Source organism: Tauraco erythrolophus, chromosome 24 (assembly GCF_009769465.1).
Source record: "Tauraco erythrolophus isolate bTauEry1 chromosome 24, bTauEry1.pri, whole genome shotgun sequence".
Lineage (NCBI taxonomy): Eukaryota > Metazoa > Chordata > Aves > Musophagiformes > Musophagidae > Tauraco > Tauraco erythrolophus.
Window position 1 is genome coordinate 8,422,722 of NC_141488.1, and position 70,896 is coordinate 8,493,617.

At 51.1% G+C, this 70,896-nt stretch overlaps 2 protein-coding genes across 2 annotated transcripts; one reads left to right on the plus strand and one right to left on the minus strand.

Annotated features, from left to right (window-relative positions):
* Positions 1–23,702: 23,702 nt before the first annotated feature.
* Positions 23,703–28,632, plus strand: UTP11 (UTP11 small subunit processome component). The gene is made up of 8 exons (XM_086626128.1): positions 23,703–23,765; positions 23,857–23,918; positions 24,332–24,434; positions 24,689–24,802; positions 25,517–25,610; positions 25,874–26,004; positions 27,605–27,715; positions 28,350–28,632. The coding sequence occupies exons 1-8, from the start codon at positions 23,703–23,705 to the stop codon at positions 28,431–28,433; spliced, it is 762 nt and encodes a 253-aa protein (XP_086482254.1). The 3' UTR covers positions 28,434–28,632.
* Positions 28,633–59,495: 30,863 nt separating this feature from the next.
* On the minus strand, positions 59,496–60,614 carry POU3F1 (POU class 3 homeobox 1). The gene has a single exon (XM_086626237.1). It carries the CDS (start codon positions 60,612–60,614, stop codon positions 59,496–59,498), a length of 1,119 nt encoding a protein of 372 aa, XP_086482363.1.
* Between the last annotated feature and the right edge of the window lie 10,282 nt (positions 60,615–70,896).

A 70,896-nucleotide genomic window follows, 5' to 3' on the forward strand; every position in this document is an offset into this window, starting at 1 on the left:
CTGAACCACCGCGATGAGGCAGGTGCTGCTGCCCCGAGCGTGCGCTGTCCCCCAGCCCCACACATACCCTCGGGTCCTGGTGCCAGCCAGCAAACCACAGGAGAACTACAGGGCGCGGGCACCAGGTCCACAGCAAGCGCTCAGGGCTGTGGCATGCCCCTTGTCGTGGCCGCAGCGCTCGGCTGGCGCTTCCCGGCAATACCGCGGGCAGTGCCGGTGGGTGCCCCGCCGTGCCGCTCCCAGCGGGGTGCACAACACAGCGACCGCAGAGGAGGAAGTGAAAACCATACAAACACTCTGAAAATTATATACCAAGGAAGACCCTAAAGCAGCGTGCCTCCGCTTTGAGGGGCTTCTACGCCTGTTGCACGTGGTGTGAGCCAAGCTCCTACTCTCTGGGCTGCGGAGCTGGCGCGGGCTGGCAGACACGCGGATTGCCAGCAGAGCATGTCCCAAAAGCGTCACGTGGCCACGAGCATACGGGATCAGGCTCTGCGCTGCCTTTTCTACAGAAAAAAGAACAGGCCCAGGAAGTTTGCTCGGGGTTATTTGTACTAGATAAGCTGTTTGCTCGCTCTGTTCTGGTCTTGCATAGTGCTGGGCAGGGGCGTCAAAGCCCGATGCAGTGCCAAAGCAAACTGCATCCTCGCCCCTGAGGACATGGCACTGCCACAGCCCAAGTTCATGGAGAAGAGGAAGGTGAGACAAAAGAAATCGAGTAAAAGAAATAGTACAAAAGCCCACAATTCTTACTGTGATTGTAATCAGGAACCTGTATGGTGTCTCCATTCATGAAGAAAGGAGATGGAGTTTTAAAATGCATTAAAAAAACCACTTAATTTGAGGCTCAGGTTTAGAAGGCACAACAAAGGCAGTCCCTATGCGTGCTAATTAGCACACGTGCGTAGCCTGCAGTCTGCACCACCCTGTAAACACTGGTTGTGTGCTTGGCTGACGTAAGTCACGCCTTCAAATACTCATCAAGGTGTTGCCCGAAAATGATGGGATTCCAGTTGCAAAGAGTGCTTGCCTGCCCATTACCAGATGGCTGTGGTCCCTGTGGGACAAAGTCTACTGCAGCAGGTGCCTCGTATGTGGGGACAGTGGAGCTGGACGTGGGGTATTCTCTCAGCTGTCTCACTGGCTGTCCGGGGGCAAAAATAAACAACAGATACACGCCTGCCAGCTGCTCACCCTTTCCCTTCAACAGATATAGTTGTGCTCATGGAGGAAAGGAAGTTCAGTTCCTCTCCTGTGCCCGTGAACAAACAGCTCTGGGAACAAGAGCTCCTCTCACAAACAACATTTAAAGTGCTCCGGGATGCAAATCTGATCAGTCTGGAACAGAGCTTGGAATAGCTTCACGTATGAGAAAGGTCAGCAATTTGTCAAGCACGCACAGCAGAGTCCACTTTCTAATTAGAGAGTAACATCACCTAACACCACCCCGGAGTCATCGCCCGCAGCAACAGAGCAGATGTCTTAGCAACAGCCCCAGGAGATTATTGCATTAATTTTAGTGTCTATAAACCCAGGACCTCTTATGCAAAGGAGGCAGTACAGGCTGTCCAGGGCCAGGCTTTCTGCTATGCGCAATCGCTTCAGAGTTTAAACCAGCCTTCTGAGACGATTCCTGCCACAACGAACTTCTTCAGCGAGAGGTCTCGTCTTCATGGTGAACCTATAACCCTGTGTAACTTCACACCAGTTTGTTGTCAGGTCACAACCAGATGCTCCACGAAGTTGATCCTAGAGTGACCCAGAAGGCTATTCCTAGGGAAACACTTAATCTTTCCAGGACAGAGGAACAGACCTGCCTTGGATTGTCTGTCAGCTTCCTGCCCGTTCTCACCTTCCCCGGGCTGCTCCGAGCACCGCTCGTGCAGTTGCAGTTCAGTTCACACCTAAACAGACGCGCAGAAGCGAGCACAACCTCGCTGGGACGGGCGAGCGTTCCCCATGTAAGGATGAAACTGTCCAGGGACAAGGCTTTGGAAGACGGTCCTCAACGTGCTCCAAGGTCAGAAGAGGAGACGAACGCTTTTTGTTCCCATTGGCTTTCCAGAACCATTACGGGTCCTGGAATCTGTGTGAAATTGTTTCTGCCCGCCGCCGACCCTAAAAGGGAAACCAGCTGCTGGCTCCGAGGAGCAGCTCCAGCCCCTCCGTTAGGCTACCAACATTTTCAGTCCATGTTTCCTGACTCTACTCCTGCGGATGTGCTCAGGGTCGCTGCACGCCCCAGCCAGGGGCCGGCATGGCCAGCTTGGGCTCTCTGGGACGGCGGGGACCAGCTCCCCGCGGTGCCGTGTGGCTTTCTCCGCACCTCCTCGCACTCTGCCTGTCTGCACCCTCCTGCTCTGCTCCCAAAGCCACGAGCACGGCTGCAGCCCCGGCGCGGGGGCACAACATCCCCCACCTGCCGGTAAAGGAGACCGTTTCGGGCGGGAGGCCGGAGGCGGCTCGCCAGAACGGTGCCGCGTGTCACCGGGTCGCACCCCCTGGAGCGGTGCTGCACCCAGCCTTCACCCGCCTGCGCACAGCACCGCCCAGTCACTTCCTGCCCTCGGATCTCGCCTCCGAGCTGCCTTCCAGCCCGAGCCTCCCCACGGACAGCTCGGAAATCCCGAGTGCAAAGGGCTGTTCTGGGAGCTCCGGCACGGCGAGGAGTGGAGCATCACCAACACAGCCACGGGCCTCACCTGGCAGCTCCGCCACCACCGCACAACAGGAGCGCGCCACAAGCCGTTCCTCCAGCACGTCGGGAAGGTCTGGCTCCAGCAGTCGGCCTCGGAGCAGGAGACAAATGAATCAGCTGGGTGGTGTAAGGCCACACAGCCCCACTTGCACCACTGGGACGTTGCACGTACGAGCTCTGCTGAGCCCGCGGCACCGCAGTCGCTTTCTCAAGCACGGGCAGAGCAGCCTCCTGCCCAGAGCAGTCACGGGCTGCTCTGGGATCTGCAACGGATTCAGCAAAGCAGCTGGCACAGTTGTAAGGAAACACCCTGCATTTCAAGTGAAATAAGTGCTGTCAGAATCATCCTTGCTCAGCAAGGTAGGCAGCTTTCTGAAAATGCCCAGTCCTACCCAAACCAGCTTCACGCAGAGAGGAGCGGCTAAAGAGAGAGGTCACGGGTGCAATGAGAGCACTGGAAGACCCAACGGAGACAAAGTTATCGCCTCTGGTAGCGCCATGAGCGGTGCCCTCTGCCTCAGTCAACACGCTGACACTCGGGGCGAGACAGGAACATCTTTATCACTTTACACATCAGTGACATGGCACAAAATGTGTGCTAATATTTATTTTCTATATCAGCATTGTTCTACAGAGGAGGCACCTCCAGGAGGGCCAGGCTCACTTTCATGCTTTCCTGTAACAGCAGCAGCGCTGATTCTGAGAGGAAAGTGACCACTGAAGCCTGGTCTAAGTACCTGCTGAATTCTGCCAGACCAGACATACTCAAAAGATCTGGAAAGCAGCAATGTTTTTTTTGAAGTTTAAATTCAATTCAAAGTTTAAATAAATTCAAAAATTTATTTTGAATTGCCATAAATGATTGGGCAGGTCTCCCAGGAAGGCCAACAAACCTCAGGGAAGCCATGTGCAGAGCTGGTGATCTGCACACGGAAAGTTTTGGCCCTGCTGTGCTTACGGGCTCTCCAGTAGACACGGCTGGGTCTGCAAGAAATCGTGGCACACCCAGGCCGGGAGCTGTTGTGCCTGCGGACGGGGGACGCGGGGCTGTCGGGAAGTTCGGGGTCTAAGGAACTCCAAAACTCCACTCTCATTTCAAAACGCCAATGAGTTCATAGACCTTTTTCCTCTAGTACTAAATTCCTCAATTCTTTCTCCTAAGATGAGGAAACATAAAACTTTTCCTATGTGAAAGGCAAACCTGCTGCTATTAAGCCAGGCTCTCACAAGGCAGCATCCCCATACAAGGGAATGGGACAAAGCTCCGAGCCAGTATTCCTGCACGCTGGGACTTCTGTCCCTTCTCTACTCTTTAAAGAAAGAATCTCTTTTTAATGAGGCCGCAGTTGCAAGGGAATTCCATTTTCCATGCTACAGTGGAAAAATCAGGCGGGTTTGCCCATCTGAGATTCAAATTGTAATTTCTTGTGGCGAAGCCTTGCTTTGCGTTTGGTTTTCAGCTACTTCTGTCCCTTTTCTCCCCACATCCTTCCTATCTGAGCAGGTCCCCTGAATCCAGCTGTGAGCTGAAGCACCCACAGGGTGAGCATGAAGATACGTGGTTCGGAGGAAGAGAAACAGGAGATTTAATCAAACACCACCAGTGAGAAATGCCAGGCTTCCCGTGAGTGCTAGTCTTCAGTGTGCCTACCCACCTTCAAACCCCAACAGAGGGACAGCAGCGTGCAGGCTGACCAGGAGAAAGGCAACAGGCAACTCGGCTCTGACCTAGACTTACTTCCTTTAGGGAAAGTTAATGCTACCAGGGTCAGAGAAAGAAGCTTAAGAGTCCATACTATGCAACCATAAAAAAGAAAAACTCAGCACAGGAAGAAAGGAGGGGATGATTTCAGAGTTAAAAATTTACTACTAAACACCTGGAAGGGTTAATTAACTATTTCAGATTCTGAACAAAATCCTCCCCCTTCCGAGGGCAGCTTGGACAGAAGGCACAGCCGACAGCAGCAGAGCTGCTGGGACACATTCAGAGCAAGCAGCCTGTGTCATTCTGCTGACATTAAAACTGAATGTTTGCTCAAGAGATCAGCTGTTAATCTTATTCCAAATGTATACAAAGTAAGCAAATTCTGCACACTCAACAGGAAGTCAGGAATTGAAACCATTTGGGCAGATTGGACCTGTCATGATTCAAACAGAGCACTTCACTGAAGAAGAAAGTCCAAGAGCAGAGGAGTAAGGCACGAAGGCGTCAGAAACTTCCTCCAGCCCAATGAAGTCCCTTTTACCAGACGGTTAAGAAACCTGCAGCTTAAAAATGTGCCAGAGAGATTCTGGCCAGTGTCTGAAGAGGCTTGGGAGAGAGACACGGCCCAGGCGAACTCCACCTCGCAGGCACCATCCCCTGCTCCGCACAACGCTGGCCGAGCTGGAGCCCGCGCCGGGCGAGTCCACTGCCACGGCTCCTAACCGGCTGCAGGGCGGCTGCTGCAGACATGGCCGGGGGACCATAATAGGAAGAAAGATGCTGGAGCCAAGTTTCAGGGAGCGTGACTGACCGCAGGAGCTTCAGTGCGACCAGGGGAGCGGGAGCCACGGCCCAGGGAAAAGGCTGCTCCAACCAGCTCTTAAAGAGGAGAGAGGAACAAGCGTGCAACTGCTTTCTGAACTCCTGCTCCCTTCTCTCAGGCATGTCAGTCATCCCATTCAAGAGAGAAGGATACGCTCCCACTCAATTATGGTCGCAGCGATACCAAACCATTGGAGTGCATACTGGAAGGGAGCGCACACAACCTTCGGGCTTTCCTCGGTGGTGGCGGCTGGTGGGCGCGAGACCAGCCCGCAGCTCCTCCAGGGCCGCTGCAAAGGGGCTGCCACCACCAGCTCACACTAAATCCCCAACACGGGATCATACGCAATTCCCATCAGCTTGTGCTGCCTCCGCCTCAACAGCCCTGGCAAAAACGCCGTTAGCTAGTGTGTGCTTAGCAAATCACATCACGAGAGCCTGCCAACGTCAAATCCACACAGTTCCTCAGCTTTCCCCTTTCAACTAGAAGATTGGGCAAGAATGAGGATCTTGTTGCTTGTGCAGGACTGAATAGGCCTTCAGACATACTGAGCAGAGCCGTCATCCTACTGGCAACAAACAGTAATGCAAGAACACAACCCAAACCCTAAAGATAGTCATCAACCATACAAAACACATTAATGGGCAGTGGCTGGCCTCCAGGCTCCAGGTTTCACACCAGGTCTAGGCAGAAGCTAATCTGGACAGTGAAATGCCTGTTGCTTAATAGTGGCATAGTTAATCTGTGAACCTTTTTTGCCCATGTCATTATGAAGCGATGGACAAGAAAACGTGGTGGGAAGGGATTGTAACTGGATGAGGTTTTGTCAAAGTCACGAAGAGAGTATACGTAAAAGTACATGAAACTACAAACTGGTATATAAGGTGCTTGCTGTTACCTGCTATTGCAGCATATGCTCCCTTGTTCCCTGTGCTACAGCCTCGTAACACGCCAGCGCAATTACCACCTCGGGCTCCCTGCACGAAGGCAGTATTCTCCAGAAACAAACATACGCCCACAAAGATTGAGTGGGAAAACGCCTCCGAGCCCCAAACAGAACAGACAGAACTCTTGCACAGAGCCCAGGATGCTCCAAACTTTCCAAATGCAGAGAGCCATTGGGAATTTTGTAAAGCCCTGGCTATTACAGAAAGAAAAAGGGAGTCTCAAAGAATAAGCATGTTGTGAGGATTATAATCTAGCAATGAAAGTTTAATTTTGGACTGAATTGATTTATGCCCATGTAGCCTAGCAAAGTTGGCCCCTAGCCATAGAAATGCCTAACTGCTTATCCAACTGCACAAACCCAGGACTCCAGCAATAATGTTTCAAAATCTCTTTGCCCCATGAAATAAAGGTCATATCCAGTACACTAGAATTCAAGCATGAAAGCATGACAGGAAATGACTAACTGTGCACTGAGGCAAATTTACCTTCATCTTAGATCTGCTCAGCACACAAGAATCTTGCAATTCAAACAGACATCACAGCCTATATGCAGAAAAAATAATCTGACTGCAGTATTTGCTAGTTCTTGGGGCCTGTGCGTCTCCGTACAGATATCACTGCAAAATAACGGAATTCCGCTCTATTTCCCTAAAGTGCTCTTACAATTCTAGCCTTATGCCATAGTTTTCATTTTTCTTTCCTAGAGGCAACTGTTTTTAAATTGAGGATGAAGCCATTGGTATTTCTGAGGTGATACATAATTTAAGTTAGTGTTTACAAAGCTTTTTGTAGCCCCTGAATAGAAGGCACTTACGAGGTTATACGGCTCTTTTGCACATAAAGGCAATCAAGGGGCTGCTTCAAGCTTGCTTCTGAACAAGCATGCACGGGAGCTTGTGGTCAGGCTGCAGGGGATGGATGCAGTCACAGCGCAGGTGTTGCGTGTTCACATGCTGCAAAGCAAGCCTGCGCGGTCTGAGCCCAATCCCTTATTAACGGTCTTCTCCGGAAAGTCCAGCAGCTCTTTTGCTGATTAAGGCTCTGCTCAACTTCAGTTGTTTGTAATAAACAAAGCAACTTTGACTTACAGTAGCAGGAAAAGACATATAAACCAGACATGTTTTATTTAATGCATGCCTGTTACTTAAAGGGCAAAGTGAATTTTTTCACCAAATTTGGTCAAAATATTCCCTTTTTCGATTTGCTTCTTTGTCTCCCAAACACGAGCGTTTGTAGTTTGTTTCTTGCATATGAGCAGATACACCAACCGAGGAAGGCAACCTGCACCGTCACCCCGGCGGTTTTGTGCCTTTCGGGGCTCTCCACCTGCACGCAAACTCAGCGGAGCGAAGACAAGCCAGAGGGGTGCCGGGGGGACACTGCAGTGACACTTGTGTGCCACACAAGCTCGTGCCCAGCAGCTTCCTCCCCACCATCCCGATCACCAGCCGTGGGCCTTCCCACCCGTGCGGCTGTGGGCTTGAGAAGTACGGACGGTCTCTGTCTAAAGGGCTTTTCACAGCTGCTGGTGTCCCTTGCAAGCAAAGGCAGTTACAGCTCTGCAGCTCGCAGCATGTGAGCAGCTTCTAAATCTGGGGAAGGACTGAATCCTGGCAAAGACAAATTGTCTCAGGTTACCATCCCGAGAACTGCTTGCCCTTGGTCCCAAACAAAACTACCATCATTTGTTGCCTGGGAGATGCTCCATGTGCCAGCTGCAACCCTCCTGAAAAAAGGTTTTGCTCCACAAGGACAGCACGGCCAAGCCCTCCAAAGCACAAGAAAGTAAAGAACGGGGACAGATGGGATCGTTGAGAGAGGAAGATGACCTCTCCTTTTAGCCACTGCCTTGCCAACCTAGAAGCGAAACAAGTTTCCTCCTTCTGTGGCTGAAGACTTCTGTTAAGCGATCTGGTCATCAGGTGTCATTTACCTTAACTATACAGAGCTGGTTATCTTCAAATCAGTCTCCTTGTTAAAGCATTCCTCACTGGCAACTTTAAAAATTACTCTTAAATACTGCCCATTTTAAATAATAGAAGCCATCAGTTGTAATTGTCACATATTTTACATAAAATCTCTAAGAAATAACTCTTTGCAAGCACTAAAAAGAGATTTGCAAGATGCAACACACTTTCCAGTTTCTGCCATGCTCTGCGGTCATACTTGGAGACAGAGAGCCTTTGGTGGTACCTCTGAAGGGGAACACTGGTGCCACATCCAAAAGACTAAGTGGAACAGGTATTTTAAGGGGCACAAATGCTCACAAAATTTATGAATGCCTTCATATCACGCAGCTACGCATTGAGTTTCTAACATCTGTGCCCCTGCCCACTGGATGCGTGTGTCTCAGAACCAGTGCTGCTGCTCACCACGCTGGCAGCACTTCAGTCTGAGCAACACAGAGCACTGCTGCTGGCAGGCGCCACGATAAAGCCCACGTGCTGACTGCCTAAAAACTCATAAAGAAAGGAAAATTGCATCTTTACAGACCCCCTCATGAACCAAAAAGAAGTAACAATAGTAGAAAGCCCCTGATCCAGCTCTGTAGCTCATTTATAGAACCTCATTCTCCCATTCAAATCTGAGATTTACAAGGAAACCTACATGAAACAGATTTGTCACAGATTAAAGAGGAACTGAAAGGTCAGAATTTTAATTAACAGAGGCTCCTCTCATGACAACTTTCAGGTACAGATCAAGAAGAGTTGACATTTCAGCCCCTGAAGCAATGCCCCATTTCTTTGCTGCAGAGAAGATGCTCCATGCTCGTTCCCTGCAGGAAGCATCAGCATCCTGCTCCGTGACTCGATTGAGAGGTTTTCCAAAGCTGTTTGCCTGCTCAGGCAGCTCGAGGATCGTGGGCTTCACTGCAATAAGACACCACCAACGCCCTAATAACCCTCCCTCTGTTCTCCTAACTGACCAGGACAAAAATGCTCTATTTACAAGCTGTTTGTCCCAAATTGGCAAATCCCTGGAAACAAAACCCAGTTCTCTGTTACCTTGCATTGCCAAACGTGACGGACCAGCGTAAAACCCAACAGTCTGAACGGCAGCAGCACTGTCCGACGCAGCGCGAGGGGGGCTCTCCCCGCGACTCCCAGCGCAGACACTCAGAGCAGGTGCCACCGGCAAGAGACTCTCACCAGTAAATCATCACTTCAAGAGCAAAACACTCAAGTGCCTGCCCAGAAACAAAAGCAGTCACATCATAAACCAGAGGGTGACATCAGCACACAGATTGCATTTCCTGCAGAGGTTTAAATGTCATTACTTGGGACTGGAAATTGGACACTTACAATTCAAGCTACTCTAAATTTTCATGAGACGTAAGAATTCAGATTCCAATTTTGTCTAGATCTATTTCACTTCCAAATCCTTTCTAGTTCTCAATGTCACAATGACAAAAAAAAAGAGAACAAGCAAAACTCCTAACAGAAAGTGAAAAGCTAATGAACATTATTATTAGCCTGACTTACCAAGTCAGGTGCTAACAAGGTGAGCGGCAGAATCCACTGATTGCCACTGGAAAGGGTCAGTGTTGGTTAAACAGCACGATCTACTTGGGACCCAGTTATTCAAAAATCTCTGGATTGCCCTCTTCCACTCTCAAAGTTCTGCTCTGAATCTTCTTCCGAAGTTAAAACTCAAAGCTATCAAGGATCTGAAAGCAGCTACCTCATCGTTCCGTAGATGGAGTCATGGTTTCACAGAGCGTGGAGCATGACGCAGCCTGTACGTATGGTCCAACGCCTTCGCCAACCCGAAGCGCGTTTGCGACTTTCCACACGCAGCTCTTCGGGCTCTCCAAAAGCAACACACCCAAGACTTCTACACAAGCGCAACGGGCCAGATTTAGTCTTCCTGTGAGTTACATGATGTTTGCATAGGGTTGAGAAATACTAGAAATAAAAATTCTCTTGGCTGAGTTACATGCAACACACTGCATACTTCTGCTATTAATGACTCTTTAGTAAGTACCGCAATTACTCTACGTGTTCCAGAACGCTGAGTTGGGCACCGCAGCAATTTTCTTGATGTGAAGCGTTCACTGAGTTAAAGGTACCAACTGAAATGCTTTAAAATTTAAACGCTGACTTTTCTATGAGCGGATTTCGTCTGCTGAGAAAAGAGGCAGATGAATAACTAACCCTCATTCGAGGACACAAACCAAAGATTAATTTCTTTACTTGGAAAGTAGTTTAGCTCCCTGACTCCCTACTGCAAATAACACAAGTATATATGATGATCCAGTGCAAGACCACAAATGCAGAGCGCTCAGCTTCCACAGATCTGACATCCCGTACCTCTCAGAGGATTGTTGCTTCCTCAATTCCCAAACAGCTGTCACCACCAAAAACATTATTTACCCTTATAGTATCTGCAGGGCATGGAGTTATTTTATCTCCCTCCTGGGATTTGCACCTCGGAGGGTTTTGGCACAAGGCAAGTCTGGTAGAACTAAAAATGGAACCAAGATCCAAGACCCTGTCCATCTTTCTTCTTCTGAGATGTAGCACATATCCTCATCAGCCTGGAAACTGGGACACCCACCAGTGCATGCAATAGACCTACATCCAAATAGGTTCCACAAACTGAACTCTTCATGAGAAGCAGGAGAAAGAGGAAGGAAGAGAAGGACATGATCTTTAAGGTCCCTTCCAAACCAAATCCTTCTATGACAGACAGACACAATACTGTGTAGTTACAAAGTACAGTTAATCCAGACTCCAGATCTTTCGGCCAAGTAACACCATGCCTTTGTTTGTCACTCCTACTATTTAAACTTTGGGCTTTAAAAGCAAGCACGCTGAGCTGCAAGAAGGCAGAGGAGCAGTGCAGCACCAGGAGTTACACAGCAGTTCAAGCTGCTTACTTCTTAGGAAGAGAAAAAGCCATGTTTTCCTTTAAGGAGGGCAGTGGAATTCCAAGGCGAGGTCAAAAGCCTGGCAAAAGTCAGCAGTTCAGGCCAGTACGTGGGATCACGATGCTGACAAAAGTCGTCCTTGTACTTGGAGACAGTTCAGGATCCATTTTTTCTGTTGCTGTTCTTTCTTCACCATCTTCACATCCTAAGCAATATCTAGGAACATTGCCATCAGATGCGGACCTCCAAGAAGAATTTTTGTCTTCAACCATGCTGAAGTTCAGCCTTTCAGATAGACGTTTTATATAGTTATTCCATGTCTTTTGTCTCATTAGAAGAGCCTTAAAACCAAGACGTTTTTCCCTAGCAGTACTGAGTTAGTATACACACTGTTTTAGCAGAAAATGGCAAAATCTGCAGCCACACAGATCTGAGCTACAACAGAAATTACCTGATCTCTGACACGCTCACATGAGAGAAATCCTGCGCGCTTGGATCTTTCGAGAAAAAAGGTTGCTTTACAGTTACAGGAACAACATGTGTCCAGAATAGGCTCTAAACTGGTAAGATGCAGCTTGAAAATCAACTGCTAATTGTTTTTACAATTTGCATGTTATATTAAAAAAAACTCTCAAAGACCTCAAGAGGCAGAGCTCAGCCTGGAAAGGATTTTTATGGTTATAATGTAAACCCACAGAAAGCAGAGATCTAGAACAGGAACAGTTCAGTACAGCTAAAATACTGATCCTTGGTTCTGCCTGAAACAGCTGGGATTATTTCTCCGGTTAAGCAAATTCCTGTTACTGAAACCCACTCTGATATTTAAAGAAATTTGGAGAAGATGCTGAGTAGCCATTCTTCTTCCCAAATAACAAGATCGGAACCGTATTAATTGGTGAGTTTCTAAGTGAACACTTCAAATTTGGGTAAACAAAAATATCAAGGCCGTATTTACACTCTGGGGTAATAATTAAGTATTTAAGATCTTGTGTTTCCAGTATTGTAGGTTTTTCTATGCCTCAAAATACTTAGTAATGTAAAAACCATCTGTAGCAGCTGGAAGACATTAATCTGGCCCACTAAGATTCATTAGTTTAAAAACATATAAATAAAGTGTTCATTTTATTTCAAAAAAGCTAACATTGCTGCTTTCAACTCTATTAGGGTGCTCAGTGAATAACGCTTGCGCAAAGTTCTCAGCAGGAGGTGTCAGATGCCAGTTTCACAAACATATACAAATATCTTAACTAAAACGAGTATTGTATTTAGGTTACTGCTCTTCTGTACTAACTCAAGTCATTACTCACAGCAATATGAAAACCAGCTTGCAAATACTTCAGCCTCTATTTTTATTTTCTCCTAGGCTCCCAAATTCCCAGTGCTGGAATCTACTTTTTAAAATTGATGAAAAGAAATTTCTCTTCAGAACTGGGATTCAAATACCTGTCTTGAAGCATTACAAAACGTAAGCCTTCACACATGCCTGTTCGCTCCAAGAAGTTCCTGCATAATCTTAATACAGCTTCTTAAAAAAATCAAGTAAACAAGAGGCACAGCTGAGATTGGAAAAAAGAGTTGAATTTGGCTTAGTATCCATAGGGATCGCTTTTCCAGGCAACAGTTTGCAAAGGGTTATTTATTGGCTAGCCATTTTTCTTCTGCTGGAAGATGTTGAGGTTTTAGTGGAGCTGCTGCAGAGTATGCAGCAGTATTCAGCATTTGCTCAGCTAACGAGTTAAATCATTGCAGCTCTCCGACGACTTGAAGATTATGGGGGTAGGAAAAGGGAATGCTCAGAGAGGGGAACTTTCAGCAGCCACCACCAAACTGCGGTTAAAACAGACACCAATGACTCTATTCAGCTCCCAAACCTCAGACAGTTTCCATTTTCTCAATAACAAAGCATTTTTGTGGAATGAGGTAACAGCCTCCATCTGCCAGGTCCGACTCTCCACTAAGACTTCCCAGGAGCGGCGGAGCAGCGCTGGCTGGCTGTGCGGGACGCAGCCGGCTGCACGAGGCCGGCGTCCCTTGTGCCTGGGAAACAAAGGGACGAAGCTGCAACAGGACAGAGCTGGAGAGGAGCCTCTGCGGGACCCCCACCCAAATTCCCCTGGGAGCCTGTAGGAAAAGCAGCCTCAAGTGAGCTCCAAGTGGTGCAGAGCTGGGGAGTGCCAAAGGCTGAGGAAAGAGCGAGACTTCTCACAGGGATGGACTGGAACAGGCAGGAGGGAGCCGAAGACAAATGGTGCTGCAGGTTCGGTGTCCAGCAATCCACCATAAAAGCGTCACGCGTACGTGATTTAGAACCGCACGGTGCAGACAGGGCTGCCGCCGGCTCCCCGGGGGACAGCACAGCTCACGGCCCGGCCGCTCAAGCCGGGACGTCCCCTTCCACACCTGAAACGCTGCATGTCTGAGCCAGAACAGTTACAGCCTCGGAACAGAGGTCGGGAGGGGGTTTGGTTTTGTTCTTGCCTTGTTTTTGTGTTTGGCAGCCTGTATCTCAGCCTCTGGATCCCAGGGATGCTGAGCACCTATCCGTTCTTTTGATTTCAGGCACAGTCAGCTCAGTTCTTCTGAAAAGCAGACAGTTCATTTAGATTCAGATGAAGATTGTGCCTCCTGTCGGACCCCCATACCCAATTCTGGTCTCCCTCTCAGCAGCCACTTGTTAGTCAGCTCCCTTGCAATTCTGAGGCTCTCAGCTCCAGGTTCAACACATCTCAACCGCCTGCCCTACCAAAGGATGAGCAAAAGAGAACGCCAAAACCCCAGGCTCACTCACACAAATAAACAAAAACCTTGGAACAGCACGGAGAGATGGAAAGAGCTTGGAAGAAAAGGAAAAGCAATGCAGGAAATTCTGCGGGACACTGCAGCAGCTGGTGCAAACTGCCAACCTGTGACTCGGGCAGGTCAGAACATACAGGATCCCAAACTCAGCTCCTACTTTGATAAATAGTGCTGCCAAGAGCAGTTATTGACACCATTGGAAGCCCTCATTCTGCCTGTGTAGCAGAAGACATTTGAATACAAATTTCAAGAATCACAATTTGGAGAGATTAGAAAACATTTCTCGAAAATCCATTCTGATCACACTATTTTAGTCTGGTGCATCAAGTTTTACATTTACAAGCACAACAACAAAGATTCCCAAGCAGAAACTGCCCCAAAGCCATTGTGTACAAATTTAATTGAAATTTGCAATCTCCAGATCTACGATCCTACTGCAGTGCAAGGGAAGAATCAATGAGGACTGAAACGTCAGTGTAGATACACCCGTGCAACATTCACCAGAGCATCAGCTTCACACACCTCTGCTATTCTGCTGCAAAACTTTGTAGCCAAAGCCTTAACAAAAGCAAATACGTCTAACCTTCTTGCTGTTTAGTCCTGGGGAGATGCTGAAATCTGTGCATTCATGCATAGTCACATGCACTAACAACCAACAAACTCAAAAGCACATGGAGCAACTGGAACTCAACTCACCTGCAACCCAAATTGAGCAATGTGCTAATTAGGAGAGGAATTTCACTTCCAAGGATGTCAATTCTCTAACCATCAGTCTTTATTTCTGCAGATCAGACCCAGACTCCCAGACATGCACTGATGCAAAATGCAAACCAAGGAGGAGCTTTTTAATACCAGAAGATCTGGGATATACTCCCACCACTGCTGCTAATTTCCTGAACGGCCTCGTACAAATTCCTTCCCACCTCTATATCTGTTTTGCTCATCGGCAGCAAAGGCAGTTTTTCAGTTGGTTTTCTGAAGGCCTTTGCATTCCTGGAGCACTTTCTCCTGAAGTTTTGAAAACGTTAACATCATATTGACCTCCTCATTCTCCAGTTTAATACCACGTATCCAGCTGGATACCTGGAGAACGCAGCTGGCAAGCGGCACACCTTCGTTCCTAGCCAGGACAAAACATTTCCCAAGCCAGTTTTCTTCCTACGAAGAATGCTGCTGTCAAATCTCAAAAATCCACGCTGCTAATACTAGTCTGAGTGCAAGGTCAGCCAAAGAGGACTTCTATCAGAGATGAGCTCTGTTAGAGAAGGCTCCTTGGAGATTTTAAGAATAGTACAGTCAAGCCCAGATGGCAACAATGTGCAGAGCATATTTCCAGCAAACAGAGTGACTGGGCAGAGGACTACGCAAACTAAAGTCCACCCTGATTTCTGCCATCTGCTAGCTAAACGCTGAAGCCTGGGCTGAGGCCTTTGGGAAAGGTCAGGATAGTCTTACAGGCTCTCAAGATACTGCCTTTGTTCTCGCTATTTGCTTCTCAATTCCTTTGTTAAAAGATACTAATCTCTCTGTAAGGCAGTTAATTTGGAGCCAAGAGTTTAGATATTATTGCAAAACATATGCTTAAAAGAGACTGGAAATGATGTTGGCAGTGTTACAGAGGGGAGCAAAGCGCAGCTTTGGGTCAAAACAAAAAAAAATAAATCTAAGCTAGTAAGCAATTCCCATGTGATAGTTTAGGAGAGCCAGCAAAAGCTTCTTCTAGAAAGAAAACAATACTGTGAGAACGAAGCTAACAAGAGCTCACTCTTGGAAAAATAAAACGGCCAGTAAAGAGCCAGAGCATTGCCAACAGCACATATCCAAGAGAATCTTTCTGGGAAACCGACCCAAGTCATTACACTGGAAAGCCCTTAGGGACTAGGGACCTTGAGGCTAAGCTGGCAAATTGCTTCATCAGTTAAGGTTGGTCCCAAAGTTTTCTACTGCTTAAGAATAATTTGTTTTAGCCTACAGGTCTCTACAGAGCAGCGGGTAAATTCAGGCCGCTTCCTCTGGGAAGGGAAACCGAGCGCTTGGCAAAGCCCTGCCCAACGGGGCATTTTTAGAAGGTTTCCCACCATCACTGACCTCCCCTCAGCCCAACACCCCGCTGGCTTTGCTTTACCACCCTGTGCACCCCCAGCACTGCTTGGTGCTGCCGCAGACCCCAGGCACAGCACACCCATCACCCGGTGGGGAACCCTCCAAGCTATTTCAGCCAGCACTCCACCAGCAAGCCAATGCCACAAAAATGTGATGACTGGGCCTCCACAAAAGTATGTTCTGAAGACTCATTCACCCAAAATGGATGCAGTTAGAGCAATTATTCTGACGTATCTTGTTTTCCAGGGGGATAAGGAAGATCCCTTGCTCTCTCTCTCTCTGTTTCTTAATGCACCAGAAAATAGGTACACTGAAGCAGAGTGATAAAGGCAAAGCTTTTGTTTGCAGTCTTCTCTCTCATTTCCAGCCCAGCTACTCGTAGTCACAGGAGTGTACAGAGAGCACAGAAGACAACAAATGTGATCTCTAACTACACTTCTGTGCTGGCAGAGAAAAATCCTGCATTGGCAGGGGCTGTCAAGGTGCTGTCTAATGACTTTCCTCCTCTTCCAGCTCCTTTTCTGATTCATGTTGCCACCTTCCTTGCAATTGACCTGAATAACATGTTCAGGCAGCACTGGAAGTATTTCCACCTCATACTTCAATAGCAGCAAGATCTCTGCATCTGGAAAGGATATTTCTCAGGAAAGTCACACCACAGGTGGCTTAGGAGTGTCCTTCCCGAGAAAGGAAGAGAAGCACCCTGTCTTGTCTCACTTCGTCAGTAAGACTTCCTGGCTGCAGGAGAACAAAGGTTGCCCAGGAGCAGAGAAAACACATGCTACGCCTGTGCCCGAGCCCCAGCGAACCTGAACAACGTGGGCAGAGTACTCAGTTACCTCATTTCCAGGTGTGCTGTCAGCATGAGCCACGACTGGCTTGGGATGAAAGAGGAAAAACTGTTCCTAGATCTGGACTTGTCTGCATCGTTTATGGTAATTATTGCCCAGCAGCCTCTAATCCTTTAATGTCATATCACACTCTCAGCCCTCAGTTTCTCTGGAACCATTTGATCGCTGCTTGCCGTTCCGCTGCAGAAGAGGCTGAAGGACAGCGTGCAAGACCACGCTATCCCACCAGAGCCAAAGGCACGCCGACCCAGGCTTCAGGAAGAGAAAGGCAGAGAGAGCCACTGCAAAAGGACTGCGGTGGGTCAGCCACCTTCAGACACGCGGTGGTTACGTAAGCTAGCAACGTACAAGCACTTAGTTGTGTATCCAAACAGCTGTAGTACCTCCAGCTCTTCACTTCAGCACCTTCTATAATACGGCACAGTATTCAACAGCACAGGAACACAGGGACAGTCCAACCTCTGTCGCTCCACAGAGGCTTCACACATGGAAAGATTTTTCATCTTCTCCCATTCTCATTCTTTCCTCTACCGTAAGTTTAGGCATTCCTGATAGCCAGGTAGATACCTCACCTCCTTACAACCCCCTGCAGACTACTGATCTCAGTGTTATCTTACAGCGATGGCCTTCACAGGCTGCGTACTGAGTAAATGAAAAAGTTAAAGGTCAATTGAAAATGCATTTATTGCCAACAAGGAAACAGACTGTGGGGAAATACAAGAAAGCATTCCGAGGCTGCGTGGACTGCCACAGCACTTCCAGTTCTTAAGTGGGGAAGTGCTAGACTGTGTTCCGCGCACTACACCTTCCAAGGCAGGCACTACATCCTCAGCAGCCTAACAGATCCCTTTCGTATTCAAAGGACACACATAAGTACAGTTCCCCTGTCACAACAGAAAGGCAGTTATACTCAATCTGTACCACCTCTTTTTCAGGTAAATGAGCTTCAAAACTAAAGCAGAAAAGATGCAAGCAAAATTCAGACATCTTTGTGCTACAGCATGACTGCTTAGTCCACAACAGCTAGTCTGCATCTATTATCTCTACATTCTTTATTAGCTCATGTTTACTTTGGCTGCACATCCAAGCAGTCATTTAAACAGGGTGAGAGAGGAAAATCTTGGACTCTCAACAATGGCCAAGCAGTTTAATCTGCCACTGGGGACAATGACTTGACTCCTATTGGCGTTTAGTACTGGCAGGGTCAAGTGTAACATGTGCTGAAGGAAGCACTAGGGAAGCAGATCCATGGCCGTTCCAAAGACACCGAGTATTCCCTTGAGCTATTCAGAGGTCCCTTTCCCCCTCGAGTTAGAGAAAACAGCTGCAGCTGTCCAGTCACCTGCACTGGCTTCTCCACTCGCTGGATTTACGACATTGGAGGTCGCCAACAGCTCCAGGTTAGATACAGCACATTCCTCTGGCTTACAGCTCAGACGTTGAAAACTAAGTTAGGAGCAGTTAAGATTATGTCCTTGGCATCAGCCATCAGGTTGGTGCTGGAAGATAATTTATATTCCTGAACAGAACTGGCACCAGACCAGTTGGGCATAAGCATCAAAAAACTTTTGTCCAGCAATGACACCAATCAGAAGGGTCTAGAGTCAATATTTATCCATGGTTCCCATTTAATAATTTTTTTTTTTGGTATTTGATAAGTTCAAAACACTTTACATAAAAGAACTCTGCAATATGCAAGCCTAGGACAATCTGCACTAATATATTCAGAGGCAAATAAAAAGTGATATGAATTAATGTTAACAGTCAGATGACCACAGGCCAAATAAAGCCAAAGCGAGACTGCATTAAGAACAACATAAATTTCAGGATTTTTATTCCGTTGCTATTTGGAGTCTATGTTAACACATTTCTGAATAACTATTAATTAACTATTAACTTAGCCCTAATGGACATGTCTTTCTGATTCCTCCCAGAGTAATATTATCCTCTCAGTGGGCTCCTGTTGAGTAAGGGCAGAATCATTTGTTGAAACTGTTCTCCATTTAGTAAATACCAACAGACACAAAGTGAGTCACTCAGCAGAGGCAATTCTGCTAGGATGAAATACAGGAAGGTGGAAGCCATGTGGCATTCTTCAATTTCCCCTTTCCTTTCACAATCAGACTCTTGATATTTTCTTCAACCGGAAAACTGTCACTCCCCCTCCCTGCAAACTGCTGACAATTGTATTTTACACCTGGCAAAACCAGTGCAAAATGGAAGGAAGAGAAGAAACAAAGGCCGAGGACTTTTCTCAGCAACTACATCTCTGCAGAATGGAGCATTTTTCTTTCCAACTGTAGCTACAGACCCACTCCTTCTTAATGGACAAAGTCTAGTAACGACATATCAGCCTCATGGGAACGCCACCTCCTCTTCATCGAACGACGGCAGAACGGAGAAGGCTGCAGCAGCTTCACGGAGCTGCCAGGTCTGGCTGCGGGACCCCAGTCCCACTGAAACCAACAGAGCACGTGCAGCTGAACCCCTTTGCTTGCCAACTCTCAGCCTGATGTCTTATCCTTTAAAAGTGATCCTAAAGCCTTGGTCGTAATCTGAAGATAAATAATACTGGTAAAGTTTCTCTGCCCCCTAACAACTGGTCTTTTCCCTTTCCTAGATGCAGCTGGTGTCTAATGTTATAGCTGTCTTTTTTTTTTAAATGGAGTAAAACATTTACATTTGTTTTCACAACATCACCAGGCAAAACATTGCTAAGCTCTCTCTGAATTTTTGCAGTTTGGTCATTGAAATTGACTATTTCTGCTGAAATACACGCGAAGTTCCCTAAGGAATGAGGTGTAGCAGCTCGCGCTCTGGAGTTGAACGCTGAGCAAAACTGCAAATGTGATCCGCACCACCTTCCTGCCAGACGGAGCTGGGTACTCCATGGTGGGCACGGGCAATCCAGGAACTGCAGATGTCGACCAGGGATACTGAACACCAGAGGAGAAATGGTTTCCTTACTCGAGCAATTACAAGAAATTATGAAGTTGTTTGTCCAGTTAAAAAGTTTGGCTCTTATTCCGACCAGCCAGCCCGTCAGTCCCCAGTTTTCCGTAAACACCTTCTTTGTCTATGGAGACTTTCTCACACGAAAGGTGCGGCAGAGGCAAAAAGGTTCACACCCATGTGTGACTCTCTCAAGGCTACTGCTGCCATTAGGGCTCTTCAAGCATGACCTCATGCAGGCTAAGGACAGTGAAAATCCCACAGACTGTACAAGGACCCCAGCAGGCCACCATGAAAATCTTGTGTTATCAGTGCTATGATTACCACAAAAGTCCCTTTCCAGGGAGAGGGGGTGGGAATCGCTTGAGCGTTAAGAGTAATCAATTTATCCAGTTTTCCTGCTGGCATTTCAAAAAACAGCAGGCCATGTAACAGCATCAGCTCAGTTGCAATTAAGAACACAGTAGAAAGCATCTTACCTCATAGAGCAAGCGAGTCCTGGCTGTGAACAGAACCAAGTGTTTCCAAAGTTGGTGCACTGGGAATTTCAGTAACCTGCCCACAGAGAAGTTTTTCCTGGCTCCATCAGTTAAGCATCTGTCTTAAAGCTGCTAGACCCAAACCCCACAAGAACATCACTGAGCTCATACCTCTCAGAAATCTATTGACCAGTGAACACTGCCTGTAGCCACACAGGCAGGTGCTCTACAGATAAAAAAAAACAAAACATGTGCCATCAGGGTAACCACAATGACACGGGCCAGGAAAGAGACTCCTGCCTTCCTTCCTCATGATGATCCAGGAGAGCTGAGCCACTCAGCTGCCACTGAGGCAGCGTGGCCATTCCAGAGTCCGCTCTAAAACGAACTGCAGTGTAAACAGGAAGCAGAGCTGACAGCCAACGTGCTGCAGATGGCTGCAAATCCTGCAGAGGGAATGGCAGCGACCTACCATCCTCCCAAAGACCAAGGAACCAGCCTGACCTTCAGCACGCTAGTCGCTGCTCAGTTCTGCGGGTGCTATTCTGCAGGCAAAGGAGATGCACAGATTTTCCCCCGAGAGGCAGCTCAAAAACATCCAACATGGAGACATGGTGGTGCCCCAGAAGCTGAGCCCACGAATCTGTTCACAGGGCTTCCTGCTAGGGAATTCTGGATATTTCCAAACACTGCCCTGCCTTCAGTGTGTCCACACCACTCCCTCTGTACAGGTTTAAGGAGTTCTTATTCCAAAACATACTTTTTTGCTGTAGAGCACCCACTATAATTAGTGCCCACAACTAAGTATATTGTCTATGTTTTTGCTTCCTGTGCTATGCCACCAGTCTTAAAAGCATACAAAATTACAGACCTAACTGGGTAAGAATTAAACTACCGCTCACAACTCTGTGCCTCTAAGGAAGTGGCCAGCAAGGGAACCATACGATCTCCATCCTAGGAAAAGGAAAGAAAACGGCACAGAAATAAGGCAGGAGAAATGCCAGACTTCCCCTTTCCTGCTGTCATGCCTATGAGGAAGTTAAACCACATTTTGACAAAGCAAATTAGGGAAATAAGGCAGCTTCAACATCTTTGTGAATACCAGATAAATATTACTCATGCCAAAGGCAGATACTTAAATATGAGAGACTCTTAAGGAAACATGCAGGAAAACGCTTCTCGAAAATTAACAGCAAAGGAGTATTTGACAAGCGCACATCCATAGCGGCTAGAAGAGCCACAGATTTCTCATGCTTGGTAGAGGAGTCAGAAAAGTCAAAGGAATCCCCCGCACTCTTCCCTAGCTGTTCAGTACTGGTCTGTGCTGTCACCAGAGTACTGTGTTCCTCAGACCTTCGGCCTGGTCTAGGGTGACCTTCGCTGTGCTCCTGTAACAGGTTTTTCACTTTGGAAAGATTTTCTTCCCCAAAGTGGGAAACAGCTAATGTATTAAATTCACATCTAAGTATAGACACCTCAGTATCAAAGCCTGCACTGGGAAGATAAGTAATCACCATCATGCCATTTGAGCTTTGAGTCAGTGGAGAGTATTTCCTACTAACATGTGCTTCACCCAGGCTAACTATAAAATATATCCACCATTTCCATGAATTCTCATGAAAGAGTCAAAGTGATTAACGTAACCACAAGTACAAAATACCAACAAAACTGGAAACCAAAAAAGAAAACATTACCTGTAAGAAAACGTATCAGTCTGAAACAAAACTGTGTTCAGTAAAAGAAAAAAAAACATTTTGAAAAGATGCTGAGCTATTTTTTAATAGCAAGATTCAAATTGCGACTTCTGAGTCTTTGTTTCACACACACACGCGCACAAGGCTTGGAGCAGCCTTTCCCCATACCTACCCTGGGATTCTCTGGAAACCCACAAACCATTTAGGATGTGTTGAAAATTTCTCTATACTACATTTGAGCATTTGGTTTAAGTTTACTTTCGAGTTTATTTGTTGGGTAAAGTTTCAGAGGTTTCTTAATAAAATACAGCTTAAGCATTGCGACTTCACAGTCTGGGAAAGAGACACAGCCGAATGATTTTTTTTTTTTTTTCCCGTTTAGAACACAGTGTAAGCTGTGCTTCCTCGAACAAACCGAAGCGGAGCTCTCCGAGCGACCTACATCCCGGGTACCGACAAAACGAACCCAGCCGGGGTCCCGGCGGGATGCCCCGTGCCCGGACAGCGCCGGGCACACCCGCCGCGGAGGCACCTTCCCCTTCCACCCCCCCTCGCCGCTCCCCCGGTCCGCTGCGCCCCGGGGCAACCCCCGCCGCCGCCGACCCGCGACCACCCCGACCCGCCCGGGGCTGCGGGAGCCCGAGCGGGCGGCAGCGCTGCCGCTCGACACTTCCCGGCCCGGCCTGTCCCGACCCACCTGGTCGGCGTCCCGGGGCCGCGCCCCCGCTCGCGGCTCGCCCCGGCGATGGCCCGGCCCGGCTCGGCGCGGCTCACACCGCTCCCCAGCCCCACGGCGCGGAGCCTGGCCCCGCCCGGCCCGGGGCGGGCTCAGCCGCCCGGGGCCCGCCCCGCACAAGCGCTGCCCGGGAGGGTGTTACCCCGCCGGCCCCGGTCTGTCTCCGGCCCCCGCGGGACGCTCCCCGCGCGGCGGACCCCCTCCGGAGGCAGCCGGCCCGGCGCTGAGCCCTTCGCCTCCCCGTCCGCTTCCGAGCGGCCATCCCGGAGCGCCGCCGCTGCGGAGCCCGCCCGCCCCGCGCTTCCCCGCTACTCGGCTCGGCGCGGGGCTGCCCGCCGGACGCGGCGGCGGGCTCCGGGAAAGCCAGGCGGCGGCGGGCGCTTCTGTCTCCGAACGGGCAGCGGAGAAACGCATCAGCTCCCGCCCCGCAGGGACTCTCAGCTTCGGCTGCCGGCGCCGGGCAGCCCCGCAGAGCGCTCCCCGCCGCCGGCCCTGCGGCTCCGCCGCGCAGCCCCGGAACGAGCCCCGCGGCCGAAACGCGCCGTACCGGCCGCCGAGGCTGCGGTTCGGAGCCGGACCGCGCGCCCCGGGAGGGCGCAGACAAGCCCCGCGCAGGGCGAGCCAGAGCTCCGGAGCCCCGGCGGCGGCGGGGATCCTTCCCACCGTAACCCCAGCCACCCGCAGGCCCGTGGCGCTCGGCCGAGAAGGGCCGCAGGGGCCCCGGCTCCGGGCAGACCCTCGGGCCCGTGCGCCGGCAGAGACACCCCCGCCCCGGGGGAGGCCGGTTCAGCACGGCCGCCTCTTAACGCGGCTGCGCTCGGCCTCCCGCCGCGGGGGGGGCGGTGGCGGGGCCCGGCCGTCGCCATGGAGACGGCGCTGTCGCCCGGCGAGCCTCGCGCGCGACCTCTAACCCCGAGGCCCCGCCCTTTCCGCCCCGGGCGCAGCGCGTGGTCACCGTGCGGCGGCGGCACCGGGCGGGGCGGAGCGGGGGCCCCGCGGCGCGGCGGGAGGGTCGAGGCCCGAGTCAGGCGATCGGAGGCCGCCGCCATGTCCGCCGCCTTCCGGAAAGCCGCCAAGTCGCGGCAGCGCCCGCACCGCGAGCGGGCACAGGTGGGTGCGCGGCGCCGGGCCCTGCCGCCCCGGCGGGCTCTGCCGCCCCGGCGGGCCCTGCCGCGGGTGCTGATCGTGCCTTTCCTCCTAGCCCGGCTGGCGGCAGAGGCTGGGGCTGCTGGAGAAGAAGAAGGACTACCGGCTCCGCGCCGAGTGAGTCGGGCGGGCGCGGCGGGCGGTTCGATATCCCTGTGCGTGAGCCCGGGGGGGGGCGCGGAGGGCGAGGGCCTCCCGAAGCGGCCGTCGCTGTGGTCAGCACGGAATTTGTAAGCGTCATCTCCCGCCGTCAGGGGCCGGTTCTGCAGGAGATCGGGGCGCCCTGAGCGGCGCGGTGGGCTCTGCGCGGCGGGTGGCGGCGTTCCCGGCGCTCGCTGTCGGACGCCGTTCGGTGCTTTGTTAAGGAATAAACTGTGGCGCTGGAGTCGTTGGTTGGTGCCCAGCTCCGCGTGTGGAGCCCTGTCCGCTGTCCCAGAGCTCTGAGCATCACGAAGGACGCAGCATCTCGTCAGGGACTGTGAACATGGAGAAACTGCTGAACAGCGTCTGCTGTTTGTCTTTTTCCCCAGTGACTATCACAAGAAACAGAATGCACTCAGAGCACTTCAGAAGAAAGCTCTGGACAAGAATCCTGATGAGTTCTACTTTAAAATGATACGTGCAGAGCTCCAGGTGAGAATCTAAATTACCTTCAAGCAGGGTTACACTCTTGCTTTAAGTAACATCGGGGGTTTCTTTCTACCTTGTTTTGGTTTTAATTTATGAATTAGTAAATAAATTAGCAGTCTTGGTTTGATGCCTATGGAAGGCTTTGAAGGAAATGAGAAGCAAAGGACAAAAGGTTTGTTTTGCTTTTACTATTAGTACCCGTGGTACAGTATAGCCAGAATGTCTGTCTGTACGTGCTGTGTTCCATCTGGTTTTAGGATGGAGTTCATGTAATAAAGCAGCCAAAGGATGAAGTGACCCCCGAACAGGTGAAATTGATGAGGACACAGGATATCAAATATGTGGAAATGAAAAGAGTGGCAGAAGCCAAGGTAATACTTCACTATTTAATGTTTTCCAGTTTGCTCAGTATTGTTCTTTTTAATGTGTTTTTTTGTTGTTGTTGGCTGTTGTGTTTATGCTCAGTGAAATCTGATTTGTGTAATACTGGAAATGATTCCTAAAATGTCACTGGAGCTTTGTGTATAGAACCTAAGGGTATACTGAATAATGAAAACTATGCTGTGCATTATTATAGAACATGGCAATTTCTTATGTAAATTTCAGACATTAAACATGTACTCGTGCTTCTCACATTTAGAAAGAATTGAGGATTGTTGTTTCTGAAGTGGTTGTTTGAATATGGTAGGCAGGCAGGCAGCAGAAATATGACCCACTTCTGAAAACGTTCAATGCTCTGATGTCACTGCAGATAAAAAATGAAAAAGTGTCAGCTTTGAATTTTCCTTCATACTTGTGCTAGTGATTTCATGGTAATCATTCCTACTTTGTCTGCTATACAGATAACTTACTGTTCCGAAAATCGATTTGTACGTGTTTGGCTGTGTAATACCTGAAATTACTGTTAACCTCCACTCGAAAAGGTTATGAAGACCTGACAGAAATATAGACTAGATATATTTTCAAATATTAGAAAGGAAGCAAGAGTTCAGATGCTTGAGAAACAAACAGGAATTACTTCAAGGAGACATTATTTACCTTGTTGCGAATGTTTGGCAAAACGCATCAGCTTTTCTTTCCCTCAGAAAATCGAGAGGCTGAAGTCGGAGCTCCATCTGCTGGATGCTGCGGGGAAGAAGCCCAACAAGCACGTGTTCTTCTTTGATACCAAAAAAGAAGGTCAGATTTAAACAGGTTTTATCAGAAAACTTGTTATCGTAAACATATCATGCTGTTATCATAAAAAAAGATTTTTTGTTCCGGAAAAATAATTCAGGCACTCTAGAAATCTCTTTTAATTACTAGATAAGACCTCAGTTCTGCAGGAGCTGTGTTGCTGGGGCTTCCATCGCTGACTGTATTTAAACTACACGTTTGGAAGGTTTGTTGAGCATTAGTCCAAGAACATGTGAGTTTATTCCTAAATTTCTTTTTATTTATAGTTCAGGAGTTTGATATTGCAACTCATCTGGATACTGTTCCAGAGCTTGTAGGTAGAGTGTACAACCGACCGACCATTGCAACACTGCAGAAAGAGACGCTGAAAGGAGCTACTGATCCTGCCCACTTAAAGGTAGTATTTATTGCCACTGCTGGTATTATGGTTTTCTTAACATTTTACATCTTTTACATAATAAGCGATAAAGAGGATTCATTGGACCGTTGCAGAGGAGAACAAAGTTGTTCTGTCAGCTAAGAATTTTTGTTGGTGACACAAGGCTGTAGTGGATGTCAGTTAACCATCAAGCGTTTGGAACCTGCAGTCAAATCTTCTCCTGGACCAACATGGAGAACTTGTTCAGTTGTATCCCAGTCTGCTGTGGATTATAAATCAAAAGCTGTGATGTGTGGGCCAGAAAGGAATGGTATAGATCCAGTTAGGCAGTTTCCTTGGCAAAATTGTTTTATTTCTCCTCCATTACATGACATACACCTATGGGACTATCTGTTCGTTAGATTGCTGCAGTTTATGTGTGATTTTTGCAGCATCCCCTGGTAAGTTTCCCCTCACACCTCCCCAAAACCCTTGCACCCCTGAATAGTAATGTGCAGAAGCTTATGCCAACATAAATGTATCTGTTGTTGGGTTCCTGATCTCATGGTATTTTTCTGTTAGGTTCTGAGCCTGAAGTGCCTTGAGATTCAGGATTTGTCTCCGTCCTTTCCTTCTTAAAGTCATTTAAGCTGTAGTCTCACTTCCTGGCTTTCCTCCTTTAAAGTGTTTCATGATCCTTCAGGATGAATTGTTTACGCAATCAGCTTTGATTCTGATGTTTTAATATCACAGCACTTCTGGCTTTAACGCCGTGAATACTGCTTGATTAGTTTAGATATATTGGGCAGCCCTGTAAGCTTGAGCTGGTATGTGTAAGGTAAAAATAAAGTTTTCTAAAATTGCCGATTGGTAAATTTGTAACCTGTTGTTTTCTGAATCAGATGTCAGATAACAAACACTCTGTGGTCCCTTTCTTCTTGCCAGCTTTCGCAGTTTGGCTTGTCAGTAAAGCAGTTGGACAAGTTGTAGACTGACGAGTTTTCTCATCTAAATGTCTGAGTCATCGTTTAAGCATGTTGGGATCTGTTCTCCTTAATTTAATTAGTTAAATCACACCTGCAGTAGTACCATTTTTGTGCTGGGAAAGCCATCCACTCTTAGTAGGTAAACATGACCAAACAAGTTGCATTTTGGGAGGCCTCTGTGCAATTTCTAAGCACTTCAGGAATTCTCTGGTCTTTTTTTTTCCCTTCTTCCTTCTCCCTGCCCCCCCAATAAACTGGGTTTTCATTAGGGAGTTAAATGTTCTCTTGCACTCAACGTTGAAATTCAGAGGATTGAGAAAAATGAAAATCAGGCCACTTACTGAACAAGGTTGCACAGCATCTACACTAGGTTAGAAGAGGTTTGATTTTTTGGGTTTGGATTTAGGAGATTAAAACAAGCACAAAGAATTAAGTGCTGCCTAGAAAACCTCTAGTATGAGAGTCAAGATCTTAAAATGGTTCTCTGGAATTTAGCCACAGAATTGAGGCAGCATTCTTTAATACAATCATGATTAAAAAAAAATCTTTATGAGGCCCAAGTGCCTCAGAACAGGTCAGTTAGAGACCATAGTCTCTCGTTCCTCTCTGTCTTAAAAATGCTTCTTTTATTATTTTTTTTTCCCTTCTCCCAGAAATTAGCCCAGCAAAGGAAGAATCAGTACGACCTCCTGAAGCAGCGCATTGAAAGAGAAAAGGCCATGTTTGTTGTTGCACAGAAAATCCAGACACGTAAAGATCTTTTGGTGAGATATTCGGTTCTGGTTCCTTGAATCTGTTTTATTAAGGTCATTAGGTCTAGCTTTGTATGTATGCGTTTCTTCACTCTGATTTTATACTGACGCTTCCAGGTAACTCCTAAAAATAAGTAATCCTCTTTTAGTATGGAAAAAGTGAGGAGATGAAGGATTCGGTTATGCCATGCTAGTAAACCATAGCTGCTAGTACAGCTCTTACTGTGTCAGCAAGGACAAAGACTCCACTTCGAAACGGTGCTCACGAGTCTTTTCTAAAATACTGTTGCCACCTCTCAAGTACTAAATTAGTACTTGCAAGTATCAGAGGCAAGGAACCATTTCTGTAGGTTATGAGAAGGTCTTAAAAATCCCAGTGACCAAAAAATTATTTGTCTCAATGTGACTCACCATTCACTGGTGCTTGCAAAACCAAAACAAGTTGTGCCTGACAGCCTAAAGGCAGAAAGAGCAGATGGGAATATCATTCCCACCTAAACAGTGGAAAGCGACCGTTTTTCACTAATGCCTTGTCAGTCACAGACAGAGACTTTCTTATTTATATGAGGGTGGGTCTTTTTTTTTTTTGCCTTCTTACATTCCAGCAAATATTTTTTCTTGTTTGTTTTTTTTTTTCCCCCCCCAGGACAAAACTCATAAAGTAAAGGTGAAGAAAGAGACAACAACTGGTCCAGCTATTTACAAATTCAAATTTCAGCGGAAACGTTAACTGTTCCATTAAATAATTGTTACCATCTTTGCTTAGAAAGGAAGAGGATTCTCCTTATGAAGAAAGACCGATACGCTCTATCAGTTTGTTTTTCACTGCGGTCTAGCACTTTGTTAAAACAAATTACTGTGGGTCTGAAGTGCCCATAAATATATCGTATCTAATTAATTAATAAATCAGAGAGTTTGTTCTCTTGGTATTTACAGTGGGAAGCCACAAGAGATGCCTGAATGTCCTGGTAATGCGCACCGTAAACAATTCTTGAAAAGTCAAGGTCAAGATTAAGAGGCTGGGAGATGGGTTGCACAGAAAAGGTGCTCTGGGGTCCTTACTTTCAGCTCTGGCCAGTGACCATGACGCATCCAAAACCATAAGAGATTTTAGGTCTCCTTTTTTAACTATCTTTTCAAACTGGTTAAAAGTTGAATTACGGTCTTGCTAATCACTCCCCCACCCCAAATCCCTCCTTAATTTTCCCATTCTGATTTATCTGCAGAAGGTATTTAACTTGAAGAGTTGAAAGGCATTGCTAAGGGCACATTGCTCAATTCAGACATCATATTAGCCAGACTCTTCTGGAACGGTGCTAGAAGTGGGAATTGTTTCTTCCACTGTACAGAAAGGAAGGAAAACTCGACCTTTATGAATAATTTCCATAGCCGAGAAGCTGTTTGTGCTTATTCCATCTTCTCCCATACAACGGGGTGGTGCCGGTGCCACGCCGAGTTTCCAGTATTGCCTACCAAGTATCAACAAGAGGCAATTCTGAAATTCATGTGTAAGGACAGACGGACGATACAGAAGCCGACTGTGGGACAAAGGTTTGTCCTCTTTGTTTATATTGTGCTTGTTGCAGCATGGGTAGTTGGAAGGGGGTTTCAGGTGAGAACAATGAAGACACATCCGTGAGTGTCCCGGAGCGGTTGAGGCAAGTTAAGAGAGCCTGGGCGTAAACATTCCTTGTCTTATCTCTCACTTGAGCTGTGTCTGCCAATAAGCAGCACATGCCCATGCAAGATCGTGGAAAAAAAATAAAAAAGATGCTCCTCTCGAGCTCTTCCCACTCTGGGAGTTCTCCTGGCTTCTCTTGGATGAACACAGCTTTTCTATGTGCTAAAATTCAGCTTCAGACGTTGTTTCTGCCAACGCAAAGAGTCCCAAGTTAGCAACCATCGTGGCGTGAATGTTTTTCTGGGAAGGCTGAAGGGAGGTGCTGTGCTTTGCTCTGAGAAGCCGCGGGATGCTCGCGTGCGGCTGTGAAGCTTTGCCGTGATGTTACAGCGCGACACAGACACCCGCCACCGGGCGACCGGGAGGGACGCGCGGCAGAAAGTTCCTCCTTTTCGTTCCTCACAGGAAAACACACGCACGACTGAAAGTTGCGACGGTTTTTCCCGTGGAAGTTCGTTCCTCGCCGCTGGCAGAAACGGCGAGAAGCGGCGGCGGGACCGCCGGTCGTGCGGGAGGCCGCGGGCGGGCCCGGCCGGCAGGGGGCAGCAGCGCGCCGCGGCGGGCCGGGACCGGGCCGGGGGGGTGGGGGGGCCGGGGGCCGGTTCCAGGCTCCGCTGCTTTCGGGAACGTTTCGCGCAGAACCGGAAGATTTTGTAAGCGTAATTCACTGGTTCTGAGAGCTTAAGTTGGCAACGTTTAGAGAAATGCAAGAAGCAAGAAATGAAAAGCAAGCTAGATGAAGAAAACTGTCAGTTTCACCTGTGTTTTTGGGGACCTTTTAGTTGTTTCCAAAGTGTACATCAAGTTCCCCACTACGCTGGCTGGGCATCTCTGAAGTGAAATCTCCCCGAGGTTGAGATGAATATTTGATCCTTATCGCTGGTTAATTTTACCTGCATCGAGACAGTTACTGAAAAGGATGGGAAGGAAAACCAGCGATTCCATTGGAAGACACTGAAGGAATTACTGCCTGGCAGGAGCTGAAAAGTAACGACCTGAACAAGAACAGCTAATTAGCCTGATGCTCGAAAGGCCTGGTCCACCTCCGATCCCATTGGTAGATCGAGTGTTGCAATGGGTGCAAATGACCTAATCCTTGGAAGAGAGCCATCTCCTCCCAGTAAAGAAGCAAGATATTATGGGATGCAGTAGGTAGCTGTGAGACTTTGAGCGGTCAGTGCTCTCACCATGGAAAATTATAGGTTGAGTGCCATCCACTTATTCTCGTGGTAGTTGTCACCTGTCCGCTGGCATGCAGGAGCCACAAGCTTTCAGTGAAGACACGAGTGTCGTGTCCACTGTACAGGACACGAGGAGCAAAAGCAGTGTCTGTTCTGAGTTACTTTTGCCTGGGAAACCATGAAGGCCTTAAAGGGAACCAGGAGCACTGTTACATCTGTGGTGTTACATCAAGCAGGCTTCTTGCTGAACCCTGACCACAAAAGCCTGGGTACAAATGCAGTCAGCTGTGGTGTGGTTTATCATCTTGCGGCCACAACAGTCTGAAAGGAGATGCCAGCTCTCGTGCACAAACATGTTTCACTTAGTCCTGCCTGCAACATTGAAGGTTTTGGTAGGTGCTGATGGCTGAACTTCCACCTTAGCAGATAGCGCTGACTCACACCTGCAGCCCTACAGAGCTCCCAAGGGCTACCAGCAAAACAATTGCACCATCTCAAAGAGCAAAACCAAATAAAGTATTTTTATCTGACCAGCATCCATCGTTGTTTCACAGTATTACTGTGGCTCAGTGTCCAGAGAAACATTCAGACAGTCAATGGTGAAAACGTTATCAAAGGTTAAACACCATCTTTTGGTGCCAAGACCCAGCTCCTTACAGCACAGATGAATAGGAATGGGCTGCCTGCTGGAAGAGAGAATCCGTTTTGATTTTCCTTGGCAGACAAGCCTACATATTTTTGCAAGCTGGGGAGCAAAAATGTTGCCCAGGTTCTCTTTGGCCATTTCTCAGGAAGATCCCCAGTCCCATTTCACATCTTGAAAGAAACTAGACAGGAGCTATCTGAAAACATTGTCCGTCCCACATCCAACATGATGCTCCAAAACAATTGAAGATATGAGGCAATAAACAAGGACAAGGAGGGTTTTAGGGAGAGCATTGGACTCTCCTCTCAGCTTCACAATTAACCTTTAATAGGGAAATCAGGTGCTTATTCATATAGCAGCTATCTGTGTGTACTGCACAAATCCTTTTTAATGCTAATTCCACATTTAATAAAAAAAGGCAAAATTTGTGGGTGCAATCACAGAATGACTTCAGGCTACCAGAGGAAGAAAGCCAATATGTCAGGGAGGCAATACTGGAAGCATCTTACAGGACTGTCATGAGACCTCACCTGGAACATCATATGCAGATCACCAAGATTCAAGAAAGATTAGTTCATAATGGGACAAATGAAAGAGCCTCTAAGCTGTAGTGTCTTGGCTCCATCAGCCTAGCAAGATAAAGGTTGTACAAGTGCCTTAAAAAGCTTACAGACAGCAAACAGCATGAAAACAGTTATGGCAGAGAAAAGTGCCAGCACAGACACAACTGTATGAACGGCTCAGGAACAAACTTGGGCTGGAAATCATGTTTCCCAGGAGGTTCTGGAAAAGCTTCTATCTCTAACAGATATTTATGAAAGAACATGGTTTGTGAATAGGGTTATAGGACATGGTTGTATGGCAGTAGACAGCTCTGGTGCAGAGTGGTGTCCCTGGGGGTCAGTCACCTACCCAGCAGCTCCCTCCTGGGCACGCTGCAAACAGCCAAACCCTTCCCCTCAGTTCATCTGCCAGACCTTGCTCTTGGTTTGACTTCCAAAGCCCTGAGCTTAGTTTCCTCATCTTAAAGCACCGAAATGTTTCTGCAAGGGTCTGTTTAGAGTCAACACCTTATAACTGAACAAAACACCCAGCCCACAGAACCACAAATTCAAAGATTTGAAGCGAGACATTGGTGTCATCTGCCATCCTCTAGCTGGGCCCTCATAGGGAAGGACAGAGAGAAACAGCCCACAGCTATTTTCTGCTTGTGATAATTATAGTATCAAAGGCTGAACCAACAGGTTCTTTAGCAAGAAGTCTCCCTGAAGCTTGCAAGATACAGATATCAAAATACCCCACAGATTCACAGCTCAGATTTCAGGTGACTCAGAATAATATTGTGCCATATAATAATTTCATGTAATTCCTTGATCAAACTGAAGAACTCAATTGATAATGACTGTCTATAAAAGGTAATAGCAGGCTACATTAACATGCTTGCAGAATTATCTCTAGGCAACTGTGACAATATATCACCAGCAGGAGACCATCACCAGCCCTTGGGCTTCACGAGTGGGCTCCTGTAGGCCCCATTTTCTGAGCCTGAACCAGACTGGAGACCAGCACAGTGGGATCTCTCGCCCCATCCCTGGGGCATGGCAACAAAGCCAGAAGCCAACCTGCCAGGGGAGGACCTAGAGCCCCACGTGGGCAGCCACTACCAGGTCTGCAGCAGCTGGAGGGACACTCAGAAACCCCAGACCCTCCTCACTGTTTTCTTTCAACAGAGCAGAGCAGGGAGGCTTCGATCCCACCCATCCCACTGCCCGTGTCCGTAGGCACTGTACCACGTGTCATGAGTCCACTCACTGTGAGCCTGGCAGTCAGACAGCCCAGAGTCCCAGCAGCTCCCAGTCGCCATCCATATGCTACTGTCCTGGGGTCGCCAGCGGGACGGTGGTCCAGGCATGGGATCTCAGGTGTCTCCAGCTGGCAGGACTGGCTGCCCTGGCTCGGATTAAGACCCTGGTGTCCTTACAGGGAGGTTCAGCTGAGGTGACTTGCCCAAGGGCACCAAGGAGAAAAGGGTAGTGGAGTTCCACCACTCGAGCCCAAGCAGCTTCAGAGCAGGGAGTTGAAGGAGCTGGATGTAAATCAGGAGTGACTAATTGCCACTTAACATAGCTGCCCTAAACCTCTTATTCACTGGCTCCTTGGCCATCCAGACCTTTCCCCACCTGGCTGGGAGCAGCACAGGGGCTGCCGACATCCAGGAACAGCCTGGGCACAGGGTATCATTCCCATTCCCACTGCTGCGCACTTGGACACAGCCCCCCATTTCCCTCCAAACAGGATGTTCCTGCCCAAATTCAATTACAGAGGGCTTGAAATAAATAAATACCTGCTGCTGCCTCTGTTGGGAAAACCAGGCACCAGAGCAGACCAAGCACTGTGCAAGGTGAAAGCAGCAAATATTTGCTTTGCCATCTCTACAGTTATATACCCGAAACTTTTAGTACCTTGAGAGAACCAAGGTGAACAGCATTGCTTTGAGCAGGTAGGAGCCCATTATTTAGTGAGAACATATTCCCAGGATGTCCCTAGCTTGGCAGACCTAAAGACTGAAATAGTAAGTTAGTGCATATAGATCATCATTTACTGAAGCACAAGCCCTGATGCACCTTTCTAGGGAAGCTCTAATTTATTATGCATTGTCATTAGCTGCAGCAGGCAGCAGGGCCTTCATTAGAGCTAGAGTTAAGGTCTGTTTTGGCTGCCTCATCAGCATCAGTGAACTGCGTCCCTGCGAGGTTTGATACAATTTAATTAACCTAATTAAAAGCTCTGATTGCAGAGATGATTGGGGTAGAGCCAGCAGCAACTGCATATTTATAACGAGCTGGAAGATGTGGGACTGGAGCCAAATGATATGCATCTCTAATGAGCTGGTGCTATTGAAGTGTGGATTTGGAACACTAACATTTATTTTTGGCAACAATGGCCAGTTTATCTTCATGATAGAAACGATCACGGCTTGATTGTACATAGCAGGGAGCTCAGCACTGTGCTCCCTGGGCTTCTTTGGCTCAGCAGCAGCCCCACACAAGCACCCTGCAGCCCAGCCGCTCTTACTGCTCCCCTCAATGCTCCACCAGCACCTCCACGCGCGGGCAGACACAGCACACACCCACTGCACCCCTGCATCTCACACCTGCCTGCAAGACACAGCACACACAGCATGCACCAACCCTGACCACATGCTGGTAGTCCCAGATAAGCCCAGGGGAAGATGCCAGCAGGCTTCTCCTCTCTTCCCTAGCCACCTCCTCCTCCAGCCCTCCCATGCCACCTCTGCCCTCTCCCAACCCTCTTGCCCCACAGCCAGGCCAGGCTCCCAGGACAAGGAACTCACCTCTGTTACTCCTCCAGGCATCAAATCCCCCATGCCCTAATCCGTCATGCACCAGCACACAAATAACAAAAAGCCTGAAGTTCAGAGTGACCTACATGCCAGCAACCACCGCAGGGGCTTTAAGGCTTCTGCTGCCTGGGCTGATGAGGCCAGCAGCTGGGTGAGCACCAACACCTGCCCCTGGTCCACCCACCACAGCCAAAACTTTTTCTCCTCCCTTTAAAGACAGAGGGGCTGTCAGTTCCTTGCAGCTCTGTGCTCTGCAGGGGTGCTGTGTCAAAATGTGGGGGCTCCTGGCAGCCCCAGCCAGGAAAGCCTTGCTTCCAGGCTGCAGCAGTTGCAGCTCTGCTTGACGGAGAAGATGGCAGCGACCTTTCTCTCTCCACGTTTAAAGGCTACAAACCCTGCTCAGACCCAAGGCAAGATGTGCCACCAGCTCATCCCCCAGGACCCACAGGGATGTCCTGGTGCAGAGTGTGGAGCTGCACCCACCCCAGTTCTGCCACGGCTGGATTCACAGCTCCCAGACGGAGCCGCGGGGTCCCGGGGGCCGTGGGGCTGCAGCCGGGCAGAGCAGGGCCCTCCGTGTGCCTGCCACAGCTGCCTGGGTGGGGACGGTGGCACAGGGTGCGGGCAGCCTGGCTCCCTGCAGCCAGCGCTGGCGGGGCTGCTGCCTCCTTCCCAGGGAGCCGTCGCTGCTGGGCTGCTTGTCTGCACGGCAGAGGGGACCACTTGCCGTTAACCACCCTGACCTGCCTTGTTGCCCCTCCGATGAGGATGTGTGTCCTGGAGCAGGGAGTGAGGGAGGCAGCAGCGTGGGTCGGGGGGCTGCTCCCCCGCACCCCGCCTGGGTGCCCCCAGCCCTGGTTTTCCTCTCAGCATAGAGTCAGGGCGCTCGGGCAGTCAGGGTCCAGCGTGCCCAGCAGCAGCAGTGGGATGTCCCAGGGGTCCTGGGCAGCCAAGGTAGAGCAGCAAGTCTGCCGAGCCACTTGGAAAATTTGATCTGTGCTAATTATGCTGAAAAAAGCCCTTCTGATAACGAGTATGAAATGCAAGTGTAGATAATACTCATCTCTGAGTGCCATTAATCTTTAAAACTGGAACAATAAGTGAAAACACTGCAGGGCATATGAAGCAAGGTGCGATTCACATCTGCTCCTCCGTGGCCGCTGCCTGATTTATTGGCACAAGGCAACTTTCCTGCACTGTTTCAACAGAGCTGCATTACATAACACCACAGACTGCTTTGCTCGCCTTTATCGATCGAAGTATCGCCTCAGTTTGTTTAGTAATCTGCTGGCCTTCCTCCTCGGTAAGCTCGGGACCGCAGCAGGCCAGTGCCCCAAACGCACAGCTCTCTCCCAGAGCAGGGCTCCGTTCGCAGCCTCTCTGGAGACGTCTCTTTCAGCCCGGCTGTGATACTGGCCCGTGACCGCAGGGTCGAGGTTCCGCAGCCCGAGTGCACTGGTGGGGCAAGGCAGGAGGGTGTCCCGGGGCCCAGGCTGCTCTGTGGCCCGTGGACAGGGGGATGGAGGCTTCCTCCCCATCCCTGCAGGGCAGGCGCTCGCCGGCGTGCCCTCGGCAGCACCCGGGTACCCATCCCCTCCTGGGCCGGGCAGACACTCGTGCTCTAAGCCAGAGCTCTCCAGGTCCTCTGCCACCCCTACTGCATCCATCTTCACATTTGATGCCTTTCATTTTCAAATGGCTCTCTCTGGGATTCACTTTCTTTTATTTAAATTGTGGATTTGCTGAAGTGACCTTTTAGCTGACTCCAAGGAGAGGTGGGCAGCTGCTTCCCAGTTCGGTCCCAGAAAGACTGCTGACCTGCGGCTTTGAACAAGTTCAAAGCCTTGCTTGCCTTTTGGCCATACCCCTCAATAGAGCCTTTGGATGGATTTTTCTCCCACACTCCTGAAAAGACATCATCAGAGACGTTTCCCCTCATAGGCTCTTTAATATTTACACTGACTTTGTGAACAGATAATATATTCCATAATATATTTTTTTTTAGCCTTTTAAAAAGCACATGCTGCTTCTTGTCGCACAGTTGGAGGAAGCAGTGGCTGCTGTGTGCAGCCTGCCTGGGAAGGCTGGGAGGACAAACAGATCTGGGAGGGGAATGCAGACTGCTCTGAACCGTGCTCGCTTGCCTGCCTGCAGCTCACGGCACCGTCCGGCAGCATCCTGGGGCAGCTGCAGACCTGGAGTGGCCCTGCTGAGTCCGTCTCCTGCTTCAAAAGACACACAGTCCTTAAAACCTTCCTCCCAGTACTGACTAAGCCCAAAGCTGATCATCTTGTTAGTTGGAAGACAATCCAAATGCAAAACAAAATGCTTCTAAAAACTGTCCCATAGATTGCCAAGCATCTTGCAGAGCCTGGCCATGGGCTTAACTATATCAAAATCATACGGATGCTTTTTGTCAAAATTGTTCTAAACCAGGAAGGCAGCAAGCAGCTTACAACCCAGAAGTGTCATAGACGTACTTGCAAATGCTTGTCCATAATTTTGTTGATTCTAGACTGCAAGTCCAGGAGGGACTGTCAGATCCTGTGTTCTGATTGCCTCCATGCTGCCATCAACTGCATTTCACTCAGCCAAAACTGAGTCTAGCAGCTCAAGCTGGGTTTTGGCATGTCAGTCTCGAGGAGGCTGAGCCACAGCAGCCTCAAGCAGGAGGTTCATCCCCGCCCAGGGCTTCGGTGACCACAGAGAAGTACTGAGGGGAAAGATGCCTGGGTACTCCCGAGAGCAAAATCATGACCTCTAGGGCAGAGGGAGGCAAGAGCTCCAGAGTCCTTGGATGTAAACTTCTTCCTTGCCTCAAATGTGGTGAACATATAAACCACAGGCATATGTGAGCAGAGCACAGCTGGGAAAGTTGACGGAGGCAACAGCACATGTCCTGTGCCTTGCTCCACGTAGCGTGAAAGGCCTCTGGGTAAGGTGCAACCTCCTGCCCCAACAAGACACATCAGGCCGACTGTGCATTGGGGCAAAAATCCTTCTCCACCTTCGGAGACGGGTGGTCCTGCTCCGGCAGGGGGATTTGACTAGATGATCCTTTGAGGTCCCTTCCAAAGGGTCCCTGACATTCTGTGACACAGCCCCAAAGCAGGGCATTTGATGACAAGCCTGTATAAGCTGCAAGTGTTACACGCCTGCTGAGGGCAACGCAAACCTCCCTGCTCCCTTCTAGAGCTGCAAAGGTGGTGGATGACCAGGAGACCTGGCCAGGTGGGACTGGTTTGAGTCCAGTCAGCCTTCCCATTGCATCCCTCCCAGAAGCAGGTGTCAGCCCTGTTTCAGGAGGAGCCCAAGGAAGGATGAGCTCAGTCTCTCCTGCAAGCTGCTGCGGCAGTTGGTGTCCTCTGGTCTGGGGGGCTGCTCTTTGCTGACGGTCACTCCGGCTCCCTGCAGCCCAGAGCTCCAGCTGCTCAGCTGCCCGTGCCAGCAGGACTGCACGGCCCCTCAGAGCTCTCTGTGGAGCTGAGCTGGAGCAGTCCAGCAACAGACGGGTGGAGGAAGAGGAGCTCGGGATAGGAAGGGCCGGAGGCGCACGCCTGGCGGGGAGGCTCCAGGGTGCTGAGGGCACTGGGGCAGCGAGGGCTGGGGGCTCTCTGCAGGGTGAAGCCAGGCTGGCAGGGGCTGGTCCAAGGCAGCCCCTTAGGTGGGCCAGTGATGACAAGAGCGGTGAGGCACACAGCTGCACAGAGGGTCACATTTTTTCGGTCTATGTTGCCCTAACAAACAAATGTCCCAGGATGCAGACAATAATGTTTTTATGAGACTCTAAATTCTGAACTCAAATGCTCTTTGTAGTGGACTAATAGCCAACACGTGGCCCTTCGTCTCATGCTGAACTTTTGTGGTCGTACAGGGGAAAAAAGGGCCCTGGTGAGCATTTACACTGAGCACTTTGTTCTCACGGATTTGTACAGCAAAGAGAATAATGTATTGAGACTCTCAGCCCGTGCCAGTTTGGCTTCATTTGTCCTTCTGAACTTGCCCTGAGAGATAATGTTTCCTTCTAATCTGCTGCCGTCCACCTACAGCAGGGACCCAGTGAATAATTCTCCCAAACAAGCCTTTATTCTTAAGACCCTATCTGGCCCTAACCCTTTCTCCCCCCTTACAGAGTAATTGTTGTGTTCATTACATGATAATAGCCCGAGCTCTATTCCAGCCCACACTTGCCATGGCCACACAAACAAGGTTCAGGCTGCACTGCTTTCAGGATAATGCTGCTCATTTGGCATTATTTGAAAGAATGTGCCAGGCATCTGAGCACCAGGCAGCTCACTTCACCAGCCTGCGTCAGATTGCAAGTCAGATACAGTGGCTTCACTCTCCGGCAAGGAACCAGCGTGTCCTCCAAAGACTAAGGCTTTTTTTCCACATATGATAATAAAGGGCTGTTATACTGCTACGGGACGGAGACACAAGGTAGAGGAAACAAGACCTATAAGACTCTGGTCAACATGACAAATCTTTCCTATTCTTTTCTGTTCAGGTACTTATGTCACCCTTTCACAATGATATTTTAATCAGCCTGTGTAAGCTTCACAAATTGCCCTTTATGTAGGAGATGGGAAGCTCCAGGGAATGAGCAATGTACACACTGAATGTGCAAGAAACCTGCTATCTAGTCTGCTCCTGGAAGGCACTTTCTAGGGATATCTGAAATGGGTGCCCCTCCGAAAATACCCAAGGGAGCTCCCTCTGCTGTAGAGAGATATCAGTAGGATCAGCGCTGGCTTCATGTGCCTTTCAATGGGATAAAGCTAAGCTGAGGTCAGATACTGTGGTCAGGCACTGACAGGGAGCTTTGTTCCTAACTCTGCTCCTGATTTTAAGAAATGGTGAAGGGTCACTCTCTGATACCTCCCAGGAAGGCTGGAGAAACGAAAGCCTTCAGATTGCACTGGCTGAAACCTTTGAGTTGGCTGAGCAGTATTCCTTTGCTAAGGGGAGGCTGTTCGAGTCGAGCAGTGACTATTATTTGCTGCTAAGTAATGGGTTAGCTCAGGCTGCCATGTGCATTGCATATGCCAGCTGCTCCGTCTGTGGGGACGTGGTGGCGCAGGGTGGGCACCTGCATGTGTACGTGAGCACACACGTGTGCATGCGAGTGCGTTTAGGAGCACACGTGCAGAGGTAGGTATGCTGAACACGCTTTGTGCGGGCTGTTTCCAAACTAGTCTATGCACGGCAGAGGGGTTTCTCTCCAGGAAATGGAAGAAAAAAAACCCCTCTCACATGCAGGTTCATACATGAGCATGTATATGCAAAAACATGCAAGCATCTGCCACACACATTCACACTCAGTATGGGTACAAGATTGCTTACATCTCAAAGCAGTGGTGAAAAAAACCCAGAAAGGCTGAGAGAGGCTTGGCTTCGCCAGTCTGTGCTCAGCGCCGTGCGCTGTGGCCCCTGCAAACCCCTGCCTGCCCCAAACGTTTGCACGGGCAGGCATCTCCCCCACCATCCCCACGGCTTAGGCTCTGCCCTGTTCCCAGGGCTGCTCCTGAGCTCACAGCTATCCAGCGAGTGCGAAAGATCCCCACGCAGGACAGCTTGTTCCAAGAGAGCAGGAGCTCAGAAAACCTGAGCAGGAACGGCAGTGTCCTTTGTGTATCATGAGGCTGGACTCCTGCCAAATTCCTCTGCACCCACTGCCTCTGTTAAACGCGTCAATCATTTCTTGGCAATCCGAGCGCCAGAGAAGAGTTGAGAGGCAGCTTCAGACAGTTCAGTTCCTTTCATTAAAAGGTGAAAAATGCATGCTGAGCTGTAGCTGAGAGCAGGGCAAGCAAGCTGCTGAGCCTTCCTGCCAGGGAAGGGAAAGGGGCAGCAAAAGACAGACCTTCCCACGGTCATGGGCTCTGTCCGCCTGGTGCACCCCCCGATGCCTGCTGTTCAAGGGCAGCCCGTGGACCCTTGCACGCGAGTCTTGGTCTTGTTGGGTACTGGGAAAGCTGAGGGGGGTGTCAAGAAGAAGGGGATGCAGGAGTGCCCACGCACAGCAGTCCTGGCATAGGTGGGCAGAGGGCTGGGACGGGCAGGGGGATGGCTGTGATCTGCCTGGGAGCAGATCGCTCAGATGGTGCCTGCTAGCCTGGGAGGTGTTGCCAGCAGAGTACCTGTCAGCTGTTGCCAGTCAGCATACTGGGGCTGGAAGGGAATTGGCTCCCGTTTCTGGAGCTGAACCCCAGGGAAAGGCTGGGGTGTTTGGCTCCCCATCCTTGACACCAGCTGCAGCAGCTGGGTGCTGGGTGGGAAGGTGCCCTCGCTGCGGGGTGGCACCTGGGTTGCTGTGGTAGGGCCAGCAGTGCTGGCACCTGGGGAACAGTGGGGCTCTTGGGAACAGAGCAGGAAAGTCCGGGTGACTCAAAGATTCCTGGCACAAGGCATAGCTGGTGCCAGCCGAGCACAGCGTGAGAGAGGAGGGCGGGTGGGCAGGGACCCACTGGAGGAGTCTGGGCAGAGAACTGTGGGGCTCAGGAGTGGGAATGAGGGGCCTGGGAACACCCATGGAAGGTGGTCCGGGGGGGTCACTGGGGGAAGGCCAGGAGGGGGCCAGGCCGCTGAGCAACGGCAGGTCTGGAGTGGCGAGATCAGGAGCTGCAGTTACTCCTGTTTCATAAGGCAAGAGGAAGAGGATGTTGCATGAGAACAGAGAGACTTTAACAGCCCAGTTGTGCCCACAGCCCCTGGCATCCAGCAGCCAGCGGCCCAGGCCCCAGCCTGCTGCTGACGGGCTCAGCAAGTGAATGGCTCCTGGGATGCTGTGGTCTGCCCCGGGGTCAGGGACCCTCCTGCTGGCAGATGCCTCCCACTGCCCTGGCAAACGCCAGGGCCCAGCTGGGGCCAGCTCCAGCCCCGATTCCTCCTGCACCCTGGCCAGCACTTCCTCCACCAACAGGGATGTTGATGTGTGTGCAATTACTGTTCTCAGTCGAGCCCAGAAAACCACCTCCCTGTGTGCAGACAGCAGCGTCTGAAGAGGCTCACCCCTGCCAGGAGCTGCTCTGCATGGGCACCGTGCCCTGGTCCCCACGCAGCCCCTCTCTGGGGGCGCCCGCACTGCTCCCACCCAGGCAGCCCTCATCTCCTTGCCTGCTGCTCCGCTTCTTCTCTTTGCCTTTGCCTCCTCACGTAATTGCTTTGATGTTCACTCCAGGGGCTCACTGTTAAAAATTAATGTTTCATGGATGTTGCTGCCCACGGCTTGAAAAATGGCTTTTCTCCCCCAGGCAGTGGCTCGCACCGGCTCCCGAAGGACCGTTGGGCTCCGAGTTCAACCGCCGGGGACAACAGCTCTTGGGCTGCCCGTGCCTTGGCTCAGGGCAGGACGGGACCCGCTCCGGCCCACGGAGCCGTGCTGGAGCAGGGGCAGCCCTGACCGTCCCGGCAGGCCCTGCCGGTCCCCGGAGCGGCCCTGCGCCCCCGCCCGGGCTGCAGCGCTCGGAGGCTCCCGCCAGCCGTGCCGCGCCCGCGGGGCTGCCCTCCGCCGCCTCCTCCGCGCCCGTGAGAAAGTGGCCGCGACGGGTCGCTGGGCTCGTTCCCCTGTAATTAGCAGACGGGCCGCGCAGGACGGAGCGTGCCGTGCCCTCCGTGCCCTCTCGACGGGGCTTTGCCCCGGGCTCCTCTGTGCCCCGGCACCGGCAGCGGGCGGAGGGTACCACTTCCCTGCGCTGTTAACAGGCGTGAAGAGCAGCGCTTGCCCCCGCAGCCCCCGCACCCCCATCTCCCCTCGCCGGCCACCTTGTCCAGCCTTTCCTCGCGGTGCCAGGGGCCCGCAGCGGGTCCTGCCCCATCTCTGGAGCTCCTCGCTGCTGGAGGAGGCTGCTCGGGGCACAGCCCCAGCCCAGCCGGGATGAGGGCAGGCCCGCGGCCCGGGGCGAGCGCAGCCTGGGAACGGTCCTCTCTCCTGTCCCGCCGGGTGTTCTGGGAGGGAAGGGATGCAGCGCCCGCGGCAGCAGGGTGGGTGCAGCAGGAAGTCGGGCTTGCCGAGCTGGGTGTGTAGCATGTGGGGATGCTTGTCTGGGCTCCCAAAGCATTTTCCAAACACTTTAATTACAGTGATTTATATGTCAAAAGTGTGGGGGCGAGGGCTTGGGAAAGGCATTAGCAGGTTTGTTCTGAGGGCTCTAATCAGAGGTAGGTGATGGGGGATGGAGGGTACAGCACCGGGGGCTCTGCCTTGAACTGCAGCGCCGGGACAGGTTTGAAGGATGCGGAACCTCCCAGCATGCCAGGGATGTGCTGACAGCATCCCTGAGCCTTGGTGCATTATGTGCTCCTGCAGGAACAGAGCCAGCACCAGCAGTACCACCAGACGTCCTTGCCCATTGCCTGCACGGCTCCTGAGCCAAGGCCTTCAGTGTCGTGTCTCCTGGGGGTCCTTCCTCAGCACCAGCAGGGCTTAGCCCGGCTGGAGTCAGCGGGGCTGGAGTCAGCCCCACGCACAGCACCAGCACAGCCCGCACCTCCCCTGCGATGGCAGAGGAGAACCATGAGGTTGTGTGGCACAGGAGGGTCTTTACTAGATAGTCACCAGAAAATGATCAACCATTCAACAGCAACTCAGTATTCTCCCCTTGTTTGTGTTGTCTTGAAAATTAATAACCTATTCGTGTTTTGTACAACATCGTTCTCTTACATCTCCACCATGTTACTTACATACAAGCACACTCACACGCACCACAGTTTTCTGGCTCTCCCCAGCAGCCGAAGAGCCCCTGGTCTCTGCACAGAAACAGCAGCTTCCCCCAGCCCGGGGAGCAGCAGCCGGGAGAGCACTGCGGGGCACCAGCGCTCGCGCTGAAACCTCAGCGCCCTCCGAGCCCAACTTGTCGCTCCTACGGACTCCTAATTGCACCGGAGGACGCGAGAAAAATATCGGGCTGCTGTCATGGCTGGTGGCAACAGCCGAGCCCCGGGCACGGCACAGGGGCTGCAGGGCTGAGCCACGGCTACCAGCCAGCGTGGGGACACGAGCAGCGCCAGAGCGGTGGCTCTGACCCCTCTGGGCTGCCACAGGACGCGGCGCCGGCAGCATGGCCAGAGCACATGTCACCCCTGCTACAATCCTGCTTCTCGGCCTGTTTTCTGATAAATAACCTTTTCCTGTCCTTTTTGACACTGATGTTTATTGATGTCTGAAATCCCTTACAGCCAGGTCTGGCCTCAGATTGCCGAGGTGCCCTGTGCACCCCATGGCCATGGAGCAGAAGCGGGGAGAGGGGCAGAGCCAGTTCCGCTTCGCCAAGGTGCCCCACAGCCTCCTCAACATGCTTGCTCCCAGGCATGTCAGGGTGGATGCTGGCAGCGTCTCCCGCTGGAAACATGGCATTGAGGACAGAGTGAAAAAAGAGAGTGCTTTAAATAAATGTACCTTTGGTTCCCGAGGTGGCTGCTCCCATCTGTGTAGGCAGCACCGAGCATCCTCAGCCTCAGCTCTGCGCTGCTGGTCCTCTCTCCCGGGGAGCGTGGGGCAGCAATCCCAATGGCAAAGGGTTCGCCCTCAGCCCCCGGGCCCAGCACGTGTACCCTTGGAGGGCAAAGGCAGCCGAGTCAGTGGCTGCAGGATGTCCCCTGTTCCCACCAAGGGCAGAGGCACCAGCTGCAGGTCAGGGCTCCAGGGGTCTGAGCCACAAGCTCTCACCCCCAGCTCCCACCCAGAGGACATCTGCACTAAAACCACATGGACACTTGGTGGCAAACCACTCTGCCCTACCTGGGGAGAATTTGCTGATTAAGGGATAAGCAATCACTTCTCTACCCACGCGCTCACGTTATCACTTAATTGAATCCAATTGATTGAGAAGCTAAAAGCAGCCCTGGCTCAGAGCATTGCAGATGGTGCCTGGGAGCAGGGAAGCACGCTGAACCCTTAAAAGCATTGGCATCAAGGGCGGACAGAGTCTTGCTCTCCTGAAGTGTCTCACACATCGTTATTACGGATGGGAACCAGCCGCAGCAGGGCAGTTCCAGGGGAATATTATTTATCGCACTTCAAGTCTGCACAAACAACCTCTTCTCGCCCTCTCTGCCCTCGGTGGGCAGACCCTGCTCCCACAGAGATGTCAAGTGTGCATCTGCAGGGCAGCCCGGGGGCAGCCCGGCTCTCCGGCCGTCTAACCGTAGCACACGCTGCCGGGAAGGGAGCCCGGAAGGGCTGCTGCCTGCTCGTGTGTGCGAGCAGCCGCGTCCAGGGCTGCTTGTGAACCTGTATCCTTCAAGCAGTGCTGGAGAGGGGTAGGTCCAGGAGCAGCCTCACCACAAGTCCCCTACCAGGGAAGGGCTGAGGTCCCTCCAGGCATGGGGAAAAGATGGGGAGGGGAGCGATGGGCACCCCAGCAGCAGCCTTCCCTTTGTGCAGTCGTGTCTGAGATGAGAGCTGGGTGGGGGGCAGCCAGTTGAAAAGTCCCCAGGTGCAGCTCACACGCAGCGCTCTGACTGGGGCTGCAGAGTTGGGGCATCTCCAGGCCACATAGCAGCATGTGCTCCCTGAACTGTTTCTTCGCAGTGAGTGTGGCTGTGGGACCTCAGAGGGGCTGCTCCATGCTTCGAATGGGACACGGCCTTGTGAATGTGAAGCGCTGCTTGCTGGGCATGGTGGTGCGTGTTGCTGCGCGCAGCAGACAGCCGCTGCTGGTGCCACAGCACTCACAGCTTTGCCATCAGCTCCTTCCTCCATCAAGCAACAAACCCCCCGTGTCCAGGGAGGACTGCAAAGGGCACTGGCTGCAGCTCATGTCCCTCTTGCCTTGGGCCAGCAAACAGTAGCATCTGCCCATGTCCTGTACCCAGGGAGAGACCTGGCCCAGCAAAGTGCTGTGCACCCAGCGGCACGTGCATGGGAAAAGTGATCCCGAGGGAACTGGTACCAGGTGACAGCAAGCGATGTCGCTCACAGGAAGGTGCACAGCAGCCCTCACCCACGCCCTGGGCTCCATTTTGGGATCATCTGTCTCCTCTGCCACAGGCCTAGGCACCACCACATGCCACCAGCATGTTTGGCCACCTGGGCACCTGGAGAGGATGAGCTTCCTCAAGGCGTGCTCCGGCCCCGTGCAGAGCTGGCTCCCGCGCGAGAGTGCAGCATGACGGACACCAGGAGCGCAGGACCCGGAGCAGCAGGTGTGGCATCCGACAGCACTCCACACTGCGCCGGGGGAGGCACCACTAATGGCTCAGCCCCTGTAGCTCAGCACAGGGCCCGGGCAGGTCATGTCCCTCCGGCCGGCAGTCACGGGCACGTCCTCTTGCCCAAACGCACTGCAATGCAGGTGCCGGGTCCCCAGGCAACACAGCACGTGGCTCAGCACAGAGCAGCCTCGCTCGCAAAGGGCAGGGGAGAGAGAAGGAGGTGCCGCAGGGCACCCCTGCCCTGTGTCCCCTAAATGAAGCCATTACGCTTGGATTTTTTTCCTTAGGGAAGGGGTAGAGTTTCTGCAAAACACAAGACTTCCCTTGCGGCCCTTGTGCTGGTGCTGGCAGGAGCCATGTTTGGAGTAATACATCATCAATGGAAGGTATCTAATGATATATTGCCCTAATACATCACCATAGCAACAGTGCTCTAATAATGTATTATTCTAATGTGTTACCCAAGCGGACGTTCTTCCGGATGATGTATGGCTGGGATCGCTGCGCTCTGCCAAGCCCAGATGCAACAAAGCTCTCCTGACTGCCAAGCACCCTCCTCGGCGCGGTACCTGCCACCACGTGGGACATGCTGGCCAGCTGCAGGTGGGCTCACCCCTCCTCCTGGCACAAAGGACGCTGCTTGTTGCACTGGGAACGTCTTGTGGCTGATGGTCATCTCATGCAGTGAAAACTCTGTGTGGGAGCGTGCAGTGTATTGGAAAATAATGACTGTGGTCATTAGACCTCGTGCTATTTGCGAGGTGGCTGCTCAGACTCCGGGGAAACAGGCTCCGTCACAGCCGTTGTGAAGGTGCATCTCAGCTCCCATGTTGTCCTGCCAGCACACCCTCTTCTCCCTCCCCATAGCCCCTGTCTCCCCACTCTCCCATACCTTAACTCCATCAGCAGTCAGCGCAGGACACGCAGGGAGGAGTGTGAGATGGGGCAGAAGGTGACAGCGCTGCAGAGCTTGCTTCCACCTTCACGGGCATCCTCAGCCAGAGGTGCCACCTTGGCACTCGAGGGCAGAGGAACTCCTGAACTTGCTGCACATTGGGCTCGTGGCACTGTGCAGTGCCTGGGCAGCACACACCTGGGCAGCCACCACCACGGTCCTCCCCCTTCCCTCTCCTAGCTGAGGTATAGTGTCTCATTTGTGGAGCTCTAAAAGACAATTTGAAAAGCATTCTTCTCCTGGCATTTGCAAAGTTCAGAAGGGGAAGTGACAGGCTGGTTTGTGCATTTCTCCAGCCCCTTCCAAGGTAGCGAGGCTGCACAGCACCCTGGGTTTGCTCATTAACAATGAAAATACCAGCTGGAATTCTCCTGCTGCCCATTACAGGGACAGCATTGTTTCCAATTCACACTATCTTTTTGACCATTCAAATGCCATTAATTCAGTCACCCCAATGCGTAGGACAGTTATCTGAAATGTTTTCCCAAACAGCTTAGTGACTATAGAGCAACAATTCATGGAATTGCTCGGGGACATCTGGGCAAAGCAACGCACAGCAAAGAGCTCGCGGCCGCTGAATGCTCCCTGTGTGGACTCCAGATTCCACAGTGGAGCAGGGAAGCAGCAGACAGAAAGACTGAATGAATGGCAGGAGAAATCATTTCATCTATGCAAATCCACGCCAAGCTCTCGGTGCAGCTGTTGTCAGCAGGGAGCTCTGCCCCTCTGCACTGACATGTAAGAAGATTTTATTGTGCACTGAGACGCTCCCTCCGCTGGACCTGCAGCCGCTCGCTGCACAGGGATGGCACCCACTGGTGTCCCCGTGGCCAGCATCTGCCATCCACAGGCATCCGGGCGCATCCTCGCCGGCACCGCTGTCCCTCTGCCCCGAGATGCCCGGCCCTTAGAAGCCCCTGGAGCATGAAAGCACTGCCAGCTTAAAGCTAATGACACCTACGGCTTATTCCTTCGTCGCCCGCTCGCGGAGCAGCAGTGCTGCCTGTATCAATAGCTGCTGCAGCGATGACAGCAGCAGTGAACAGGAACCCTCTGGAGACCTGGCGCGAGCATCCAGGGTGACCTCGCAGCACTCAGCTGAGGGGAGCCCGGGGCCCCAGGGCAGGAGCAAAGTGGGACAGGGACCCTTCCAGGCCCACCTGCCAGCGTCAGACTGATGGAAACCAGAACACAAAGCACCACCTGAGAGAAGGGCCTTCTGCAGTCTCAGGTCTACCACAAGTGACTGCCGAGGTGCAACGTCACCCGGCTGGAGGCTTTCCCCAGGAAGGGACTTGCCTGCAGCAATTCAGTGAGGGCTGCGTTGTGCTAAGCACCACACGGACCCTCACGGGAAAAGGCAGCGGAGTACAACGCAGGGAGAGGCGTTTGGTCCCAGCACAAAGCCAAGTGGACACAGCAGAGCCGGACCCTGTTCTCTGCACTCTCAGCACATGGAGCTCAGTTGTTCCAGGGAAGCCCTAAGAGTCCACGGTTGCTTTCAGAAGAAGTAGGAACAGCTCTGAGGGCAGACCTTTCCCTTTCTTTCCTAACGCGCTGATGGCTTTGCCAGCAACCCTGCACAGCCAGCCCGTCCGAGCGGCACGCTGTGGGAGCTCTGTGCAGGCAGACCCGTGCTCCAGGGCTGCAGGATGCTGTGCTCGTCCCATCTGACACGATCCGGCGGCCCCGTGGCCGGCAGCCAGCACCTCACTGCTCGGCCACGAGTGAGCCGGTCGGCTCTCCTGCGCTGGCCAGGACTCGGGCTGGGACCAGGTCAGCCAGCCGACACACCTGCGCACCCTCGTGTCATCCAACTCCCCGAGAAATGCAGAGCTGAGGGACTGGGCACTTCAGAGACCTGAACCTGTGACACCCCACAGCGGGGTCCCGCTGGCACAGACCAACCAGAGCCCCAGAGCTCGGGCACGCGCAGAGGCAGGGAGGCTGCTCCATCTGCCCAGGGCACACCAGGCTGACCCTCAGCCGTGGGTGAGCGTGCTGAGCCCCGGCCGTACACGCGGGTGGAGAGGGACGCAGGAGCCTCCCGGTGCTGCATTTGCAATGCTCTGCGCTGCACCAGGGCAGATTCCAATCTCTCGGCATTTCGGGGGGACAGCAGTGACAAATTACAGCATCTGTAGCAGAGAAAAAGGGAAACAGAGGGACCAAAGGAGGAATGATTGTATTATCAATAATGTTTCCAATAGCTGATGGATGAGGAGACCCAAATGATTTTTAAAGTTTCAGTAGAAACCTTCCAAATGGCAGCACAAAGGCGAAGTGTGTATTAATCCAGGATCTCCTAAGGAAGTCCTCCAGGGATGCGCACGGCCGTGCCAGCCGCAGGCAGCGTGTGCTCAGCATCCCGCTGTGGACAGCCCGTTTCACAGCAGACAAGACGGGGCCTTTTCCTTGTCCCCGTGGAGGCAGGACTAATCCTGAGAGCTTTCCGAGAGGGATGAACACACAGACACACTCTCAATAGGACTCTTCCAAACTCACTGAGGTTTTTCCCCACCTTCCCTACCCAGAGCTCAGTGTGAATGCTCACTAAACAGTTTCTGGAAACAAACAGCTTTTTGAAAGCTGCCGAAAAAGCCTGCTGCTTTCACCAAAACTGAGAGTAAGGAACATGGAGGAAACGATCGCCTCCTGATTCCCTGGGGAACTGAATCTGCAGAACAGCCATCCCGTTTTAATGAAACCCGAACATCCCCTCAAACGGGAGGGTGCAGCCCCTCGCCCTGTACTTGGCAGGACGTAGGGCTGATAGCTCTGCGATGCCATATGTCAGACACAGCCTTGGAAATGCTGCCGTGCTGGAAACGTTAACAGACAACATTGTTGTGTGCTGAAAACTGGCAAAGCTCCAGGCTGGGGTTTCAAGGGATAATTTGTAGATTGAATGTTAATGAATATTATTGTTGTTATCTGGAAGGGCTGTGCTGACTTCACTCTGCTGCCAGTCACACATCTTGTGTGCTTTGTTTTGTGTTTTTGTTTTTTTTTTTTTTTTCTGTTGTTGTTGGTTTTTTTTACCCCTATACCAAACAGAAAGGGCAATTCCAGCACAGCTGATGATTCACGAAGTGAACTGAAGGCATATGGGAAAAGGTGATCCTTACCGTGCCCAACGTACGTCACTCCCTCCTCAAACTCTGGGCTTCAAATACTTGCTCAAATATGGGATCGTTGTTTCACCTAAGTCTCCTCTGTCCTTGCTTCTGCCAACTCCCCATGCTTCAGTAACCATCTCCCAGTCATGTACCTGGAGGTCAGGAGCAGGCATCAATGGGACCTTCAATAGCATCAATCCTTTCTTAGCTCTCTGCAGACAGAGACAGGCAGGGGAAACGGTCATTTCTGCAGCCCAGCACTACCTTCAGTTATGACACAGCTCTGCTTGTGGGAGCCTTTTTGTGTGAAATACCAGTTCATGGAGCAGCAGATTACCTGGGAAAACTGGCTGAGCATGTTCCAGCAGCAGGGCATGGGCCAGTTCCCCCTGCACCTCTGGAGAGGACCCTCGCCCTCCCGCCGGGCAGGCTGGCTGCCGGACCGCTCGGCAACGCACCGCGACCCACCGTGATTTATGTGGCACTTGCACAATTGATGCGCTCTGTGCCTGGGGACAGTTAAATGGTAGCTCTGTCATTAGTTTAAGCAGAGGTTAAAGGTGATCAATAACAAGGGTTTCATGCCCAATTGATCACCCCTTGCTATTTATTTCTGCCTTTTGCTTTCCATCCCGTGGTGCTTTTAGAAATAGTAATTAAAGCCATAACAAGTGTTCCACTAAGCAGAATATCAAACACTCCAGGTATCGATTCAATACTCTCCCTCTTAATGACGCTGACCTGTGCCTGTCCCCAACACCAGCATGGCCTGGCAGGCGGCTCTCCCCCTCGGGCAGGGCTGGGGAAGCGAGCCCTCTCCCCAGGGGGCACAGCCAGCCCCTGTCCCAGGGAGACACAGGCAGCTCGGCCAGAGCGCGGTGCAGCGCCGCAGCGGGCTCTGGCACAGGACACTGTTGCCTGCCCGGTCCCAGCAGGACCCCCCCAGATGCTGACCAGAGCTGGCCCAGCACAGAGACGTGGCCACACGTTTAAGTCACAGGCTGAGGGCAGCAGCCTGCCCGGCCTGTGCCAGGGCAGACAATTCGGCTCTGTCCTGCTGCTCTCTCCCACCTCTGCCCTGTGGTGCCAGGGTTGTCACGGGCTGCTTGGGGACAGAGCCAGGCTGACCCCCTTCCATGCCCTGGGGAGGGTCCAACGCCGGACCAGGCACACGCCTGTGCCAACCGTCCCTCGCCCTGCTCGGCTCCGCTGGCCCTCGCTGTTCCTCAGCTCTCCCAGCTCCCCCTTATCCCAGCACTGGGGGTGACCTACAGAGAGGGAGCACACTGGATGACAAATACATTCAGCTTTGGTTTTGTCATCTACACTAGAAAGAACTGGCTGAAAATGAACAGCGACAGGAAAGCAAAAGCAAGGCACGTGTCAGGGTGCATATACCCATCCGACTGTTGTGCTGCAGCGCCCTGGCTTGCACACCCCACAAAGATCTGCCCATCTGTCTTTCACTTTAAAAAGCATATTTAGGGCAAACACCATGAAATAAGCAAAATCATCTCAGTGACTTTGGGGGACAGTTTCATACTTTTTATTTGTGGCAAGTGCAGCCATTCTCTGGGTTGCAGCAGCAGATATCAGTGGCTGCCCCTTTGGCAAAGGGCAGGAGATGGCGATGCTGCTCAGCAGGTGGGACAGCACTACTGCTCAGCCCTGCCCTGGTCTTCACAACCCAGGGGCTAGTAAGTGCCCAGTGCCATGCACGCAGCAGAACAATCCAGCAACCAGTAAGACTAAGGAAGTGAGAGACAACTGCAGGACACTTCCAAAGATGAGAAAACTTTTTTCTTCAATGCACCAGCAAGGGGCTTGTTGAAGAAAGACTTTCACAAACTTGCTGCAGTCAGAGGTGGCAAGCTCTGCTAGTGATGAGCCAAGTTCTTATATGTTCTCATTCAAAAATAAAATTGCATGTTACTGCTGAGACCAAATGAAGTAATTTTAGGAAAACAAAGAGCTAAGAATCCTCCTATCGGGAGCAAATACCCCTGGTGTCACAACCCTTTTATGAACAAGAGTACAACTCTCCCACATACCCGGGAGCAGTACAGGACAGAATGAATCCAGCACTGCAACTGTCTGCTGCTTTTTGCTTGCCCATATTTGCTGAAGAATCAACATCCTTCACTGACAGGCAGGCTGCCCGGCCGGCCTCTCACGGGGCTCAGCAGCCTCCCATTTCCTCCAGCTGGATGGCTGCCGATGACTCCAGCTCCATTCTCCGAAGTGATAACGTTCAAATAAAGAAAGGAAAAACCCCAGGCCCTGTGGTGATGTGTAGCCTGAGCCACAAGATGCGAGGCTTTTCTGTGACGATGGGTTTGTTGGATGCTCCCATGCCTGTCGCAGTTCCGCACCTTTTCACAAGCCCATCAGGCTTCTCCCTCTGCCGCGGGGGCTGAGGCACACCGGGTCGGACCCCTGAACCTCACCGCTCGAGCAGACCCTGCGAGCCTCTGCCGCACGGGTACGTGGACTCGTTCAGGACAGCAGCGTGGGGGGATGACAAGGGAAGCAAGACGCGAGGTCAGGTTTGACACTAGTTTTCATCCCTTTGCTCCCGAATAATGCTCCGACACTTGAGATCGTGCCACGGCATGAGAAAAACTGTTCTGAGCACCCAGTATTCGCCAGTTCCTGGCACTGTGAGGTCTGCAGCGGACACGAAGGCTTAAGGGACACAGACCTTGGTCCTGAAGAAAATAAATTCAAAGTTGCAGCCTGACACCCACCTGGCTGGGAGAGAGGGCAGGGGACATGGGCCAGCCACCACGGCACGTCAGCGCTCCTCCAGACAGCTCTGCCACATAGGTGCCACAGGCAATGTAAGTAAAAATAACACTGTGCTGATGGAAGTCAGCCGGGAGCTGGAGATACGGCACTCGGCTGTGCTCGTCATCGCCAGCTGAAGCTCCACGGGGCTCCCAGGCTGACGGAGACCATTCCAGCAGTGGGTGATGCCCTTCCGCAGCACTTACCCTCAAAACACACAGCAAGCCTGTCCTGCTCTCCGCAGCTCTGGGGCAGCAGGGCAGGAACACGAATAGAAAATACCCATATAGAGAGCAGTGAGAGGGGGGAGCAGGAGAGCAGCTCCCCTGTCCGGGCAGCACAGCTCTGCCCGCGCTGCACCTCGGAGTCCGGCACATGGAAAGGCTCTTTCCACCGGAGCTACAGAGTAAGCCGTTCGCAAATCCACGAGCCAGGGAGCATCACATGCTGCTGCAGAGCTTTTTGCTGAGGTCCTCTCAGCACTCCATAGAAATTAACCCTTGCAACTTCAGGAAAGATTTATTACATCCCTTCATGAGAAGTAAAAACATTTGGGGAAAACCCCAAAACAAATTTCTCATAGTCCTCAAGGAAATTAACATGAAATCTGGGAGCAAAATTCAGGAGCTCCGATACTGTTTTAAGAGAAAGTCTCCACTGTAGCAAAGCTGATAACTGCCCTTCTGTACTACAGTTCTCTCACTGCCCATAATTCGGTTGATTTACTTGAAAAGCCATCAATTCTTTTGACTGTATCGGAGTTAGTCTTAAATATAACTGAAAAACATCTCCAATTTAAAACTAATTATATGTTTAAAAAAATACACAAAGACATCTGATGCGATGGCCTGACTATTTAAAACCAATCCTGAAAATGACTGCAAAAGACACAAACATGTATATCAAATTCATTTCCCAGAGTTTTGGCTAGCTACAGATTTAAGATCCAGCATATCCTCAAAGTTGCACAGCCTCCAGAGTGAGTGAGAGGTACTAGTACACACTGAGCTCCAGGTAATGAAAAATCACAGGACAAATTTCCATAGAAAAAAAAACAAATTACAGTGAAATGAAAAAACGCCCATTGGCTTTCTCATATCTTCTATCAATCCCCTAGTGAGGGGCAGGCACTTCCACAGAGCATCTGACAACGCTTGTGCATATTGGTGACATCTGCAAGAAGATTTTTGTGCACTTGTTCACTCATTTACTTTCAGGGCACTCAGCTGTTACGGGTGCAGCTCCTGAGACAGAGAGCCGAGCAGCTCCAGCAGCCATCCGCCTTTCCCAAACGTGCTGACAGAAAAGCCAGCTTGGAAACATTATGAAATAAATACTGTTCTTTGGCTCTGGTGACTGCTGTCCATTTTGGCCCTAGAGCAGCTGCTGCAGGGATTAAAAAGTAAGACTTGGAAGAATGATAATCTGGCAAAGTGATAAGAAGTGATTGCCCTCTGTGGAGCTGCAAGAAGTTAATGTGTCCACAAGGAAACACGATGTGGGTGCTGGAGGTGTTGCACAGATGCCTTTATTGGGCAGAATCCTCCAAAGAAAAAAGGTGGTAAAGAGGAAAATCAATAAAAAAATGTCTTCAAAGTTTGTCATGGACAGCATTCTCCTCTGCAGCAAGTGCTCTCAGCAGCGTATGAGCCAGGGCACCCATGTAACTAAAACACCTTCGTAAGGCTTACAAAAAACAACACTCATTTTGACCAACACCAAAACCACTGCGCTATCAAGGAACACAAAATATTCATGAGGTCTGACCTAACATGCACACTGTATCTTGTGCACAGTATCACACGCCTCAGCGCTGCCTCTGCAGCCTTGTGACTCCCACGCAGAGTGGTGGGTCACCCAGAGAAGCCCAGTCTTACAGCTCAAACTGAAACCAGAGGGAACTTTCACAGGTAGAGTTTACACGAACAACAAAAGGAAAACACCCGACTAGGTGCAGTTGGCTACATTCCTGCTTCTGAGCTCAGGTGACAGCTGTGTGTGCCCACATGCACTGTTAGACTCACCAACAAATAAGTGGGAGAGATGCCGAATGCCTGTAAATCAGCTCTGCAGAGAGCAGCGGGAGTTCACGTGAAAGACTTAACGAGCTCCTTCTCCGTGTGTTTCTGACATAAGCACATATATGTAAAACAGAGGGATGATGCTGATCAGAGCCCACATCATGTTTACTGGTGTCAGCCCAGAGAAATCCCGCTCTCCGGAGCTGCCCACTTCAGGAGGGCCTGTCGGGCCAGGTCTCTCTGAGCAGCAACATTAATCTTAGCGAGACCAGACACCTTCATCTATGGACAAGGAGCATTTTAAAACAGAAACAAAACAGCCCATGTCTCAGCTTGCTCCTGCCCCTGCTGGAGCTGATCTGCTTCCTGAGCGGCGGGAGGACAGCCAGTCCGCGCGCATCCCCGCTGCAGGCCGGGCACGCCGGCAAAGCCACGGAGCGCTGCACTCCCGTCTGAACGCACGCGACAAGCGACAAGCACCAGCCCGGAGTTCGCTGGCCAAGATGTGCTGATTTCAAACAGCCCAACTGTAAGAAACAATACAAGGCAGCTAAGCAAAAGCAATTCCACAGCTGTGGACTTTTGCCCCGGGGCACGACCCAAGCCGGTTTCCAATACCTGTGAAACAACAAGGCTGTGCTTTGCCGAGGCTGATCCAGCTCCAGCCAAACGACAGTAGCATTAGCACAAAATTAAAATATACGCAAACAACATTAGCGCAGAACTCAAATATATGCTCAACCAACGGTGCTGAAATCTCTTCTTGTGGGAGAGAGAGCAAGCAGGGATGCCACTTAGGAACAAGATTCCAAGGTGTTAAACTTACATGAAAAGAAATTACGGTGTTTTCGCTGCTGCCTCAGCTACTTCGGGCACAGTCTGCATTGCTGACACTTCGCTGGGATCAGGCTCTGAGTGAGGAGCAGTTAGCAGAAGGGACCAGAATCTGTTGAACGCATCAGATAAATACAGCACCAATACGTGTGCCTGTGCCCAGCAAAGCAAACTGCTGTGCTGTAGTCACTTCTGCAGTTCTTACAGAGCAAGCGCTCCCCGGCTCTTGCAAGTGGCAGCAACAGTATTCTAAGAAATCTGGAAAGAAAGTTCCGTACTGGAACACCACAACCTTTTCCTAAGCACACAGGAAAAATGAGCAGCAACTCTCTATAAATAAAAAAGTTAAGTGATACTCTGCTGAACACTGTCTGCCTTACAGAAAACAGCAATTTCCTAAAATTGCTGGTAACCAATTTACAAAGACAACAGCATTTGGGAAGCGCAGCTGCCCTCCCGAGTACCTGGCGATCACGGGCGGGCTGCTCCGTGCCCAGCCAGGACGAGGTGCACAGAGGGCACAGCCAGCAGGAGGGAAGGGCTGAGCTCCCATCAGGGACACATTTGCACGATGCCAACTGCCCCAGCTGGCCAGACACCCCTTGGTCACTACCCCACCTCACCAGCCCAAGATTTGACTCCACACTCCACTGGCCATGCGCCAGCCCCTCCGGATCGTGTGCGCGGGATGCTGTGCTGAGAAGGCAAAGAAGCCACCAGCAGGCACTCCGAAGGGGGGGAGTGCGCAGGAGGAGCGTGCCTGCCCCGAGCACAGCCTGATGCTGTCCAGGGACTCACCATGGCCCGAACGCAAGCACAAAGCAATGCCACTCTGAAGAGCACCTGCTGGGGCCAGGCACTGCCCAACAGCAGAGAGCTCCTGCAGCTCCCTCCGTCCCTGGGTTACAAGGGAGGATTTCCCATCAGTGCAGACCTAAACCCCTCTAATATTGCTAATCTGCGTAACTCCTTTTCCTTACCCGCACTTCCTACTTGGCATATTCTACTATCTACTTTGTGCATTGTTAAATAACCATTTGTACATCTGCTTTTTTTTTTTCATGTAGCAACGTCACAGTCCTACCTTCGTTTGCTTTACTCCTGATGTAGTAGTATGAGCTCACACTTTCACTTCAGTGAGAAACAACCACCATCAAAAAAATAAAAGTCGTCTCCCTCCAGTAATTGCTATTTAATCCTTGACCAAGAAAACTAACAAGTTCTTCTAAGAGAGGCAAACCTTTGGGGCATTTGATTTTTAGAGTGGTTGAGCACTGCGGCACTGCAGAAATAAGATATATAAAGTGTATTTTATTTTTGCTGCTCAACAGCATGAAAGAGCTAATGCAGTGGGGCTGCCGGCGCCTTATACAATCTGACAAACCGAACAACCCAAGGGTGCTCGTCCTCCCAAGCGCTCACAGCACATCTCATCCATTATGAGAACGCAATGTGAAAACTGACCCTTCCCTTCTAAGTATCAATATAAACACTGTTTGCCAGCCAGGTTAGTTCAGAATGAAGAGGCTACTGAAGTCACTCTTGGTGCAGAAAAGCAGGACAATTAATCATTCAATGCAAATAAGAATTTGTTTTCTTTAAAAAATAAACCCTCTTTTGTTCATTTCTGATTTTGTTTCTTCTTTCCTTAAAGCTTGGCTATCACAGAGAAATTCTTAAGTAAAGGCTGCAGAGCTACAGCACTACCAAACATTAAACACAATGGTACATGTGTGCAAAGCACACAAAAGAACAGCTAAGGAAAGATTTTCAGAATTGAAAATTAATTTAAATGCTTTCATGATACATTGACTGAAACCCTTGAATCATCATGCTTCTTTACTTTTTTACTAGAGTGTATCATCTAAGCTACTGCATATGCTCAGCTATTTAGAAATTAGTAAATATTCAGTAAATACAGCAAAACTTTCAGAATTCAGGATCTCTATCTAGAACAGCCCTGCAAATCTGTGCCTTTCTATAAAAACCAGTCATATTACAAAAAAGGAAGCTAAGTCTGTAACAAAAGCTGACAAAACATACAATACACACAGAATCCTTTAAGTGAGATTTCTTATTATGCTCTGCATGCCAAGGAAAGTTATTAATAAACTAAACTGCAGCATTTGCTAGCTTGTTTGTACCACAAAGTAAACCATTTCTTTAAGTACTTATGAGCATCATACATAGTATTTAATAACTGCTCAAAGTGACTTTATTTTAAAATCTCAAAAACCAGTTTACTAGAATTTTGAAAGAGAACTTCACAGTTTTCTATTAGCTGATGTAGAATAGCTACATTTTAAGAAACATTGAGAACGAGATAATTTGTAACATTACCTACTGCAAATGCATTGTTGCTTAGGCGAGTATTATACAGAGTCCCCAAAGGCACAAAAATGCAACAAAATCAAATTGCAGGGAGGCAAGAATTTTCAGGTACAAATTTTCAAATGTAAGTTATATTTGGATATGTTAAAATTTATATATATTTAAAATGATTATATACAAATTCCTATGCAGGATGCAGTGCTAGCACTAGGAAATCCCTTTTAATCCTGCTGTTTTCACAGCATTAATTTGTACCACAAGTCAAGCAGGTAAACTAGCAAGTGCCAGATGTTCGAGAACATTGATAAGTTCTCTGCCAAATAAAAAGAATTTGGTGCTTTATACTACCAGATTTCAACTAAGTATTTAATCAGCGCAAGAGCTCTGTATAGGCACATTTCAAAATTTCTCCCAAGTCACAAAATACTGCAGGAATCAAAGGAGCTGCAAAGGCAAACACAATCCTCACATGCAACTTCTCTTGACGTCTGCTGCAAAAGAAGAGGTTTAAACTAGAGATGCAAGCTGATTCTTCTAGAAATAGAGAATGCAGTAACTAAATTTTTAGCCTTCCTTGGCATAACCGCAACACATTGGGGCATGAAAGCATGACAGGGAAAACCGGTGACATCACAAAACCCAAGAGTGCGATTTGAGTGGAAAGAAGCAATCTTCTTAGCCATACTAGTGCACATTTAATACTTCTGCGATAAGCGGAAAGAAAGTTATGTTTAGAACGTTTTCTGCTCACACCGTAGACTGCAAAAAGCTACGTTAAGATCAGGAAAATATCGCAGTACCACAAACACAAAGCTACAACGCTTCATCAGCGCTCGCGAGTTCCGAAGCTCGGCTTTCGGCTGTTTACACGTGCGCAGACAGAATACAAGCGCATAAGCGCAACGAAGTTTCGCTAAAGCACAGTTAACGGGAAGGGCAAACGCCGTTTGCCAACCGCACGGCTACCGGGGAACGACGGGGCGTCCCGGAGCCACCTGCTCCCCGGGAGAAAGAGGCCGAGAGGGACACGGGGGTCTCGTCAGCCGCCGGCGGTTGCTGCAGGGAGAACTCGGCGCCGCGACGAAGCGAGCCCCGGCGGGCCGGGCGGCGGGAGACGGCGCCGCACCGCCCCCGGCTGCGGCCCCGGCCGTCGGGCTCCTCCGGCCCGGCCCGCGCCCGGCTGGGCGCCGCAGCCCGCAAAGACGACACGAGACCGGTTCCTGGGTAAATGGTTTATGTAAGTAATAAAATATTTACTATAACATAAATAGAAACGTACCCTCGCAGTCTACATTGGTTTTGCAATAAAGATACAAACAAAAACCGAACCCCAAGGGGATGGACCGGACCGAACCCACAACGGGAAGGAGAGAGCTCCGCGCACGGTTAGAAAATAAATAGAAACGGGCCGGAAAATGATATCGAAGCGTCCTCCGTGCGAGCCCGGGCCGGGCCGGGCGGAGCGGAGCGGGGCTGGGGGCGCCGTCGCCCCGGCGGGCACGCGAGGAAGGGAATAAATTAGAGATCGCAAACCTTTGGCTACTGCTGCTGCGGCCGCGAGCGGCTCCGGCGCGCCGGGCGCCCGTGGCGGGCGAATAAATACAGCGCGGGGCGCGGAGCAGGCGCGGCCGGGCCAGTCTGAGGAATAAATTAAAGCGCGTCTCCCGCCGCCCGCGCCCGCTCTGCCGCCGTCGGGGCCGCGGCGGCGGGGCCGGGCAGTCACTGCACGGCGCCGGGCAGCGCGTGGTGCAACGGCGACGTGTCCGCCTGTGCGTAAACGTCCTCCATGGGGGGGTGCGGGACCCCGGCCGGCGTCATGCGCTTCTCCTTCTGCCGCCGGTTGCAGAACCAGACCCGCACCACCTCCTTCTCCAGCTGCAGGGAGTCCGCCAGGGAGGTGATCTCGTGCGCCGAAGGCTTGGGGCACTTGAGAAAGTGGTTCTCCAGAGCGCCCTTGACGCCCACCTCGATGGAGGTGCGCTTCTTGCGCTTCCGGCCCTGCGCCGCGATCTTGTCCAGGTTGGTGGGGCTGCCCGTGCTGGAGTCCGTCTCCTCCAGCCACTTGTTGAGCAGCGGCTTCAGCTTGCACATGTTCTTGAAGCTCAGCTGCAGCGCCTCGAACCGGCAGATGGTGGTCTGCGAGAAGACGTTCCCGTAGAGGGTGCCCAGCGCCAGCCCCACGTCGGCCTGAGTGAAGCCCAGCTTGATCCGCCGCTGCTTGAACTGCTTGGCGAACTGCTCCAGGTCGTCGGAGCTGGGCGCGTCCTCGTCCGACGGCTCGGGCGGCCCCAGCGGCGGCGGCGAGGCCGCCAGCTCGTGGGCACCGGCCTCCTCGGCGCCCAGCGGGTCGCGCAGCCCGTGGTGCAGCGCGGGCGCCGGCGGGCCCAGCATCCCGTTGAGGCCCGCGTAGGGCTGCGCGTAGAGCAGCGGCTGCCCCGACGGCGGCGACATAGGCGGCAGGTGGTGCGCGCCGCCCTGCGCCCACCCGCCCGCCGCGCTGCCCGCCGCCGGCTGGTGCACCAGGTGCGGGCGGTGGTGGAAGGCGGCGGCGGCAGCCAGGTCCTCGCGGGGCCCCGGTGGGCCGCCCTTGGCGTGCTCGGCGGGCGGGAGGTGCGCGCCTCCGCCGCCCCCGCTGCTGCCCCAGTCCGTGCCAGCGCTGGGCAGCCACTGGTGGTGCGCCAGCCCGACGGCGTGCCCGGCGGCGGGGGCCAGCCCCTGCAGGTACTCGTGGTGCATCATCTTCTGCACCTCGCGGTACGTGGTGCCCTGGTGCAGCCGGTCCCCGTCGGGGTGCATCAGCGCGGCGCTGCGCGGCAGGTACTGCGCCGTGGCAGCCATGGCCGTCTGCGCTGCGCCGCGCCGCGCCGCGCTTTAGAGCCGCGCGCCGGGGCGCCGGGCCGCCGAGCGCCGGCCCCGCCCCCGCGCCCCATTGGCCCACCCGCCGCTGCCCGCGGCCCGCGCCGCTCCGCCATAGGGCGCCGCCGGCGCGGGGCGCCGCCCAGCGCTCCCCGCCGCCATTGGCCGGCGGCGCGCGGCCGCTGCCGACGGATTGGCCGGCGGAGGCGCTCGGCGAGGGAGCCCGCGTGCGGCCGCCGGCGGGGCGGCCGCCGATTGGAGGAGGGCGGCTCATTCATGCCGAGCGGCGGGCGGCCGCGTGGGCACGTGCGGCCCCGACGGCCCGGCCCGGCCCGGCCCGCGCAGCACCGCCGGCACGGCCCGGCACCGACGGCACGGCTCGGCACGGCTCGGCACCGACGGCACGGCTCGGCACTGCCGGCACGGTCCGGCACCGACGGCACGGCTCGGCACCGACGGCACGGCTCGGCACGGCTCGGCACCGACAGCACGGCCCGGCAACGCCGGCACGGCTCGGCACCGCCGGCACGGCTCGGCACCGACAGCACGGCTCGGCACTGCCGGCACGGCTCGGCACCGACGGCACGGCCCGGCACCGACAGCACGGCTCGGCACTGCCGGCACGGCTCGGCACCGACGGCACGGCCCGGCACCGACAGCACGGCTCGGCACTGCCGGCACGGCTCGGCACCGACGGCACGGCCCGGCACCGACGGCACAGCCTGGTACCGCCGGCACGGCCCAGCACCGACAGCACGGCCCGGCACCGCCCGGCACTGCCGGCACAGCTCGGCACGGCTCGGCACAGCTCGGCACCAACAGCACGGCTCGGCACCACCGTGCGCCCGCAGCACGGTGCGGTGCGGCACGGCGTGAGGCACCGGCGGCACAGCGCAGGGCCAGCACCGTGCCGGTGGCACGGCACAGCGTGGCCTGGCACGGCACCACCGGGTGCTGGTGGCCCGGCGGGATCCAGAGCAGCTCGCTGCAGAAAGGCTCTGCCCCACGGTCTCTGTGCCTCACAGACTCGCTGGGCACCGGGCAGGTGTCTGGAGGTGTCTCTGTCTCCTCTGCCCTGTGGTTTCGGGCAGTGGGGAACGTGGCCTCTTGCAGCTGCTTGCGGGGCCACTCGCTGGTCCTGAGCCAGTGAACCCTGTAGTAGTCAAGAGCTTCTTGGACATTAAAAGCCCTGATATACCTTTTTGGTAAACTTGGGCCCTGGACCCTGGGAAGGTGGGAGCTTCTTCCTGAATACCGTGTAGGATAATGCATCGAGGGCCAAGAAATGAGGAGCTGAGTTTGTCTGGGCGTCACGGGAAATGTGGATCTTGGAAGCAGCCTTAGAGGCAAGTCTCTGAGCTGGTTTGAGGGTTGGCACAGGATGAAGGGTGGAGGAGTTTGTGGGAAAAGACAATGACAACGAGCAATGGACGTGTCTGGCAGTGCAGGGAGAGGGGCAAGGGACACTTTAATTAACCCAGCTCCAGACTTCATTTGGGGCTTGAGGCCCAAAGTGAATCAGGATGGGCACCAGGAACATTAATCACTTCTGAAAATTAATCTTCGCCTCTGTGCTCCCATTTGTAAAATGGGAGCAGAGACAGTGACCTTTGCCAAGGGCTTGGGTGAACAATGAACCGTCGGATCAATATGTGTACGAGTGCAACATGTCAATGGCCACACACAGATGCCCTGCTCTTTCTCTCAGAGGAGAGGAGATGCCTGGGCAGGGTGCCTGTCTGTTAAGGACATTAACTGCTGCCTCCTGAAAAGGCTTTTCCTGAGAAAGTGTGCCACATCCCTTCCCTCTGTGTTGAAGGCACTTTGCCGTTTTGGTACACCAAAGCACTGACTTGGACTCACCTGACTCCAGCCCTACACTCTGGGACTACGGAGCCAGCAATCAGAGGAGCCAATGGTGGCTTCTGGGCTTGGGGGGACTGAGCAGGGCTGCCGCGACACTCCACACCAGCGAGTTTGCAGCGTAATGTGCTGCCCAGTGCAAACCCCTATTTGCACTGCCCACCTCGTGCCAGCGTGATGACGGTGCTGCAGGCTGTGGTGAATCAAACCCCTAGTACTGCGGGGTGGCAGGGAGAAGGTGCTCCCATGCCCACCAAGGTGCCTGCCCCAAGTTTGGCGCACACCAGACCCCTCTCCTGGTTCACCCAGTCCCTGGAGCTGGTTGGGAGGGATCACGCCAGGCCGGAAAGGTCCGTCTCCTTCTCCAGGCTTGCAGCGGGCAGGGTGAAAACACCCAAGCCAGCAGGAACTGCTCCTGCCCTTTAGCAGCCGACGGCCAAACCATCAGCAGCAGGATCCGTGCCTGTCCGTTGCAAGGGCTCAGGCATCATGTCAGGGGACTGGGGAGCTGCTGGCCCTGGTTTCGCTGAATCACGGAATGAACAGCTACAAGAGTGATGTACCTTGCTGCTGGCAGGCTCAGATTTGGACTGTCTGTGCCAAAACTGACAAGTTTGGGATTGAACGTGTCCATTTTTGGCTGTGGAATGATGTGCAATTGGTTCCTTTCACTGAACCTGATATCTCTTTTCAGGTATACAGCCCTAGAAAGAGGCTGGACTTTGCAGGAGAGATGGGTTTCATAGATCATGGAGCATATTTCATTAGGACAATAATGGTCTCCTTTTTTTTCCTGAGAAATTCTTTGTAAACACTGCATACGTTGGTAATGAATATAACCTTTCAGATGATTCAGTGACATGCTGTAAAATATCACACTTGGTTAAGCCTTTTCTGTATATTTTTTTCTGACCTAGACTCATATTCATGTCAACTCTCCATGATGCAGTGTCATAATATTCAAATTTTTGGTAGCCAAATGCTTTTGATATTTATATCCATTTTTAAGGGAATCACAATGAATAAATGTGCCTAGCTCTAACTTTATGCAAAATAAACTGTGTGTAAATCAGTAAATCATTAGTAGAAATGAATCATTTCCAAAGGCTGAGGACTGGATTGTGTGTCGAACTTATATCTGTTTATGTATTTCAGAAGTCACCAAAGGAGAAAGCACATTGTGTGTGATAACTTAGGTCCCCATCACAGATCATTTACACCATAAATGTAATAATAGTACTGGTTTATGCCTGGTCAAATGATCTTTTCAAACCAAAGCATTGTGCACAGGTTGTGTTCTGGACTTGTTTTGCTTAATAAAAGTTGAATTTAAAGACTGGAAACAGCAAGAACAGAGGGAGATGAGAAATTTCCATTTAACACCTTCCTCAGCAACTCCAACTCCAGAAGTGCGAGCCAGGTGGCAAAGTATCTCTTTTGTAAAACAACACAGAGATAAGAGCAAAGGAGAGTGCCGACCCTAAGTAAAGTCGACAGGAAGGGTTAAGATATGTCCAAATAAGCACTAACTTCAACAGTTGGATGTGCACGTTTGTGTTCCTGGTGTCCCTGTCTCCACTGAGGTGTGCTGCTGAGGAGGCGTGCTCTTTGAAAGACCCTGTCAGCATTTCTGCATGTTGTAAGTGTCTTTCCTTTTTAAAAATTATTTTCATTTTATGTATTATTATTTTTACATAGCTTTTCCAGAGCCATATCATCCAGCAAATCCCTGTAGGAGGGCATCCAAGTTTCCTAGCAAAAGCTAGTTCCTTCATTATGCCTTACCAGGAATATTGGCATGCAGTCCATTCCCTCTTCAAGGAATAAACAACCCCATGGGCAACGTTCGATATGATTCATTCTCTGTGTGACTGTGGCAGCATCAAAACCTGCCTGATGCAGCTGGATCCCAGGCTGGTGGGAGGACTGAAATGACGAGGCAAGCTTGGCACGCAGGAAAGCAGAGCCTGAACCGCTGTGCGCGGCGAGGGGGATGACGGCCACGCTGCGCGTGCCGTGCTCCCCGGACCGGCTCCGGGTAACGGGGACACTTGGGCTTCCTGCTGTTTGTGGATGATCAGTGACATCACGGCTGGAAGGGTTGTCTCAAAGGAGCTGGAGGAATCCTCCCCATCAGTCTTCTGCTGGACGTACAGGCGTGCCAGTTCCCTCCCCAATCCCCTCCCCGTTTAGGTTCAGCTCCTACGTGAAATGCCAAAAGGATCTGCAACTCTCGACACTGCGGTGCCATCAGGTGTAGGAGGAGAATCCACGGAGCAGGAGGGGCTCGGTGCAGGGGAATCCCTCCAGCCTTCAGTTTTATTGGAGTTGAACAGTACCAGCTTTCTCTTCCACGCTGGTACAGACTGGAAGGCTGTTCTGGAGTTGCACTGCAGAACAACCTATCTGCTAACGCCCTGTGAAGTGAGCATGAAGTGTCATGGCCTCACTTACCGGCCAACTCTCGTTTGACCCAGAGAATTCAAATGTGTTGCAGGGGCTTTGGCCTGGCCTGGGGTTAGACTGTCTCCTCTAAGTTAAAACAACAGACATTGCTGCTTCTACCTCCAGGTCAACAAGACTCTCACACAGAAGACAAAAATCAATTTGAGGAAAGAAGATGAGCTGGATTCTGTGAGCTTTGGGTCCAGGAGATATGGCAAGTGCCAAACAACAGAGTTACAGGAGAGGCTCTCACCCAGCAACTGCATGCCCTGGAAGTCACCCCTTGGGAAAACGGTCAAGGTCACCCTGGCAATCTTCAATCAAGAGAGAAAGTCCTTTTCAGTTGCAGTCTGTCTTTGAACAGGATTAGGCTCACCTCCTCAGGAGTCACCCAGTTCCAGGGATGCTGCGGGTACTCTTGAGAAGGGGGAGCTGCGATTTCCTCTACAGCATTTGCACTGTAAGACACATTAACACCCAGGCGTCACCGGAGCAGGGGGCACAGCCACGGGCTCTGCAGCTCCCCTGGTCATGGTGGAACTGTGCCGTGGATCTGGGTCTCCTGCAGCTCAGCACTGAGTGAACCAGCTGCTGTCAGTGTCCGGGCCTCATCACAGGTATCGCTTGAAACAACTTGATCAAACATTGCACCAGTGGGTTTGCACTGTTCCTGCAGCAAGGAAAGATGCCAGCCTTATCTGTCAGCTGAGAGGAGTCCAAAAGTCAAGTCTTCTCTGAGTAAGCTTTGTCTGTACGTGTGAAACTCCCCTGAGGAGAGGCAGCATTTCTGAAAATTTTTAGCATTTAGTCTAAATGTCCTTCATCTAGGACTAGAGCACAGGTAATAAATTTTTACCACTTTTTGTAGGGCTGTATCTTTTTGGCAAAATATTCTTTTTCCTTTGCTCATCTAGGCTTGCAGAATTCTTAATTTAGTGAGTGACAATTAACAAGTTAGTGGCTGGGATAACAGTGATTTTACCCATAAAACTAGAGAGGAAGGGAAACAGAGAGTGAATTGTGGAGAACAGTTAATACAGATGTGTGAGCTATGCTCACTATGATCAGCTGTAGTCATGTATGGTTCTGTAATTATTTGAAAATTGTCCAGAAATACGTTCTCACAAGGCCGAAGTGAATGCAAAAAATGTTATTGTGATCTTTTATTGAATCAACGAAATTTAGATTAGGCAGTCACTAAATTCCTATTTACACAACAGACCTTAATGGCTCCAAAGGAAGCACTCCAACACATTCGACAAATAATCCCTAGTTATGAAAGCCTCATAATATGCATTTACATAATCCCCACTTTAAAAAGCTATATCAGCTCTAAACTTCTTCAGCTCAGAGATATGCCCCAGGGGATTAAAAGTACCAAACAAAACAAAGGGAAGTAAAACGTACACATGCACACATCCACAGACAGACCACAAGCTTTGAGATTAACACAGGCAGAAGGAAGCAGGGATGACACACCAGCTTTCCTCACACCCACCCTGCATGTGCACAAACATGAACACAGGCACATGCACAACTCTACAGGTGGCTCAGCATGATTTTGAGCACGTGCTTGATTCCACGGTGTCCTGATGCATCAAGCCCCTCTCAGCTTTCCCAGCCCTTTTTCACAAATATAATATTGGTTAATCATGTATGCCCACTGCCATAGGAAACAAATAGTCTGTACTCATGTTTCGGGCAGTACGTAGCAGCTTTAGAAAGCAGCTGACTTGGCACGACCCAGTGGGTCACGCGTTTTATTCATACTTAAGACGACTGGACACTTGCTAATATTCCCATGTGATGGATGCGGCATTTTGCTGTCGGAGGTGCTGTCCTTGAGATAAGAAGTATGACAGGGTATAGATCTGCACCACGCATGCTAATGTTGCTGAAGGTTTGGATTAAAAAAAGCTGTTCTTTACTGTGGAAAACAAGCTGTCCCTGAAAAGCTGATTCTCCAGAAGAAATGCAAATTTTAGGTACTGATTTGTTACCTTTAATTTTAGCCTGTTTAGCAACTGTCCATTGTTTAGGAACAAAATGCCATGACTCTTGTCTGGTGAAGCACCAGTTTTGCAATTCTGATGGCTGGGTGAAGTATACATTGGATTCAGTCAAACTAAGAAAGGGAAAATACTGCAGAATTAATTTCCAGCTTCAGAGAAATGCCTTCACTGCCTATATGTGCTTAACCGTGTGTGTGTCTTTCATTTCGAAATTTCATTAGCATTTATAATACAAATGAGAACAGGGAAGCACAGAAATGTGGGTATTTATCTGCAGTGAACACCAGTATTCAAGTGATGGGGAGTTTTGTCTGCAAAAGACCTCATCCCCTCCCGCAGCTCCCTGGTTGTCGGCCAACTCCGAAGGTGCCGCAGGCACCAAGTGCTGAGCAACGACGGGCGCAGCTGCGCGCCCGGGCCAGCATCACGCCTGGCCCAGTCCTTCTCCAGCAGCTGAATGGGATTTTCCTGGTTTGCCAGGGCAGTGCGAGGCCCAGCATCCCCCCAGCTTCTCCTTCGGCAGAGCCGAGGCAGCCGCCCGCGGTGTGCCAGGCACCCCTGCCCACCTCTCCTCAGCCTTACGGAATGCTCTCCTGCCTAAGGGCCAGTAAACCCCTTCCCCTTAACGCCCGACGTGCTCCCTGAGGGAGGTCGGGGCGGCAGCAAGGCTCAGCGCTGCACCGCATCGGGCGCGTGAGGCACGAAGCGTTTCCTCGCGAAATAACATAAAAGCTTGGTAATTCCGCTCTGCGCGTTCCGAGCTCTGTTCCACCTTAATAATGAAGCTTTTGAGTTAAGGTTTTCATTTAATGAGGCTCTTTGCAGTTTACATAAAACAACCACATGAATAAATACTCAGTTTAGAAAAGATAAGACCTGGAGATGAGTTTGGCGGGGGTTCAGCAAGAAAGATTATGCATACAGCAGAGAAAGGTGTCTACGGCTGCGCTGTCACTCGATCTTGTCAATCTAACACCAACTCGAACATGGAGCAGAAGCAGCCGTTATTTTACCGGAGCGCAGTGAGTAATGGATATCAGGAATCACCACACCTGGAGCTGGTCAAGCTCAGGAGCTCTCATGTGCTTGGCCCTCAAAGTCAGCCAGCAGCGACTAGAGTCAGCGCAGCAACCTTCAAAGTCCAATTGCTGAGACAGGGGAATTGCACAGAGAATGGTTCATTTTTTCATTTGCCAAACAGATTTGGTGTAGGACATGTGTGTTCCTTTATTTTCCCGGTTCCACATTGGTTAGTTCCACATTAGTTAGATGCGCAGTTCCAGAGCTGGTCTTTCGATATTGACAGGCCACGCTCCCCAGGCTGGCTACCCAAAATGGGATGTTTTGAAAAATGTACAGATGTAGAAGAACAGAGAGGCAGAATTTTCCTTTGTGGCAAGGTTGAGGTGTGAGGGTTGGGAGATGAAGGGATGAATCCCTGTAATTTTGTTGTTACTACAAATTATGCCTTGTTTAAACTCTCCACCTCAGGTTTTGATCTGCCACACTGGTGCTAATCCATTTGTTTATGTTTTGCTAGCCTGGATTCAGAGTGGTATCATTTAGCTCATTGCCAAGACCAAGACTACTCCCTATCTTCTGCCTGCACTGTCACTCTATCATAATTTTTGCACTTTTTGTGACTCATCATTGGCCCTGTTGTGATAACTGAGGCAGAGGACAGGAGTTCAGAAGGAAGGAAAAGATCTATTTTTAATGAAATTCACTCCTCAGGTGATCACATGCTTCTGGAGAACAGCAATCAGGCACCAGCCTTCAGACTACCAATCTCTGCTGCTCCCTGCTTGTGCCCCGGCACACCGAGTCCCCCGCTCGCCGTGCTCTTCCCACATCGGCAAGAGAGGCCCGGCAGTACAAGCTGGAACTCAGCAGCGGAGAGAGGTGACACTACTGGTGGCTCTTTGCTGGTCTCATTCTCTCCAGAGACAGGGAAGTGGTGAGTAGAGGATCACGCCTGGGATAGCGTGTCACTAAGGGTGGATGTTTTGTAAGAATGATGCCACCAACAAATTTCGTTTCTCCACTCCTCTTTTTGAGCCAAGCTCAATGATGAAAATATCAAACTCGGTCAGTTCCGAGACTCTTCTTCAACCATCTCACCCAGTAACTTCTCCTTGTGTGTTGCTTCCCAGCAGCCTATTTGTTTCGGTCCTCCCTTTGGCCATTTCCTTACGCATTTAAATTATTCTATTAACCTCTACTTCCTTCAGTCCTGCAGGGAGCCCTTAAGACATTACCAGGGAGTCCACACTACAGAAACAACATAATACAGCTGGATGTGTAAGGGTTATCTGGCAGAGAATGACGCCTTGTGCCAACGAATAATGTTGAACTGACTGGGAAGAGCAGGTGCTGTAAGGGACTAACCTTTCCAGCCACGATGCTGGATCAATTCGCACTATTAGTGTTGGGATAGGAGGAGCTGAGGATGAGGAGCCTGCTCAGTGCTCTGGCAGGATGTTCAACCTGTGAGTCATAGCTCTACTGGAGCCGTACCAGCCCCTTGGCCAGACAAGCTTTGCCTTCATTAACTCTTTCCTGCAGGAGAAGGAGAAGCCAATTAATTACAACTTAGACTTTATTCCATTAAACTCCTCTAAGCTCCAGGGGAAGAGCCTTAAGACTCTACTCTGATCCTGTTGCCACTGACGCCAGTAAAAAGCTCTCCACAGACTTGGATGGGAGGAGGCATTAATTCCACGTCTGCTTTCGGCCTGGAGTATGGCCACACTGAGTGTCACTGCCAGGAGGGCTGTCCCTCTGAACGCAGTCCCTCTTCCCTATCAGCACCTGCCTTAGGGGGATGCATTGTCTGCAGAGAATGATTTCTGCTGGTCCCAGTGACAACTGGGCCATCCTCCCAGTGGCCATACATTGTAGTTACCATCAAAACCTTCCTCCCATCTCTTACCTTAAACATTCATTCTTTTGCTCTCTATAAAGAAAAACTCTGAGCCTTTCACCTTCCAAGCTGAATGGACTTGAATTAATTGGATTTTCAAAGAGTGATCATAACATCAGAAATGACAGACTTCAGATCATTCCTAACACTTACAGTTTTGCTAGAAGAGAAATCTTCTCAAGCAGGAACTAAGTCACAGCTCCACAAGGCTGGTTTTAAGTGGGAAAATCTTAGAAAAGAAAAAGAACTGCTCTTCAGTCTCCTTTTCATAAACTATTTGTGTTTCAAAGAAGCCAGAGGACTGAACGCAGGTTGTCTGTGTCATACTGGACTGCACAGTTGATGAGGCAGGAGTGGATCCTGCTTTGTTACAAGAACAAGTTAAATGCCATCATCTGACTTGTCTACAAGTCTACAGACATGTCTTTGCATGGGGTCTGATGCCATGATGCCACATACTTTACAATGCATAAGCAGCTGTTTTTTTTCATTCGCGGGCAGATTGCTTAGGTATTTGGTGTGGAATAGGTACAAGGTGATAAAAGTAGTGCATTATTTATACAGCATATGAAAACGCAACTGGTCTTCTGGATATAGGACAGCATAGTTCAAAGTCAAATTTCTCTTTGTTCCTTGTGTGTTACAAGTAGCTCATTGGCGAGGGCCCAGAACTTCTCAGACTGGTTACAGGACTGTCTCATCTGGGCTCTGATCTGTGCCACAGCTTGTATTTCTTGTATTTTGTTTAGCAGCATTGTGGGCCAACAAACTCCCACTGCAGTCAACAGGCCCTCAGGATCCGGTCTTTCTCTTGAGTCATGGTGCAATGATGTGTCACCTCTTCACTCTTACTACTGTTCTGAACACTTTTCTTCCCAGTCCCACTTATTTGAGTCAACACTTCCTAGAACCTCGTTGTCCTGGGTTTGGCTGCAGCCCAGGAGACTTGCTTTATCCTTGCTGTACTCCACAGAGGCGGTAATGCTCCGGTGGTCCACAGAGGTGGTCACATCACGGAAGC

Coding starts and splice junctions, on each gene's coding strand:
- UTP11 (XM_086626128.1), top strand. CDS start 23,703: ATGTCCGCCGCCTTCCGGAAAGCCGCCAAGTCGCGGCAGCGCCCGCAC. Junction 24,435..24,688: donor TGATACGTGCAGAGCTCCAG/GTGAGAATCTAA, acceptor ATCTGGTTTTAG/GATGGAGTTCATGTAATAAA. Junction 25,611..25,873: donor CTTTGATACCAAAAAAGAAG/GTCAGATTTAAA, acceptor TTTTATTTATAG/TTCAGGAGTTTGATATTGCA.
- POU3F1 (XM_086626237.1), bottom strand. CDS start 60,614: ATGGCTGCCACGGCGCAGTACCTGCCGCGCAGCGCCGCGCTGATGCAC.